The sequence below is a fragment of the Ceratotherium simum genome, chromosome 40, assembly GCF_057802395.1.
Source record: "Ceratotherium simum simum isolate JZ-2026a chromosome 40, ASM5780239v1, whole genome shotgun sequence".
Lineage (NCBI taxonomy): Eukaryota > Metazoa > Chordata > Mammalia > Perissodactyla > Rhinocerotidae > Ceratotherium > Ceratotherium simum.
Window position 1 is genome coordinate 2,863,927 of NC_141939.1, and position 71,543 is coordinate 2,935,469.

The window sequence follows — 71,543 nt, forward strand, 5'->3', positions numbered from 1 at the left end:
TGATGCTGTTTTTCCTTTTATAAAGGTGACAAAGTTTCCACTTAGAAAGTAACACTCTTGGTCAGAGGATTCTGGGAAGATAGTGGAGTAGGAAGCACCAAGAATCTGTCTCCCCACCTGGACAACAACTGCAGTGGCAGAATCTGTCTGATGTTACTATTTTGGAACTCTAGAATCATGAAGGTTTGCAACTTCCAATGGAAGACTTGGGTAAGACTTCAATACCCCACTCACAATAATGGATAAAACAACAAGACAGAAGATAAGTAAAGAAATAGAGGACTTAAATGGTACAATAAACTAAACAGATCTAACAGGCATATACAGAGCACTCTATCCAACAACAACAGAATACACATTCTTCTCACATGCACAAGGGACATTGTCCAGGATAGACCATATGTTAGGCCACAAGTTAAATCTCAATAGATTTAAAGAGATAGATATTATACAAAGTATCTTCTCTGATCAAAACAGGATGAATTTAGAAATCAGTAACAGAAGGAAAAGTGGAAAATTTATAAAATTGTGGAAATTAAACAGTACACTTTTAAACAATCAGTAGATCAAAGAAGTCACAAAGGAAACTAGAAAATACTTAGAGATGAATGAAAACTGAAACACAACATACCAAAAGTTATAGCAGTGAAAGAAGCCCTGAAGGGGAAATTTATAGCTCTATACAGTTACATGACAAAAGAAGATCTCAAATCAACAACCTACCTTTACAACCTAAGGAACTAGAAAAAGAAGAACAAACTAAACTCAAAGTTAGCAGAAAGTAAGAAATAATAAAGATTAGAGCAGAGATAAATGATATAGAGAATAAAAACACAATAGAAAAAATCAATGAAATCAAAAGTAGCTCTTCAAAAAAATCAACAAAATTGACAAACCTTCAGCTAGATGGACTGAGAAAAAAAAGAGAGATGACTCAAAATACAAAAATCAGAAATGAAAGGGGGGACATTACTACCAACTCTACGGAAATAAAAAGGATTATAAGAGAGTATTATGAACAATTCTACACCAACAAATTGGATAACCTAGATGAAATGGACAAATTTCTAGAAACACAGAATCTACCAAGTCAGAATCATGAAGAAATAGAACATCTGAATAGAGCTGTGACTAGTAAGGAGATTGAATAAGTAATCAAAAATATCCCAAAAAAGAAAAACCCTGGACGTGATGGCTTCACTAGTGAATTCTACTAAACATTTAAAGAAGAACTACGACCAAGTCTTCTCAAATTTTCCAAAAAATTGAAAACAAGTGAATACTTCCAAACCCATTCTATGAGGTCAGCATTCCCCTGATTATCAAACCAGACAAAGACACCACGAGAAAACTATAGACAGACATCACTTATGAACATTAATGGAAAAATCCTCAATGAAACACTAACAAACAGAATTTGGCAGCATATTAAAAGGATTATACACCATGATGAAGTGGGATTTATTCCTGGAATGCAAGGATGGTTCAACATCTGAAAGTCAATCCACGTAATACACTACAATAACAGAATGAAGGAAAAAAAAAAAAACACATGATGATCTCAGCTGATGCAGAGAGAGCATTTGACGAAATTCTACTCCCTTTTAATGTAAAAATCCTCAACAATCTAGGAATAGAAGGAAACTACCTCCACATAATAAAAGCCATCTATGAAAACCCCACAGTGAACATCTTACTCAATGGTGAAACACTGAAACCATTTCCCCTCTAAGATCAGGAACAAGGTAAGAATGTCAGGTTTAACACTTCTATTCAATCTAGTACTAGAAGATCTAGCCAGAGCATTTAGGCAAGAAATAGAAATAAAAGACATTCAAATTGGAAATGAATAAGTAAAATTACCTCTGTTCGTAGACAACATAATCTTATATGTAAACAACTCTAAAGATTCCACCAAAAAATTGTTAGAACTAATAAGTGAATTCAGCAAAGTAGCAGGATACAAAGTGAACACACAGAAATCAGTTGCATTTCTATACACTAACAATGAACAATCTGAAAAGAAAATTACAAAAATAATTTCATTTACAATAGCATCAGAAAGAATAAAATACTTAGGAATTAACTTAATCAAAGAGGTGAAAGACTTGTACAATGAAAACTGCAAAACATTGCTGAATGAAATTCAAGAAGATAGAAATAACTGGAAACACATCCAGTTTGGAAGACATCCACATTCCATGGTTTGGAAGACTTGACATTAAAATGTCAGTACTACCCAAAGTGATCTACAGATTCCATGCAATTCCTGCCAAAATCCCAATGATGTTTTTTGCTGATATTGAAAAACCCGTTCTAAAATTCATCTGGAATCTCAAGGACCCTGAACAGCCAAAACAATCTTGAAAAAGAAGACCCGAACTGGAGGACTCCCACTTCCTGATTTGAAAACTCAGTACAAAGCTACAGCAATCAAAGTAGTGTGGTATTGGCATAAAGACAAACATATAGACCCTTACCTAACATGATATACGAAAATTAACTCAAAATGGATCAAAGATATAAACATAAGAAATGGAGTTCTTTGAAGAAAACATAGAACAAAAGCTTCATGACAGTGGATTTGGCAATGATTTCTTGGATAGAACACCAATGGTGCAGGCAATCAATGAAAAAAAATGGGCAAATTGGACTTTATGAAAATTAAAAACTTTTGTACATCAAGAGACACTATCACAGAATAAAAAGGCAGCCCACAGACTGGGAGAAAATATTTGCAAATCATATACCTGATGAGGAATTAATATCCAGAATATAGAGAGGATTTCTATAACTCAACAATGAAAAAGCAAACAACCCTATTCAAAATGAGCAAAGGATTTGAATAGACATTTCTCCAAATAAGATTTTCAAAAGACTAATAAGCACATGAAAAGATGCTCAGCATCACTAATCATTAGGAAAATGCAAATTGAAACCAAAATGAGAAACTACCTCACACTAATATAAAAACAAAACAAAACAGAAAATAAGTGTTGGTGAGGATGTGGAGAAATTGAAACCCTTGTGCCCTGTAGGTGGGAATGTGAAATGGTGTAGCCAGTATGGAAAACACTACAGTGGTTCCTAAAAAAATTAAAATTAGAACTACCACATGACCCAGAAAATCCACTTGTGGGTCTATACCAAAAGAATTGAAAGCAGTGTCTTGAAGAGATATTTGTACACCGATGTTCTTAGTAGCATTATTCACAGTAGCTAAAATGTGGAAGGAACTCAAGGTCCACCCACATATAAATGGATAAACAAAATGTGGTCTACACCTACAATGGAATATTATTCAGCCTTAAGAAGGAAGGAAATTCTGATACCTGCTACAGCACGGATGAACCTAGAGGACATTATGCTAAGTGAAATAAGCCAGTCACAAAAAGACAAATACTGTGTCATTCCACTTACATGACATACTTAGAGTAGTCAAAATCATAGAGACAGAAATTAGAATGGGGGTTGCCAGGGTCTAGAAGGAGGGGAGAATGAGCAGTTATTTTTTAATAGGTACAGAGTTTCAGTTTTACAAGATGGAAAGAGTTATGGGATGGATGGTGGTGATGGTTGCACAACAATGTGAATGTGTTTAATACCACTGAACTGTACCCTTACAAATGGTTAAGATGGCAAACTTTATGTTAAGTGTATTTTACCACAATAAAAAAAAAAGTGTCTTTTTTAAGTAGAGTTGTTGGGCAATTAATGAGACAACATACGTAAAATAGTGAGCACACGGAAACACTTGAGTAGAAGGGATCACGTATTGTCCATATAATTAGTTAGCAACAGCGCATTCCCACATCTTATCACCAGAAAGATGTCAGCCTCTTTTGTGAACTACAAGAGATCCCTGGAGAGGGAAAGAGAATCTGTGATTTAGCTGGTCCTGGCCTGGTTGTAGAGGAGGAGCCTGGGGGCTGGGAGGGGCTCCCACAGATGGCAGTGGGGGGTGGGGGCAATGGCAGGAAAGTGTGAGCAGGATGTGGGGGGTGGGGAAGCAGAGGTGTAAGGAGCAGGGGAAGGTAGTCATGCTCCCCCTCCTCTGCCTCCCAGGGCAGGACTCAGAGGCCTGCGGGGTGCAGTTGTAGGTGGGTGAGAGGACCCAGCCCCCCTGAGTGGGTGGTGCTGGAGTAGGAGGCAAGAGGTTTCGATGGAGGCAACATGGAGCCTTCTGGGCTGAAGGCAGCTACTCAGGACCCCAGGAAACCAGGCCTGACCCAGGGCAGAGCCCAAGGGGCTGCCAGTGGCAATTCTGCTTCTATCCCTACTTCACAGCTTAGTGGGCCCTCATTTACCCCCACTGGCCCAAAACGTCACTCAAGGGTGAAATGTCCAGAGCAGGCTGGCCCGGTGACTAAGGCCTGACGAGGCAGGGGAGGAGGCACCCATCTGCCACCCTGGGTGTCACCTGGTCCACGTCATGACGTGGTACCAGCTGATGGCACAGTGGGAGCAATGCAGGTGAACCACGGAAGAAGCGAGTCCACCAAGGGCAGGTTCCTACTGGAGCTGAGACTTCATTTGCTGGTGAAGATTCTGGGACTTTCTGGAATTGGTTTTCCTTCCCTAGCATTGCAAGGTCATGAGGACCCCATCTAAGAGCTCCAAGTCAGGCAGGGGTGACTCTCACACGGGTCATTCTCTGGTTTAGTTCTCAGCTGCCGACTGTGGGGTTGGCTCCCATGGCCTTCCCATCTTCTGAGTTACAGGAATTCATGGTTGGTGGCTCCTGCAGTGACCGGAACAGAAACTTCCACTTGCTGAAAGAGGAAGAGACAGAAACATCCTCAGGCCCAGGTGGTGACCGCCAGGAAATGAGCTGGGATGCTGGTTTGTGAGTGAGAGCCAGAATGTTCTCTAATGGAATCTGTGTCCAAGTAGGGGAGAAGACTTTTCTTCCGAGAGTGAAAAGGCACTAACGCATGTCATGGTGATGAGTCCCGGGGGAATTCTGTGAGCGTCTGTTAATAGCACCTTCCACATCTGAAGTTTCCCTCATGGTAGGCCCTGCAAAGGGCACTCGACACACATTGTCTCCTTGAATCCACAAGTAGCCTGTGAGAGGGGGATGACTACAGACATTTTATAGAGGAGAAAACCGGGGCACAGAAATCAGGTAATCTGTCTGAAGTTGCACAGCGAGTAAGGAGCAGAAGGGAGATTTTAACCCGGGTCCTAAGTTCACTCTCTATAGTCTGAGGGCTCTCAAGGTCTCTGTTGTATATTCAACACGGGGCCAGAGGGAGGATGAGGATTGTGATAACATCAGAGGCGCAGCCCTGACCCAGTGTGTAGCTGTCTCTGTGGAAGGCGATATGCAGAAGAGAACACCAGAAGAGAAAGTTCAGAATGACCAGATGCCCCAATGCTCAGCTCCTTCCTTCGGGAAGGAACCCAAGGCAAGAGGGCTGTCACAGCCGATGACCTGAGGGAGCCCAAGGGAGCAAAGAGCTTGGGGCGTCCATCAGCCGGGCCCCCAGGCAGGCCTCCTTGTCCCTGGTCTCAGGTGTGTGACCAGCTCTGACAGTCACACCTCCAGCCTGACTCTGAGAGGTTGGGGCCACTTAGGGGAAGGGAGAAGAAAAATGACATTTCAGAAGTGGGGGGCTCTGACATCCAAGGTCTCCTGCCCCAGCTAGCTGGCTCTGCCTCCTGTAGGAGTCCCGGCATGGCAGAGCAGAGGGACCTCCTCTGGTCAGCAGGCTGGAGCCACCAGGTGCTTTCCTTTAATGTGTTTTCCAATTACAAGTTCTGTATTCCATGTCCACCATTTAAGGGAAAGTGACATCTCTTTCCCACCCTTAGCCCCACCTCTCCCTCATCCACCAATCCTCATCCCCAGAGGGAACCACTGTGAAAAGTGTGGCTTCTGTCCTCCCAGGTACTTATTTATCTATGCATTTACACGCACATTTTCTTAAAAGAGAAACATGGATTATACCTTATGTAGTGGCCTCCAATTTCCTCTCAAAAAGATGTTCTCCTGGCCATCCTCCTGTGTCACCACATGGATGTCCACTACCCCTTTTCCAGTGCTGGCGTGGTCTCCCACAGTATGGACACAGACCTCGTGTGTCTGGGTGACTTGTCCTATGCTGAGTGGATGTGGCCACAAAGCCTCTTGAGAATGGGTTGTCCTTTCCCTCAGAGCTCCTCCCTCTGAGCCACTGATCAGAGGTGGGGGAGGTGGGGAGAGGATGTCGTGTCTCAGAGAACATGGTCGTGCCAGGATCCTGGTATCTCTGATGTCTAAGGGGTTTAGGGGAGACGTTGGATCTGAGAGGTTATGGGGTCTGGGAAGCGATGGTTTGGGAAAATGGTGGGGTCTGGGAGGTCTTGGGTCTCCAAGGTGATGGGTTTGTGAGGAGATGAGTCTGGGAGGTGATGGGGTCTGGGAGGTGATGCAGAGGTGGTGGGGTCTGAATCATCTCCCATGATGCAATGGGCAGCTCTGCACAGTCAGGTCTGCTCCCAAACCAGCTGAGTTGGTCAGATGAGGGTCCAGCCCTCCTCCCCACAGGCTGTGGTTGCCGTCCACCCTCTTCCACCAGGCTGTTTCCTGCACACCTCTGGGGTGCACCTCTCTGGAGCTTCATCTTCTATCAACTGGGTGAGGCAGCCATGGGTCCCCTCTCTTCCTTCCAAGGGCTTGGCTGCTCTGAGTCATAGACCAAGACCCAGGGCAGCCAAGAGCTTTTCCTTCCTCTTCCTTTAGGACACACTTTATGTCACAGTTGGCAAGCTTAGGAAACCAATAGACACAGCCCCCATGGACTCTGAGGGTTCCTCAGCTTTCCAGAAGCCTGCCTGCATGCTTCACTTTCCTTCCCTCCTTCCTTCTCTCCCTTCCCTCCACTCTCTCTCCTTGTCCTTCAACACTCACTCACTGCTCCTCCCATGGACCAGGCACTGTGTTCAGCACTAAGCACTGAGAGATGAATCAGCATGTCCCTACTACTCTCCATAAGAACATGGCATTCTTCTTTGTACCAAGTTCCATACACCATTTGGTTGAGGTTCTATGATTTTATTGTGTTTTCTGATCTCATGCTGTTCCAGATCTCCAGGCTCCCAGGGCCAATTCAGAGACCTCTGGGCTGGTCCCTGGATCCCTGTTTCTTTTGGCACTGTTCCAAGCTCTTGGCACTGACCAAGCATCCCGAGGACTGAAGACACGTGGGCACCTGCTGGACTCCCCTCTCTTCCCCCAGAGAGGACCTCACACTGGCCTTGGCAAGGGCCTTGATGGCCCCCACCCTGGAAAGCTGGCAGGAACAGTGGCCTCACTTCCACCACCGAGGGTCCCATATGCAGATCCCTCTCTGACCTGGTTACCTGTGCTCTGACAGCTTGGGTCTCTGAATGAATGGACAAATCTTGAGGCTGAATGAATGGACAAGTTACTAGGCGGAAATAGAAGGTCAGAGAGGTAACAAGTCTGCCTCCCCATGAGTTCTAAAAGATCGTATGCAGAGACAAAAATAGTTGCCTTGATTTGGAAGAATCAGGGGGCATTAGTACAATTTCCTTTTCTACATTTCTAAGTGTAAGTGTATCATCTCCAACAGAAACCAGAAATGCTAAGAAAAAGAACAGAGAGCCAGACAGGGCCCACTGGTGCAGTAGGTGGGAGGGTAAATGTTCCCCTCACTCTCTCAATGACTGGAGGGCAGGTGGCTTCTCTAGAAGGTGGGCTCCTGGTCATCCATGAGGGGTCAGTTCCCATGGGGAGGCCTTTGGAGGAAGCCCAGGTAGAAGGATGAGTTTGAGAGTGAAAGGCTGGGGCCAAGGCTGTTCCAGGATGCATCTGCTAAATTCTGATATTCACTCAACAACTGCTTCCCCGTCTAAGAAGCTCGCTGTGTGGCAAAGGCTCTCTGAAGGGTGTTGTAGATGAAACCTGGAAGGAAAGTGCTTAACTCGGGAGCAGCCAGCCCAGCCCCAACCTGCTGAGGCTGCATTCCGAGGACCCACTAGCCCAGCCCTGCTCTGCGCCTCTCATGTTTTGGGCAACTTGGGCCAAATTCCTGGTGCACCTCACTGGGCAGGTCGTGAGCTCTCAGGCAGAGGTGCAGGGTCCGGCCCCTCTCTGGGGCAGACGGAATGAGCCCATTACTCTCAGGGCCAAAGAGGGGAAATGACTAAGCTTGATGGATGCTTTATACTCTTTGAATTTTGCCTCTTTCTCCTGAGCCCAGCCTGCCCTTGGCCTTTCCAGCTCTGCCCCAGGAGCCCCCCTGCTCCCCACAGAGATCAAAGGCTCTCGGCCTCTGGGACTCATCCATGCTGCTCCCCTGGCCTGGCATGTCCCTTCTCCCTCTTCTCTGCACAGGCCCTCCTCAGACTGCCCTGTGGGCATCAACCTGTCTTCTTCTTCCAGAACTCGCTGCCTGTGCCCATTTCCTTCTGCCCTGGGCTCCCGTGGCTGCCCCCGTTCTCCCTCCCGCCCCTCCCCGAGTGCCTCTGACTCTCTGATGGATTTCCTTATTTACACTGCAGCCCTGCAGTGTGGGGAGCAGGGCCCAGTGCTCCTCCAGGAGATGGCCTGGGGCCTGGCACAGGCTGCTCCTCTGTAGGGAAGGATCTCTCTCCTCCCCCTAGTTAACCACTGCTCACCCACTCAGGGGTGACCTCCTCCCACAAGCTCCCTGACTCCTAGGCCAAGCCAGGCTGTGCAGGTGGATGCTCTTGGGGCTCCTTCCAGCACCAGACCTCATTACACATTTATTATGCGGGTGTGTGATTGGTCCTGTCTCCTGCCCCCTGTGATAAGCTTCAAAAAGACAGGAGTCATGTCTGCCCTGTTCCCACTGCCCGGCACTTACTGCACTGGCGCTGACGGGGCGTTGAGGGCAGGGGCCTCTATTACTGCTACATCCTCAGTGCACCCAAGAGGTGCTCAGAAATGGGGGCCTGTCCCCACCCCAACCTGGGTGTGGGATGACTGGCCGTGTGCCTCCTCTCAGCGTCTGGCTGCAGAGACGGGAAAGCGCCCAGTGCAGGCCCAGCCCAGGTGTCTACTGACTCTGATGTGCTGTCCCTTCTGGATGGAGCTTGCCTAGGGAGCAGGGACTCTGTCTCCCCTACTCGCAGACCCTCCCCCTCTGTTCCTGTCCCTGAGACACCAGACACCACCAGCCCCTGCTGCGTGCTCAGGTCTCGAGCTTGGTGATGACTCTCTCATGAGGAAGTGCCGAGTCTCCCTGGGACTAGAGACATGAGCCTAGAAGAGGTTGGGAACAAGCGAGAACAGTCACACGTGGTGGCTCATTGTCACTGGGGGCAGCAGGGCACAGGTGCCCCATCGGCCCATCACAGGACAGCTCCTGGTGAGCAATCACTCGTTGCCTCTGGTTTCAAGTGAGTGGATTTTATGCAGTAGGCACAGAGGCAGTGGGGACAGTCCACCTTCTGGAGTCAAGAGGTCTGGGTTTCCTCCATGTGGCCTGGGCACATTCCCTTCCCATCTGAGCCTGTAGGGTGGGGTGACAGCTACCAGAAAGGCTCTGTGGGGTTAATGAGGTCATGTGGGCAAAGTGCCTATGGTGGGTCTGGGCACTTAGTAGGCCCTCAGCACTGCTGTCTCCCCTCTGCCCTCCTAGAGTCAAGGAGTGGGGACCATCATTAGTCCATCATCCCAGCAGGTGCCCTTGTTGCTTCCTGCCAGGAGTGGAAATCCAGGGCTGCGGGAGACTGTTAAATAGATACAATCCCTCCAGGTCAGCATTGGCCCAGGGTAGCTCTCTGAACTCGGGCCTTCACCAAGCTTCCCCATCCATAAATGGGGATAATGACCTCCGACCTTGTGTCCCCAGTCAGGGGAGGGAAGGTCCAGAGCCCTGTCAGCTGGGCAGAGATGCCTCAGGGATCCAGTGCCCAGAGCCACCTTTGAGATGACCACGAAGGCTGGATTTGGGTGGCTGCCGATGGTCTGTACGGAACATGGCATTTGATTGCAATTGTCCATCTTCAGCACGGTTCTTTTTCTTCATTTCTGTATTGTTTGAATTTTTTTCCAGCTTTATTGAGAAATAATTGACAGACATCACTGTATTAGTTTAAGGTGTACAGCATGATGGTTTGATATACATATAAATGTGAAATCATTGCCGCAATAGGTTAGTTAACATCCATCATCTCATAGAGATACAATAAAAAGAAAAGAAAAAACCTTCTCCTTGTGGTGAGAGCTCTCAGGATCTTCTCTCTTAACAACTTTCCTGCGTCTCATCCAGCAGCGTTCACTGTGGTCACCCTGCTGCACGTTACGTCCCTGGGCCTTGTTCATCTCATAACCGGAAGTTTGTACCCTGTGACCACCCTCCTCCAACCCTCTCCCCCAACCCCCTCCTCTGGGAACCACGAGTCTGATCTCTTTTTCTATGAGTTTGATGGGATTGTTGTTTTTTGGTGTGTTTTTTAGATTCCACATATGAGTAAGATCATGCAGTATTTGTCTTTCTCTGCCTGACTTACTCCACTTAGCATATTGCCTTCAAGGTTTATCTATGTTGTCAGAAATGGTAGGATTTCCTCGTTTTTTTTGGCTGAATTTTATTCCCTTGTATGTATATACCACGACTTCCTTATGGATCATCCGTCCATTAAGCATGGTCTTAATCAAGGGCTCGCAGCTGTGGGGGCACAGCGTCACTCAGGGTCAAGGCCGAGCTCCACCACTCACAGCTGTGTGGCCTTGGGCAGCTACTCAACCTTTCTGAGCCTCCATCACCTCATCAGTAAAATGGGAGTCAGTCCACAGATGCCAAAGTAAACCACACCTACTGTTATTTACTGGCAAGTCCTGCCCCAGGAATCTTTCCCTCAACACGTCCATATCCCCTAATCCTTCTCCCACCCCCAATTCCCTCCACCCCCAAGCCAGAGATGACATCTTCCACTCTCAGGCTGGCACAACAATCGTCACTTTCTAGTTCCTCCTTTGCAGAAATCCACCCTAGGCCATATTATTATTTTGACAGAAGCCCAGACCCATCCCAGACTGACCCCCACAGTCACAGCCACTTTGCTGCTAGGAAGACCGAGGACACTACAATGAGTTACTATTGGCTGAGGTGGTTTTTTCATATCCTGCTGGAAACCAAAGTGTGGTCTTGGTCTCCCTATAAATATGAACCACCTAAATCATCAGCTGGCAGCCCACAGCACCCTGGGGAAGCTCTGTGACATGAAGACAGACCCGTCTCTACTGACAATACTCTCCGTTCACACAGAGTCATTCCACTTCCTCCTCAGGCGGTCAAGCACAGACAAGGCTGGGTCCATCCTGGCAGTGGATGATATGTACTGAGCACCGTGTGTGGGCTGGGGTCTTGGTTGGGCACCGAGGACGTGATATGGCAGGAGGGAGACAGGCGGATAGGGTGGGGGGGGCTGCCCTGCAGAGGGTGGAGTGTGATCAGGAAGAGGAACATCCAGCAAAGGATTGAGGTGAGATGAGGGTCACAGAGAAAGGGACCTTCCTAAATCCTTTGTGGCCTCTTAGGCCTTCTCACAGGAGGGCTGGGGCCGCTCAGCTTCACTGGGCTACACCAGGGGGCTGTGCCTTCTCCCCAGAGTCTCAGCCCAGCCTGAGGAATTCAGCAACACAGGTTTGAAACAGCAGAAAACCCAACCAAGACACATACAAAAAACTTCAAGGCCGGGTGAAGAGATTATTAAGAGTTGACAAGACCTTTGTGTTTTGTTTTGTTTTTTTTTGGTGAGGAAGACCAGGCCTGAGCTAACATTCTATGCCAATCCTCCTCTTTTTTTTTTTTTTTTTGCTGAGGAAGACTGGCCCTGGGCTATCATCCATGTCCATCTTTCTCTATTTTATATGGGACGCTGCCACAGCATACCTTTGTGTGTTTTAACGGGTGAATACTGACAGAGAAATTGACGAACAGCTGTGGATGGATTTGCTTGAGGGTTATCTCACTTCCTGCCACTCGTGGCTTGTCCCCACTAGGGGCTCCTCAGGAGGAAGGAGATGGACACCCTGGGTTTCAAGCCACCAAGGCCAGCAGCCCGAGGAGGCTCCCAGAGGTGCAGTGGGATGTTCTCATTTCAAATGCCTGGTTCCTCTCCATAAGTGGTCAGAAGGGACAGCTCATGGGCTCGGGTATTTTTTTTTTATTTTAAATGTGTCCAAGAACTTACTTCTCTCCATAGGGACTGGGAAGGAAGAAGAGCTGTGTACAGGTGAAAGGGTAAGGGTCCCACTGGAGAGAGGGGGGCTGTGCCCTGCCCTGGCTGTGGGTGAAGCCACAGAAGTGCTGGGGAGTCTGAGCTGGGGGCATGCCCCGGACTGTGGGCAGATTTTCAGCTTTAGGATTTGTAGGAAAAAACTCAGTAACGGTACCTAAATTAAAATAAGCAAACTCCTGGAGTGTGATACTGGTTTAAAAATAAAGTAAAAAAAGAATAAAGAAATTGTGATCCAGAAAACAAAAACCCAGCAGCAACAGGTCCTCACAGGACACGGGGAGGAGTCATCGCACTGCAGAGGCGCAGGGCTGCCCCCTCTGAGAGAGGGCATAGATCTGCTCTAGGAGGCCCTTCCTTCCCTTGGATTCAGTGCAGATCTGTCCCAGCACCACCACCACCACCTTCAGGGCTGGCAGGGCTGAGAGCAACCTCTGCTGTCAGACAGACAGACTGGAAGCTCCAGCACTGAGTGGAAGGGACCGCGGGTGCAGGGTTCCTGGCGCCGGCTCCGGAGGTCCCGGGAGAAGGGGTGGCGGCCAGAGCTGGTCTCAATGGCCCCCCTCCCCAGTGGAAAGATGACCCAACTTAAGAACAGTTAAAACGGTGCTGATCCCAGGGATGCCACGGTGGGGAGTTTTGGGGGCCTAGTTATTGATGGTTATTCTTAAGGGGTGGTGATCACCTGGGTAGAGGGCAAAGCCTGCGAAGCGCTTTGTCAAAGTGGCTTTTCCACAGCTCGGCAAGCCAGCTGCGCACCCTCCAGGCGGTTCACGGCGGCGCCAGAGGCGCTGTGTCATGTACTTTGGCGCGCGGGGCTGGCTCGGGCGGGGCGGGCGGTGTCCCGGGCTCCTCCCTCCTGGGTCCCGGGCGGCTCCGCTCTTAACCTGCGGGCGGGAGCGCCGGGGCCACCGGGCTCCGCTGAGCAAGAGGGCGGTCAGCCGGGATCCGAGCCCCGCGCGTCCTGTCCCGAGGCGGAAGCCAGCATGTGGAGATGGCGGTTGCCCCGCGGCGTCGAGGTCTTCACCGCCTGCCCCGACTTGCTCTTCATCTTTGAGCTTGTGAGTGGCTGGCGCGCCCGAGCCGGGGAGGGGGCGGGATGGGCTGTGCCGCGCGCTGTAGCGGGGGCTCCGCACAGCCCACTGGACCAGATCCACAAGTTGCGGGGTCCCGGGAGCATCGGGATAGCGGGGCCAGGGTGAGGAAAATCTCCCCAGATTCCAGTCGTTCGGCCCCTTCTAGACCAAGGACAATGGGAGAAACAGTCTCCAGGAGTTTGGTGGAAAAACCAGATTTGCAACATGGGTCAGAGGCTGGAAGCGGGTCAGGGTCCATTCGTCGCGCGCTGGTTGCAGAGCTGTGGTCCCGACTCCCTTCCCATGGGCTGCGCAGAGGACGCCCTTACTGGAGAGCGACGTCCTTGTGGAGGTGCCCAGCTTCTTCCAGGGTTAGGATTTCATTTATGAAAATCAACAAAAAAAACCCCTGAGTATCACCAACCGAGATTTGGAGAGTCGATTGGTGCAGGAGGAGCTGAATCCGGATTATTCTCTTCTGGCCTTGCAAGTTTCTGGCGAGAGAAAGTATTTGCAGCAACTTTGATCTGGAAATAATAAAACAGGCCACCTTTTGCTCCACCACAGTCATTCTGCCCTGTGCGTGGAGTGAGGGGAGGGAGGGGGCTGGCAAGAGAGCTCCTGTGCCTTGGCTGACTGTGAGCAGTCAATTCTATGGGTGCAAAGCCTTGTGGCCACAGAGACTCCTTTCTCTGCACCCTTGTTGCCAAGCCACGTTCGTTTTTGCTGGTCATCACCCAGAAAGCCAAACACCCAGACGATGAGACTGCAGCAGAGAGAGGGTTTAATTACAAGGCAGCCAAGTGAGGAAGTGAGAGAGTGAGTCTCAAATCTCCTTCCTGGAAAATAGGGACTCAGGGATATTTATGGAGTAGGGGGCAAGGTGGTCTGAAATGTGGAGATAGATGATTGGAGGTGAGGAGAGGTGAGGTAGTTGATCTGTGCAAGAATAGTCAGACTTCATCCTCTTCAAAGGACTCATGTTCACAAAATGGCAGTGTTAGCATCACCTGAAAGGTGGAGTTTTTACCCTCTTGATGTCAAAAGTTTGCTTATCAGACATCTGTGCAGACCCAGTTGATTGGTTGGTGGTCTCAGCCGGCCCAAAGTGGACAAGGGGTTCTAATTCCTGAAAAACAGCTCAAACACCCATTACCATGGTGACCCAATTTTCAGGGAGATGTTATTTATAGGAACCTAGTGGGAGTCAGATAGCATATTGCCTAAACAGCACAGTTAACAATGGGTGGGGGAACAACTAAAAGCTATAATCAGAAAGTACAAAAAGGAAAAAAAACTTTAGTTACTAGCTACTTAATCATCAATGGCTAACTGTTTGCCAGTTTCACTCTCGCAGCAGAAAGTTGGTTGGGAAAGAGTAGGTCCAAACATGACTGTTTACAAAGGTACCCCAGCTTCTTATTCCCTGATTGGAGGCAGGAGGGTGAGCAGCTAAGGGAGCAGGTTTTGTCATCCATGGAGAGTTTAGGGGAGAGGGCTAAGCGGACCAAGGGTACCTGGTGGCACCACATCGCTGCATATGTGGGAGTTGAGTTGAGCTCACATGTATTTGAGTTGCGTGTATTTGAGTTGAGCTGCATGTATTCAGATCCAGGGGCTAGAGCCAGCCCTGCTGGCTCAGTGTTCCAGTTCTGCGGGGTCACCTTCATCGGCCCAGGGTTCTTTCCTGGTCACAGAACCACACCACTCCTCCTCTGTCAGTAGCCATGCTGTGGTGGTACCTCACCTAGAAGAACTAGAAGGACTTACAACTAGAATACAACCGTGTCCTGGGGCTTTGGGGAGGAGGGAAAAAAGAAAGAGAGAGGAAGATTGGCAACAGATGTTAGCTCAGGGCAAATCTTTCCCAGCGAAAAAAAAAAAAGAAGAAATAAAAAAGCAAAAGCTAGTGTAAAAAAAAAAAGTCCTGGGGCTAGCCAGAATCAAAGAAGTGACATCTAGAAGAAACCCTGGACACCACTACACCCACCCCCACCATTTCTAGATGGGGACAGCCAGGCCCAGAGTGGGGAGGGTCTTGCACCCACTGGAACATTCTTTCCCCAAATGGCTCCTCTGGGTGCGTCTATTCAGCACTTGGCCTGTGCTTGTCCAAGGCTGATTTCTGAAGATGAGCACACAGTGCCCATGACTCGGGAGTAAGCAGTGGGTGTTCCTTCAGAGGCCACTGTATTTACAGAGGCAGAGTTTCATGACCAAAAGAGATGATGGCTGATGATGAGGTGTGATGGGGCAGAGAGATTTTGAAGCAACACAAGGTCTTCCTAGTGTCTCTTCAGTTGCCCTAATGAGTGGCTTGCTCTGCCTGTGTAGCTGTTCAGGGAGCATTGTGACAAGAATCACGAGAGAGGGTGGTAGCAGGTTTTCATGCAAAAGACTCAGGTGCACCTCTTTCTCCTGCCTTCACAAGAGCTGGCTCAGGTGGCAGCAGGTGGTGGCAGATGTGGGGGTACTGGCTTCACAGAGAGGACAGCCTCCGAGTGCCCGCTGACTCCTCTTGGCATCCCAGCCTAGGGGAAGGAGTGCCCCTGGGGGTAGGAACAGCCCAGCCAGGCAGGGCGATCTGTGGGGGAGGGGATGGGAGGATCCCCCCACCCTACCAAGTGAAAGGAGAGAGCAGGGGTACAGGAAATCTCAGAGCCGTGGAGTAGTGGAAACTTACTCCTCCAGGGCGGTTTGGTGACCTGTGATAGTAGGGGCCACTAGAGGAAATAATTCTCCCTTGTCCAGACCACTTCCCTCTCAGCTGTCTTGGAAGTTGTTTTTTCTCCTCCACCTCAGCCCCTCTCCCCCAAAGCCAACCCCCCTCGCACTTCCTGAGAGGCTCTGGAACCTCCTCCAACCTCTTTCTTCCTCTCTAGATTGGGGATGGGTCCCAGGGTGCCTGGGAGAACAGGAAAGAAAGCAGACACCAGTCCTTAAGTTTTCCTCGGCACAGATTGTACACAGGAAGCTGGATGTGCTTTGGTGTGTGAAAGAGCAGAGACTTGAAGGGCCCGAGGAGGCGCTGGCCACCCTGGGAGAGTTTTTTTAAACTATAGACTATTACAACACAACAACAAAAGGATAAACAAGCCACTTAGAAAATGGGTGAAGGACTTGAATAGACATTTCTCCAAAGAAGATATATGAATGGCCAATAAGCACATGAAAAGATGTTCAACATCATTAGTCAGGAGGAAAATGAAATCAAAACCGCGATGAGGTACCATTTCACATGAAACTAGGATGACTCATCAAAAAACTGGAAAATAGCAAGTGCAGACCAGGGTGTGGAGAAATTGGGGCCCTCATACATTGGTGGTGGGAATGTAAAGTGGTTCTTCTGCTGCTGAGAACAGTTTGATGGTTCCTCAAAGAAATTATCATATGACCCAGCAGTTCCATGCCTGGGTTTATAACCTACAGGATTGAAGGCAGGGACCAGAATAGGTACGTGTACACGTGTGTTCATAGCAGCACTGTTCACGATAACCAACAGGTGGAACAGCCGAAATGTCCCATCAACGGAGGAATGGACAAACTGTGATATAGTCACACAGTGGAGTATTACTCAGCCGTAGAAAGGGATGAAGTATGGAGACAGACCACAAAGTTGAAAACACTGTGCTGAGTAAAAGAAGCCACACACAAAGGGACATATGGTATGGTTCCATTTACATAAAATTTCCAGAATAGGTAAATCCGTAGAGACAGACCACAAACTGGTGGTCAGCCAGGGGCTGAGAGGAGGGGGAAACAGGGAGCAGCTGCTTAATGGGTACGGAGTTTGCCTTTGGGGCGATGAAACTGATTTGGAATTAGAGGTGGTGGTTGCACAACATCGTGAGTGGATTAAAATGCTCAATTTAAAATGGTTAGTTTTATGTTATGGGAACTTCTCTTCAATTTTTAAAAAAACAAAAATTAAGAAATGTTTCAAATATTACAGAAAAGTAAATATACTTTAGTAGGCACCCACGTAATTATTACTTAACTTTGTGGAATCTTAATATTTTGCCTCATTTACTTTTAATGTTAAGGAAATAAAGCTTTCCAGATGCCATCTAAGTCCCCGGATATTTTGCTGTCTTACTCTCCTCATGCTCAGGTGGGGCCAGGGACAAAGCCTGACTGTTGGCACCTGCAGGCCCACAGAGAGAGGAGAGCACACTGGGCTGCTGGCCGAGGCCGCTTCTGCAGCCTCAGGAAGGGCTTGGCTTTGCTCTGGGCTCAGGCACCTTCTCTGAGGGAAGGGCTGGGGTGGGGGACTCGGCCCCTGGGGCCAGCCTTGAGGTGGGATGGGCCAGCCAGTCTAGACAGGATGGGGGCTGGGGGCTGACTCCTGATGGATTCAGAGCTGAGCCCTGGCTTCAGCCCGGGCTGTGACACAGCCCGTCTGGGGCTCCCTCTTGGCCTCTCAAGTAACAGGCCCTGGAAATAGTGTTTTGGACCAAAGGCTGCCAAGGGCAGGGCTGATGGGATAGCCCAGCAGGGGTTTTCCTCGGTGCTGATGGCTGGGGACAGTGGGTGAAGGGCTCCCTCGTCCCTGAAGCACTAATGCCATGGGGAGGTGCAGGCCGACTCCCCACAGGTTTCAGACTGTTCCCGGGAGCATGGAGCAGCTCCCTGGATTCTCTGCATCATGGGGCCCTGACTTGCCTTCTAGATTCTGGTGGAAGGTTTGGTTCCTGGTTGGCTCCTGCTGGGTGCCAGCAGCATAATGACTTCCTAGGGTGACCTACTGGCCTTGGTTCTCCACTCCAGGCTCTCACCAGTCCCAGCTCAGTAATAGCTACTGTTCTGCCCACACTGGGACAAACAACCCTGTGTTGAATCTCTTCAATGCACCAAGGCCCTAGGGCCTGAGAAACTGTGTATGAACTAAAAGAAAAGCCTTGTCAGCAGTCATCACACACTGATATGCACAGGCAGGGGGAGGAGGAAGGCCCAGGGCCACACAGCCAGTCTCAGCTGACCTGAAACTCCACACCAGAGACCCCACTCCTGTTAGAAGGCAGCTGGGCTGTGAGGGGAGGGGGCAGGAAGAGGAGGAGGAGGGGGAGGACCCCTGAAACTCCTGGGTCCAACTTTGAAGGAGGCCCTTAGAGGGCCCAGGGTACAGGCTTTAGGGGGGTCACTCCAGGAAAAGAGCAAAGGAGGAAGGACAGAAGGTGAAGCCCACATCCCTACCCTGTTAGTAGGGGTTGGGGTGGGGGTGACAAGGGTTGTGTTGATGATCCCGGGGTTGAGGACCACAGCCCTGTGTCTGCTGAAGAGGGAGCCCTGTCCTTTAGGGTTCTGATCTTTTCTTGTGTTTTGGTCTTAAACACAAACCCTGGTGTTCTTTCCTCTGAAGGAACGGGGCCTGTTGAGCCAGTGGAGGGCTGGGGAGGGGAGCCTGCCTCCCATCGCCTCCTCATCTGTGATCTCTTCTCCTCTAGACCCAGGGCGGCTGGGAGCAGGATGACGGCTAAGGGGCTAGTCTCCTCTCCCCCCATGTTACTATTCTCATGGCCATTTCCAAAGCCGACCCTACACCAGGGAGATTTCATGGTGAACGGCCTGTGGGTCTCCTTCGTACCTGCCACCTGCGGGGACGTGCTGACCTGGCTCCATGAGCAGCCTGTCAGAGCCGGCCCTCAGCAGCTGTGGAATGTGAGCAGGCCACTGCGCCTCAGTTTCTGCATCAATGAAATGGGGTTGTAATAGCACCCACCTCAAGGCTTGCTGTGACGAATAAGTGAGTGTAATGTGTACAGAGCTCTTCAAACAACGTGGTGCACACAGCTCCTGCTCAAAGCTATTAGGTGCAATTATCATTAATTTACTAATAAGTCAAACACCTGCCCCGAGATCCACTGGCCAATCTGCGCTAAAATGGGGCAACTGCAGGGGAGGCTGTGAGGTGATCCCGGACCACCTCTGACCTTAGATGCCCTTCCCGGGCAGGGTGCACTAGACAGGGGAGAGTGAGATTTGGGGTGGGCGGGGCTGTCGAGGGCACACTTGTCATGTCTCTGCAATCCCCTAGTACTGCCCAGACAGCACCCTCTGTAGGGTTTTCCCAGTGGCTCCTCTGCTCAGAGATACCCCTGGTCAGCACGATGGGGTGGCCAAAGGGAAGAGAGGGCTGTCTAGTCCTTGCCTGCCTTCTGCCTTGGGGGTGGGGACTTCCTGAGCCTCTCCTGCACCGCCCTGCCCACTTGGCGCCGGGATGTGTGGGGAAAGCTCCGTGAATCCTGAGTGCAGAGCAAAATGCTGCATCTGCCCGAAGGCGAAGGAGCCAGTCACCAGAGGGCCCGGGATTAAACCTTTCAGAACTGACCTGTCATCAGTGTCACTGCATCACCTTCTGGGCGGGCACCGGGGCAGGGAGAAGGCAGCCTCTGCACAAAATTGTGCCCCACCTCCCCCAGCCCCCACCCTGCCCTGCAGCTGCTTGGTGATAAGACAGGGACGGTTGGACTGAGGGGCCTGGCAGGAGGGAAGCACCCAGCTTTTATGTCTTAGGAGTCTTTCCAGAACCAGCCCCACAGTCCTCGCTGCTCTCCATTTGTGGCGCTCCTTTGGTGCAGGTGGCATGGGGGGCTAAGTCCTCTGTCCTTCAGGCCTAGCTTACCCAACACCTCCACCTGGAAGCCCACCCTGAGGACACCCCTTTCCTGTCCTGCAGACTCCTGCTTGTGGCCTGTCTTCCGCCTGGACCCAGAGTCCCTCCCCGTGTCCCCCCATGCACCGTGCCCTCTGACACATCTGTTCTCAGCGGGCAGGGGTAGGACAGGGGCTAGGGTCTCATCTCCCAGCTGGCTGATGTTTGTGAATCACAACAGGGTCCTTGACCCCAAAGGCAGACAGAGGGTGAAATTGACAGTCACCACCAATTCCCCAGGGAGAGCCTTGGGACCCTCAGAGAAGCGCTGGGCCATTGATGGGGGTTTCTTCTCACTGTTGGCAGGTGGACGCCTGTTTTGTTGGCTGACCACACTACTGACCTATTTGGTGATTCCCATCGATACCTTTTGCTTTCCTTGCACTGGAGCTTCTCCCGTCTGGTCTACATTTCCACAGATTTTGTCTCTTTAGGTGGCTTACCCGTACTTTTCCCAGAATCTCTTTGTTTCTGTTTATCCTGCTGGGTAAAGCCAGGGGGTACGGGCGTGGTAGGAAAAATTTCCATCCAGACCAGGAGAAGCCGGTGTGAGAGCTCCCAGCTTTGTGGATCTGGAGGAGCTTTCCTTCACTCAGGAGCTGGTGACCGTCCTCTACCTCGTGTGGGAGGGCGATACTGGTCATTGATTGTTTATCATGCTCACGGCCAGTGCTGGGGAGCAGAGGCGTAGGGGGTACTGTGGAGAGAAGATCGCCCTGGGACTTCAGGGAAGTCGGGGTGCAGGCCTGAACAGGGCCTTTCCCAGTCCACACTCGCCCTGGTAATATCAACTACAGACCCGAACTCCCCTCCTCTCTCTTTGAATCCCAAGTCTCTATCCCCCTATTTACAAACAGCCTCCAGGCCCCCTGACTCCTGGTCTTGCCTTCAGTATAGGTGAAAGGACACTATCTAAGCTGGCCTTGGGAGGGATGATGGCAGGATAGGTCCCCTGGAAGGAAGGAGCCTGCTGATGAAGGGCCTGGAGGGCAGAGCAATTGGCAAATGTAAACTGAGTCAGGTGGACTTAACACCACTCTCAGTGTTCCCCTTGGGAGTCGCCTCAGAGCTCAGACTCCCAATAATTGGGAGAGGGGAAGGAGTCCCCACACAGGAATCTTCTGACTCCCCCCAGACACCTCCCCATGGGGTCAGAGTGGGGGATCCTGTGCAGATTTCTGGGCTCCCTGTCCTGGGCAGAGATGTGAGCTGGTGTTCACCCTCACTGGGCCCTGACACTTTCACCAGGACCTGACTCTGCCCTTGGTGGACCCAGAGCTGCTCCAGCAGGGCCTGGTGGCAGGACGGGAAGAGAGAGACAGGAAGGGAGAGAGGGGCTCCATTTATTAGTGTGTGTCTTTGACTAAAGTCTGTGTCCCTGGATGTTCCTGCCTCAGTGCTGGCCGTGCTCATGGTAACTGTCAGCATCTGTTTGATGCATGAATGAATGAATGAGTGGGTGGGTGAGTGAGCAGGTTAAGGAAGCTGCTCCTCTGACTTGCTGGGAGCTGAGTCCTCCCTACAAGGGGGTGGGAGGACTAGAGGAGCTGGCAGAAGCCCCTCCGTGCTTCCTCCTGCTACCCCTACCTCTCAGTCCCCCGCCTCCCTCTCAGCCCCGTTCTCTGGGGTCTCTGGGAGGCTCCAGTGTGTCGGGGTCTTGGTCTTTCTCCTCTGACCTCCCTCTCTGTGCTTCCTCCTGCCCCCTGGTGCTTATGTCTCCTTGACTTCACCTTGATGGTGTTTCCCTTCTCTGCAGTAGCTCATCCTTAACCCGCCTCTGCACACACACACACACACACACACACACACACACACACACCCTTAGAGCTGACTGTTGAGCCCCTTCCTGAGCACACAGTCGCTACGCTGGTCAGTCCCCACAGCACATGCCCTCCTGGCATGGCAGTGACCCCTGACTGCTGGAAGAGGTCAGCGGGTGTAAACACTTCCAGCAGCAGAACCAGGGCTGCAGTCCTGGTGGCCTTGGGAGAGCAGCAGAGGGCTCCGAGCTCACAGCAGCTGGGACGAGTCTCATCCGGTGTGGCCATCTTTTCTTTTCCTCCCTGGAGAGATGATTTTGCCCACCTGACCAAAGTGGCAGGACGGCTGAGTGTTGGGTGCACAGCCTGTGTCTGTGGCCGGAGTCCTCTATTTCTTGAGAGTTCAAGGCACAAACTCCTGTCACATGTGCCTTCAGGGTGCACACCATGCCCTCAGAGCTGTTGGGAATCTGACTCTGGGTCTGAGGGGCCGCATTACCAGATGTGTGTGTGGGAAGTCCTCTGAGGGTCACGTCTTGACTTGTTACTGGAAGAAGGTCTGCTTGTGGGGTCTCTGACACAGTACAATGGAGTCCCAGAGAAATAGCCAGAGAATCTGGGCAATTCCTCTGTACTGACCTTAGTTATCCAAATCCTGCAGCGAAAACGCTGGACAATTGTGAATGTGGAGCTCCTTCAGCCCTGCACAAGCAATGGGCACGCAGTACAAATCTCAAGAACATGCTAGAGGACTCCTTTCCCCCTTTTGTGACCGAGGCTCAATGTTTGAAAGAAGACTTTCTCATTTCTTTGCATTGTTTGTGTTTCCTTCTGTGGAGGCAAATGCATTTTCTTCAACTTTCAGTTTCTGAGATATCATAGGTTTTTCTCTTCTTGATGTTTTTGAAGTTAATTTTAAATCCTGGGTCCCCCCAAGGTTTGGAGGGGAGAATTGCGCATGTGGAGATCCTAGACCTCCTAAGATTTTCACGCGGTTACAGGTGAGACTTTGCCTCCTCACATGACAGTTGTGACAGCGAGCACTTAGAGTGCTCCCCATGTGCCAGGCACTCAGGCCCAACCCCATGAGGTGGGCACTGTGTTATCAGTATGTTTCAGGTAGGGAACAGAGAGGTTAAGTAACTTGTCCAGGGACAACAGGCCACTGAGCTAGTAAGTAAGTGCTGACTCAAACTCGGTAACTCTGGCTCTAAAGTCTACACCCTTAACTGCCCTCACCAGCCTCCTGTGGATTAATACAAAAAGAAAAAGAGAGAACCTTCTCTGAGTTTACATGAGACCTTCTGCCAAGACTATCTCCTGAGGAAATTTTTTTCACAAAAATCATATGATCAGGGAGAACAGGGATGTAAACTCTTTTAATTCTTTGGAAATTTTTCATCTTGTTTGGCTATTATCCTTGGTTCTTAGAGAACCTCAACTCTGCTCAGTGTCCAAAACTGGGCTGAAGTAAAGACGAGTGGTTTCATGTCCTGAAACACCAGGATGAGTGGGGCCTCAGGTCCCCAGCTCCACCCCATTTACAGACACTGAGGCTGTGTCCTGGCATCTAGAGGACACCCAAGGTTGAGCGAGTCTCATATTCAAGGTAAGACAGGGATTGATGCTTGAGGAGAGGAGAGGAGAGGAGAGGAGAGGAGAGGAGAGGAGAGGAGAGGGAACTTTGCATCCAGATCCAGGCAGGACCTGGAGAGGCGTGTGGGCACTGCCGCTGGAGAGCCCGGCAGGGCCTGGGGACAGCAGGCGTTTCTTCTTCTGTCTGACGGGAGTTACCAGAACTTCATCCACAGGCTCGAGTTGTGGAAACACATTCCCAGGCCTTTGGCAAAGAGCCCAGGATGTCTGTCCCTTGTCCTTAACTCTGCTTCTCTCCAGCCTAGTCAGACCCTGGGCCTGAGACCTGGGCACTGGTGTTTTTCCAGGTGTCTCGGGTCATCCTAGTGTAGATTGAGGGCTGAGAGCCACAGAGCTTTAGCCCAGGCCCCACCCCCATTTCCCAGCTTGGAGACCTGGGGCCCAGAGAGAGGGATCAACCCTGGTGACTCTCAGGCCACCTGACCTAGAGATCTTTGTCTGAGACCACCGTAGCCAGCTGCACCCTCTGTGATATGGAGGACAGTGACCTGGGACAGGCAGGGGGTGGTGGGAAGTCCGGCCTGTACTGTGGACAGAGATGAAGGGAAACTGAGGCCGTGTCTCCACCTGTGTGCCTGACGTTGTCAAGATTGTCGCCTATGAGCATCTGTCACCTGGAAGCTGGAGCCGCTTAGAGTTTTCTGTAAGAAGGGAAATGCTTGACCCCTCACCTACCCCTTTGCTCTTGACAGTATCTGTCCAGTGGGGTCCTGAGGCCAGGGTGGGTGGACTGCTCCCTGCCCAGGAGGCCTTCTCTCCCGGGGGTGGGCGCAGCGCCCGCGCTCTGCTGCTCTCTGCACACTGAGTGGGGGAGCGCGGCAGGCACGGGCTGTGTCCACGATTCACGCTGAGTCCCGGCTTTCCCCTGAGCGGGGCCTCGGAGGCCTTCACACCGGCCCCGCGGCCAGTGCTGTCTCCAGCTCTCCCTCCCTCGAGCCCCGTCTCCTGCCACTCCTTGTCCCCCACCTCGTGCGCGGCTCCCCGGCCTTCTGAGCCCTCACTGTGCTTCAGCTCCTCTGGACGCGGCGTGCACTCTCTCCTCCCCCGGAGAGCTCCTTCCTGACCCTTTGGCCAGGTCAACCAGCTACGGCCACCTCTCCCCTCCAGACCCGATGGGGCCGTGCCCCAGTCCAGGCTGCTTTGCGCACTCGTGTCTGGGCATCATCCAGCACTGTAAGTGGCTGCCTCTGCGTCTGTCTCCACCAGGCTGTCAGCTCCTGGGTGGGCAGTGTCTCACCCTAGTTGTTGGGTGGTGCTGGGCATGGTGCCAGAAGCTTCACACTCACATGCGTAGTTTCAGCCAGTTTTCACCAGCCCGCGATGTGGGGAGACAGCTGCAAATTGCCATTTACAGATGAGGGAGCTGAGGCCCAAGAGGCTGAGTCACATGCTCCAGCCTCCTCCAGCACATTCAGAGGAGAGCCCCTCTCAAGGGCTCACGTGCGCCCCCAGCCCGTGCAGACGCTGTGTGGTGCAGGTGCTGCGGGAGCTGGCGTGTGCCGGGAGGACTGGAGCCTGCACACCTGCACAGCCGTCACAGCTGTTACCCCTTCCGACATGCATCTGCACTGGAATTCTCACAGCAGCAGGGCCTGTGTCCAGGGCACTGTCACAGACGTCTAGTGGGGAACACACTCTCTCTATTCTCAGCCTCGTCTTTTTTCCTTCTCCCCCCGTCCTCTCTCAGGGTTGTTCTGCACCCACCTCATCCCCCTCCCAGATGGTCCCCTGTGCAGGTCGACCTGCATTTCTCCTCTGGGCACCTGTGGGGCAGGGCTGTGAGGGGTAGAGAGCAGGCCCACTGCCCATCTCCTGGGAGCAAACCCCTGGGTTTAATCATTTCATCTGTGCTGAGGACATTCCCTTCACAGGATGTGTCACATAAAATATGTTTCTGTGATAGAACGGGGCTGGTGGCATGTTTCCTGTGAGAATGTCCCTGGGACCAGGGGTTCCTCAGCTCTTTCCTGTTGGAGGCTCCAGAGAGATGAGACACATTCATTCAGTGTCCCCCAAATGGTGGGTCAGAATGGCCAGTCGGGTGTGCTGTGAGGGTAGAGATATTTTGTAAAAATCTCCTTGAGAGAGAATTTCTCACCTTGAAAGACATTACGCTAAATGAAAGAAGCCCGTCACCCAAGTCCACATTTTATTATGTGATTCAACTCGTGTGAAAGTTGAGAACAGGGGGCTCTATAGAGACAGGAAGTAGATCCGTGGTCCCTTAGGGATGGGACGGGGGAGGGGAGCTATAGCTAAAGGGCTCAGGGTTCCTTTGTGACGAAAATGAGGTTATGAAAATGTCCTAAAATTGGCTCTGGAGATTATAGTTGCACATATCTGTGAATATTCTAAAACCAGTGAATTGTCACTTTAAATGGGTGAGCTGTGTAGTATGTGAATTATCTCTCGTTAAAGCTGTCTAAAAGAGAGAGAGAATTTCTCTCCACCGTCTTACCATGAAACTTAGTGGTATATATAAACCATACAAAGAAGAAAAGTCAGCATGATTTTATAAGACCCTTTGCAAGGTGGTCCATCCAGAGGGGGGACAGGGTCCTGAGGTACCAGGGGGCAGGGCTGGGATGGGGCACAGGGGCTTTGCTCCTGTGGACAGAGATTCTGCCATAGACCCCGGGAAGCTGCATAAGAGTGTGTGTGTGTGTGTGTGTGTGTGTGTGTGTGTGTGTGTTTGTGTGTGTGTGAGAGAGAGAGAGAGAGCGGCGAGCATTCCTAGGGAACTGGAACACAGTCTTCATCACACTGTGAGAGCACACGCCCACAGCAGGTGGAGAGTCGGGATTGACCTGGAAGCTTCCCTCTGCACTGGGTGCCGGAAGCTCAGCCCAGAGCTGGGGCCACACTCGCTAGTGCACACTCAGGACTCCGTAGCGACACTCAGTGTGGTGACTGCGCTCTGACTTCCCTCACTTTTCCTGCCTGAGCCACACGGGAGGAATCGAGCTGAAGGAGGTGCAGTGAGCTGAGTCTCAGACCAGGCTCTGAGAGCCGCCTTCTCAGATTTTACCATTTCCAGGGACCACCTGTGCATTCATTTATCTCCTACCTATTTAGCAGTTAATTTTTTCTAAAGTAACTATATTATTACCTTAAAAATAAAACACTGCCCTTCTCCGGATCACCTTTGCCTGCCCGTTCTTGGAGCTCCTGTTCTAGGGGAGTCCAGATACCTGGCTCCACCCTGAGCCCTTCTCCCTGCCTTAGTCAGAAAAACTGAGGACAGTGACAAAGAGAACCGTTTTCCTGATGTGTCATTCAGTGTCCCTCAATGCCATGTCCATTGGCCTCATGCAAGCATCTCCAGCCCGCTGGGTCCCATTCGGGATTCCATAAGGGAGGGCTCCCCTCCACGTGCAAGGCCAGCTGTTCCTTTGGGATTTGGTCCATCAGTCACGTGTTTAGGCACAGCCCTCTCACAAGAGACCCTGAGGGCCAGGTAACCAACTCGGACATTGACACATGCTGGACAGGCCTTCCCTGTGTCCCACACCCCAGATCAGCTGTGAGCAGGGGGACCCTCACCCCCTCCCTCACCTGGTCAGGGGCAGTGCCATTTTGTAACTAACCACATACACTGTCTTGTACTGAATGCTGCAAAGGAGAATGCAGGGCTCCCTGAGAGCACGTGAACGGAGACCTAACTCAGATTGGTCCTCTTTGGATGGTCACCAGTTGACCAGGGAAAGGATGCTTAGGAGATGTGTGTCCCAGGCCCTTGCCACTGACCACAAGATGGGCATGCCTTATCCTCCTCTTCTCCATGCCACACTCTCATGCCTCCTAAATCCAAGACCATCTCAGCCATTGACACGCTCATGTCCCTTTGTCAGTGCCCGTTATGGAAAAGGCCAAGTAATCTCTTTGATCTTAAAGGCAACTATGGATGAGATCTTCACACACATCTTAGTCTATGGCAGCCTGAGGATTTGTATTTAACTGATTAGCTCCAATTACTGTAAGTTGTAAAGTGTGTCCCACTGGCTCTGTCAGGTGCCTTCCTTCAGGCAATCTCAGATTGGTCAGTAGAGGAAGTCGTCTGCTCAGAGATGCCCAGATCTGATTCGTGAGGCCCAACTCACTTTTGATAACTCCAGATTCTTCATTGCACTGACTTTTCTACCCAGATGTGATTCTCTCCTGATGCTTCTCAGCTAAGAGGCTCAGAGAACACCTGTGAGGACAGTGATATCTCTCACACAGCAGGTGAGCAGCAGGTACAGGGAGACGAGGTCAAGGTACCACTTGAGTTCACGCCACAGGGGATGTAGGACTGGGGGGCAGCCCATCCTCAGCCCCCAGATGCTCAGGAGCATGGTGCCCAGGGTCACAGTACCTTGGAACCTCTGGCTGCAAGGTCATCTCCAGCCATGTCCCAGCCCACTCCCAGCACAGTCCTTACCCGGGTGGGGACAGTGGATGAGGCTGAGCTGATGTCACTGGGATGAAGAGGGACAAGGAGAAGGGGAGAGAAGTGCAGAGAATCCCAGCTTGGGGTGTGCTTGTTCACAGGGGGAGCGGGACTGTGGCACTGAGGGGTGTCATGACCCCACGTCTGTCCCTACTCTCCCCTTTGATTGGGGCTCACTGACCCTGTGAGCATCAACTGGGATGTCTTCTGGGTAATGATGGGGGAGTGCTTCTCTCATGCCCATCCTCGGTCACCCGAGGAGACTGGGCTGACCTGGGCCCTCTCTCGAGCCCCAGCTCCAGCACTCAGAGCACTTCTTTGATGTGGGGACTTAAGGCATCAAATTTTTAAAAACTGTGCTAGTAACATAGTGTGCCTACTGTATTTTGCCAATAAAGACCAAAAGAATCTTCCGATCACTACCATTTCATAAAAGGAAGGATATTTTTATAGCAAAAATACTAGGAAGGATATAATCTCAGAATCAGCCTCCTAATGATGATACTGGATGGCATCAGTCATTTCTTGGGAAGATGAGTTACTCAACTTCCACGGGCCTCAGTTTCCCCATCAGACAAATAGGTCAATACCTTGTTCATAGGGTGGTGTGAGGATTAACTGAGTTAATATTTGTAAAGTGCTTAGGACAGTGCCTGGCATATAAATGTGATCTATGTGCTTATTAAATAAAAAATTAAAATTATATTTAAAAACTGAATAAAAGCAGGCAAGCAGAGGATTGAGAAAGACTGAGATTGGAGATCCAGGCTAGAGCCTTGGGGGATGAAAGAGTCATTTTTTTTTTTTTTTGCATTTTCATATGAATTTTTTAAAAATTTTTTGTTTATTGCAGTAACATTGGTTTATAACATTGTATAAATTTCAGGTGTACATCATTATACTTCTATTTCTGCATAGATTACATCATGTTCACCACCCAAATACTAATTACAACCCATCACCACACACATGTGCCGAACTATCCCATTCGCCCTCCCCCCTGCCACCTTCCCCTTGGGTAACCACCAATCCAATCTCTGTCTCTATGTGTTTGTTTATTGTTGTTATTATCTACTACTTAATGAAGGAAATCATATGGTATTTGACCTTCTCCCTCTGACTTATTTCACTTTGCATAATACCCTCAATGTCCATCCATGTTGTCACAAATGGCTGGATTTCATCGTTTCTTATGGCTGAGTAGTATTCCATTGTGTATATATACCACATCTTCTTTATCCATTCATCCCTTGATGGGCACTTAGGTTGCTTCCAAGTCTTGGCTATTGTGAATAACGCTGCAATGAGCACAGGGGTGCATGTATCTTTACACATTGGTGTTTTCAAGTTCTTTGGATAAATACTCAGCAGTGGAAGAGCTGGATCATATGGTAGTTCTATCCTTGACTTTTTGAGGAATCTCCATACTGTTTTCCATAGTGGCTGCACCAGTTTGCACTCCCACCAGCAGCGTATGAGAGTTCCCTTTTCTCCACATCCTCTCCGACACATGTTGTTTCTTGTCTTGTTAATTGTAGCCATTCTGAGGGGCGTGAGGTGCTATCTTATTGTAGTTTTGATTTGCATTTCCCTGATAGTTAAAGATGTTGAACATCTTTTCATGTGCCTGTTGGCCATCTGTATATCTTCTTTGGAGAATTGTCTGTTCAGGTCTTTTGCCCATTTTTAAATTGGGTTGTTAGTTTTTTTGTTGTTGAGATGCATGAGTTCTTTATATATTTTGGAGATTAAGCCCTTATCAGATGTATGGTTTGCAAATATCTTCTCCCAATTGTTAGGTTGTCTTTTCGTTTTGTTGATGGTTTCCTTTGCTGTGCAGAAGCTTCTTAGTTTGATGTAGTCCCATTTGTTTATTTTTTCTATTGTTTCTCTTGCCCAGTCAGACATGGTGCTTGAAAATATGTTGCTAAGACCGATGTCGAAGAGAGTACTGCCTATGTTTTCTTCTAGAATTGTCATAGTTTCTGGTCTTACATTCAAGTCTTTAATCCATTTGGAGTTAATTTTTGTGTATGGTGTAAGGTAAGGGTCTACTTTCATTTTTTTGCATGTGGCTGTCCAGTTTTCCCAACACCATTTGTTGAAGAGACTTTCTTTTCCCCATTGTATGTTCTTTGCTCCTTTGTCACAGATTAGCTGTCCATAGATGTGTGGGTTTATTTCTGGGCTTTTGATTCTATTCCATTGATCTGTGTGTCTGTTTCTGTGCCAGTACCATGCTGTTTTGGTAGCTTTGTAGTATATTTTGAAATCAGGGAGTGTGATACCTCCAGCTTCTTTCTTTTTTCTCAGGATTCCTTTAGCTATTCGGGGTCTTTTGTTGTTCCATATAAATTTTAGGATTCTTTGTTCTATTTCTGTGAAAGATGTTGTTGGAACTTTGATAGGGATTGCACTGAATCTATAGATTGTTTTAGGAAGTATGGACATCTTAACTATGTTAATTCTTCCAATCCAAAGGCACGAAATATCTTTCCATTTCTTTGTGTCTTCTTCAATTTCTTTCAGCAATGTTTTATAGTTTTCCGTGTACAGATCTTTCACCTCTTTGGTTAAGTTTATTCCTAGGAATTTTATTCTTTTTGTTGCAATTGTAAATGGGATGATATTCTTAATTTCTCTTTCTGCTACTTTGTTGTTAGTGTATAGAAATGCAACTGATTTTTGTATGTTGATTTTGTATCCTGCAACTTTACCGTATTCGTTTATTACTTCTAAAAGATTTCTGGTGGATTCTTTAGGGTTTTCTATATAAAAAATCATGTCATCTGCAAATAGTGACAGTTTCACTTCTTCCTTTCCAATTTGGATCCCTTTTATTTCTTTTTCTTGCCTGATTGCTCTGGGTGGGACTTCCAGTACCATGTTAAATAGGAGTGGTGAGAGTGGGCATCCTTGTCTGGTTGCTGTTCGTAGAGGGATAGCTTTCAGTTTTTCACCATTGAGGATGATATTAGCTGTGGGTTTGTCATATATGGCCTTTATTATGTGGAGGTACTTTCCTTCTATACCCATTTTATTCAGAGTTTTTATCATAAATGGATGCTGTATCTTGTCAAATGATTTCTCAGCATCTATTGAGATAATCATGTGATTTTCATTCTTCATTTTATTAATGTGGTGTATTATGTTGATTGATTTGCGAATGTTGAACTATCCCTGCATACCTGGAATATATCCCACTTGATCATGGTGTATAATCTCTTTAACGTATTGTTGTATGCGATTTGCTAGTATTTTGTTGAGGATTTTTGCAGCGATGTTCATCTGTGATATTGGCCTGTAATTTTCTTTTTTTGTGTTGTCCTTGTCTGGTTTTGGTATCAGAGTGATGTTGGCTTCGTAGAATGAGTTAGGGAGCTTCCCTCCCTCCTCAATTTTTTGGAAGAGTTTGAGAAGGATAGGCATTAAGTCTTCTTTGAATGTTTGGTAGAATTCACCAGGGAAGCCGTCTGGTCCTGGACTTTTATTTTTGGGGAGGTTTGTGATTACTGTTTCGATCTCCTTACTGGTGATTGGTCTATTCAAATTCTCTACATCTTCTTGATCCAGTTTTGGAAGGTTGTATGATTCTAAGAATTTATCCGTTTCTTCCAGATTGTCGAATGGGTTGGCATATAGCTTTTCATAGTATTCTCTTATAATCTTTTGTATTTCTGAGGTGTCTGTTGTAATTTTCCCTCTTTCATTTCTGATTTTACTTATTTGTGCCTTCTCTCCTTTTTTCTTGGTGAGTCTAGCTAAAGATTTGTCAATTTTGTTGATCTTTTCAAAGAACCAGCTCTTTCTTTTATTAATTTTTTCTATTTTTTTTTAGTCTGTATTTCATTTATTTCTGCTCTGATTTTTATTATTTCCCGTCTTCTACTGATTTGGGGGTTTGTTTGTTCTTCTTTTTCCAGTTCCTTTAGGTGCACTGTTAGATCTTTTATTTGAGATTTTTCTTGTTTGTTGAGATAGGCTTGTATAAATCTCCCTCTTAGAACTGCTTTTGCTGTATCCCATAAATTCTGGCATGTCGTATTTTCATTTTCGTTTGTCTCCAGGTATTTTTTGATTTCTTCTTTGATTTCTTCATTGACCCAGTCATTGTTCAGTAGCATTTTGTTTAATCTCCATGTATTTGTGGCTTTTCTGATTTTCTTCCTATAGTTGATTTCCAGTTTCATACCCTTCTGGTCAGAAAAGATGCTTGGTATTATTTCAATCTTCTTAAATTTATGGAGTCTTGTTTTGTGGCCTAATATGTGATCAATCCTGGAGAATGTTCCATGTGCATTTGAAAAGAACGTGTATTCTTCGGTTTTTGGATGGAATGCTCTCTATATATCTACTACGTCCATCTGTTCTAGTGTGTCATTTAAGGCCAATGTTTCCTTATTGATCTTCTGTTTGGATGATCTATCTGTTGGTGTCAGTGGAGTGTTAAAGTCCCCTACTATTATTGTGTTACTGTCTATTTCTCTTTTTATGTCTGTTAATAATTGCTTTACATATTTAGGTGCACCTACATTGGGTGCGTAGATATTTACAAGTGTTATATCCTCTTGTTGGATTGTTCCCTTGATCATTATGTAATGCCCTTCCTTGTCTCTTTTTACAGTTTTTGTTTTAAAGTCTATTTTGTCGGATATGAGTACTGCTACCCCATCTTTCTTTTCGTTGCCATTTGCATGGAGTATCCTTTTCCATCCCTTCACTTTCAGTTTCTGAGTGTCTTTAGGTCTGAAGTGTGTTTCTTGTATGCAGCATATATATGGGTCTTGGTGTTTTATCCAATCAGCCACCCTGTGCCTTTTAATTGGAGCATTTAGTCCATTGACGTTTAAAGTAGCTATTGATAAGTATGTACTTACTGCCATTTTTTACCTTTTTTTCTCAGTGTTTTAGTATTCCTTCTCTGTTCCTTTATCCTTCTATACAGAATTGATGGTCTCTTTAGTTTGACCTCTGTCTGAAAGCTCTACTCTTTAACTCCCCTCCTCCCTCATTTTATGTTTTTGATATCATATCTAACCTCTTTTTTGTGCATTTGTATCCATTACCCTCTTATCATGGAAATAGATAATTTTTCCTATTTGTGGTCTTCTCTTTTCCCCTTAAATCAGTCCCTTTAACATTTCTAGTAGCACTGGTTTCTTGGTGACAAACTCCTTTAATTTTTGCTTGTCTGGGAAATTTTTGATCTCTCCTTCCATTTTGAATGATAATCTTGCTGGGTAGAGTATTCTTGGCTGTAAGTTTTTTCCTTTTAGCACTTTAAATATATCGTGCCACTCTCTTCTAGCCTGTAAGGTTTCTGCTGAGAAGTCAGCTGATAGCCTTACGGGGTTTCCTTTGTATGTAACTTGTCTTTCTCTGGCAGCTTTTAGGATTCGCTCTTTATCTTTAATTCTAGACATTTTGATTATGATGTGTCTTGGTGTGGGCCTCTTTGGGTTTATCTTGTTTGGGGCTCTCTGTGCTTCCTGTACCTGTGTATCTGCTTCCTTCCTTAGGTTAGGGAAGTTTTCATCTGTTATTTCTTGAAATAGATTCTCTGCCCCTTTGTCTCGCTCTTCTCCTTCCGGGACACCTATAACACGGATGTTAGTGCACTTGATGTTGTCCCATAGGTCCCTTAGACTATCCTCACTCTTTTTAATTCTTTTCTCTTTTATTTGTTCAGCTTGGGTAATTTCTTCTAGTCTTTCGTCTAGCTCTCAGATCCGTTCTTCTGTATCCTCTACTCTGCTTTTGAGTCCCTCTAGCAAATTTTTCATTTCCAGTATCGTATTCTTCATTTCTGATTGGTTCTTTTTTATATTTTCCATTTCTTTGTTGATGTTCTCACTGAGTTCATTTATTCTTCTCCCCACATCAGTGAGCATCCTTAACACTCTTTGTTTGAACTCTCTGTCAGGTAGGTTGCTCATCTCTGTTTCACTTAGTTCCTTTTCTGGAGTTTTGTCCTGTTCCCTTACTTGGAATGTATTCCTTTGCCTCCTCATTTTGCCTCTTTCCCTGTGCTTGTGTCTATGTATTAGGTAGGTCAGCTACGTCTCCTGATCTTGGATAGGTGACCTTATACAAGCAATGCCTTAGGAGTCCTGCAGTGTGCTTCCCTCAGTTCTCAATGTTCCAGGGGTAACCCCTATGTGGGCTAAGTGTGTCCTTCTGTTGTGGCCTGTTTGCTCTCCCTGTATGCACCCAGGTAGGCTGAGTTATGCTCCTGGTCAGCTGTTGTAATGCTCAGCTGTTTGCAGTTGTTGTGGGCCCTTCAGTCTCTTTATCAGGTGTGGGGAGCCCCAGCACAGTTGGCTGCAAGTTCTAATACCACATTTGTGTTGCAGTATTTCTTTTAAGTGAGTAGGCCCCCAACATGGCAGGTTGTTAGGCTCAGGGCCTTACAATTGCTATAAGGCTCCAGCCTTTAGGTCTCTTGTCAGCTCTCTGAGGATTGCAGCTGGGTGGGGAGGCCTCAGGCACAGGAGCACCCAATTGTTTCAGAGTTTGGAAGGTGGGGCAAACCCCCATGTGGGTCTTTGAGAAGCACAAGTGTTCTGCAGCTGACAAGCCCTGCTGCCCACAGGTCCACACACACAGTCAACACAGTCCTGCCCCTTATGTGTGGCCCGACCTCCCAACGTGGACCCAGTCTCTCCATGGCGGGAGCCCCACACACTCCACCACCACCCCACACTCTCCACCTGCTCCTTGTGCACGCCCTGCCCCACTGAAGTCAACTCAGTTGCCAGGCTGCAGAGAATCCAGTCACCAATCTATGCAGGCCCACAAGTTGCCTGAGGGCTTGTTGTTGGGTGGGGCCAGTCTCTAGAGTGGGCTGCCCAACCTGGCTGAGCTGGATTAAATCGGTGCTCTAGTGGGTGGGGAGATCTGGGCTAGCAGGCCCCAGGGAGAACTCCAATGGTGTCTGTGTCAGCAGGCCCACACCAGGCCACAATAATGGCCACTGCGAATGTCCCAGTCCCTGGAGAGGTCTCATCTCTCACCGAGATGCACTCAGGGCCTATCAAGTGAGTCTCTTTTCACCAAAGCACTGTGCACCTTTCCTTCTGGTGATTTTAGGATGCTTTCTGAAACGGGTGAGTTTGCGTGCAGTCCCTTTAAGAGCTGGTTTTAATTTCTTTGTGAACCAGGTTTTCTGGGGGTATTCCCCAATGTTTTAGTAGCAGGCAAAGTCAGATATTCTGCCACTCGTCTTGATTGTGCTGGGTCCACACAATGCCCACAGCGGGGGTGCCCCCCGGCTCAGGGCCCTGTGCCTCCAGGGAGGCTGCCTACCTTTGGGCTACTCCCGGGAGGCTGTGAAGCTGGCGACTTGTGAAGGCAGCGTTTTTCCTCTCCAGAAGGGAGTTTCTGCCTCTTCCACCTCAATTAGGATTGTCCTTTGTTGCAGGAGTCCCTCTTATCCAATTTTCATTTCTGTCTCGGGTAATTTTTCCACGAGTAGTTGTAAATTGGCTGTGTCCACGGGAGGAGGTGAGTTCAGAGTCTGCCTATGCAGACATCTTGACTTCTCTCTCATATCTGAAAGAGTCATTTTTGGTGAGGAAAATGCCCATTGCTGTTCTCTGCCTCTTTCCTGTTTTTTCTGTCCCTCGTGCCCCAGCGTGACCTCTGGGTCTGGCCCTTCCTGGGCGTGGGTTCTCCTGGTCCAATGCTCACCCCTGCCCTCCTTCCCTCTGCAGGTCTTGGGGGGCCTGGTGTGGATCCTGATCGCCTTGTCCCAGGTGCCCCTCCCCCTGTTCCAGGGTTGGGTGGTGTTCGTGTCTATGTTCTGTTTCATCAGCACCACAGCCCTGCTCTTCGTCTACATAACTGGTGCCCATGGTAAGAAGGCTTCCTGGGAAACCCTGGTGAGTCGCATTCCTGGATGTTTGAGGGGGTGGGTAGTATTGGACCCTCTGCCCTGGGAGGCTGGCTTCTCCAGTGCTGGGTGAGGCTGCCCTGTAGAGTCTCCCACCCGTGTCCCAAGGCTGAGCTGGCCAGGCCTTCAGCTCCGAGTGTGCACAGCATCCCAGGGCTCCTGCAGCGAGGTCAGGAGGAGGTGAGGGCAGAGGGTGGCTGTCGCTGTCTGATCCCCTTGGGGCTCTCTGCCTCCTCCTGCAGGATGGCCTTTTCATGGATAACCAGCAGCTCAACCCCCCTCCCATCCTGCCTGCACCTGCCAGGGCCTGTTGGCACCTCCTATCGTCCAGGAGGGCTGGGTTCCATCTCGGGGGAGCAGGGTCCTGGGGACTGGCCTTGGCTGCCCATGTGAGGCCCTGCTTACACCCCAGCTCCCAGTCACAACCTTCTAAAGCTGGGTCACCAGAGAGGGGCTTGGTGGGGGAGAGAGATGGCCTGTGGTCTCTATTCCGCATAAATTCTGCCTTGAGGCCCATGCAGAGGATGAAACTTACATATAGACCTCTGCCCATTACATCCCCTGGAAGGGGGTTGGGGCCGTTTGGCCGGGCCTCTCACTCTCAAAAGGTCTCCTACTTACACTTGTGAAATCATCTCCAAATTACAGCTACTCAAAACTCCATTCTAGTACTTTTTACTGGTAAACATACCTGCAGCCCCTTGCCCACCCACCCCCAAAATGAACAAAACAACAATGGAAATGGCCTAGGTGCCTCTCACGTGCACTTGTCACCAAGGCCACATCTGAACCAGGACTGTGACCATGGATGACACTTCTCAGGTCCAGAATTACTTTCTACCTGTTCAAGTCCAAGCTGCCCCCCATCACTTGATCCTCCCTGAGAGAAAGCAGTGTCCCTTCTCCATTGAAGTCCTTCTTGTGGCCCCCAAACCAGCAAGATAAAACTCAGCAGGGCAAAGGACCTTTGTGAGGAGGGGGTTGGAGGATATGGTGATGGTGGATGGGGTCGTGGGAGTCAAAGGAAGTAGCAGAAGATGACCAAGGGACCTGAGCATGCTGGGAGGGGACAGGTGGTGTAGACTGGCCTTGCTGGGACCACAACTGCCCCACATCTCCATGTCTGGGCTCCCCATCTCTCTGATGGCCCTTTCTTACTCTGCAGGAGACAGTCTACCACTCTTTGGCCACGCTGTTTTACCTCAGCGCCTCTATCCTGGAAGGTTTGGCCACCAACATTGTGGACTATGAGGTGGACTTCACAAACGAACAATACCTTGAAAACATCATTGCTACGGTGAGTCTCCCAGTCAACCTGCCCATGTTCACAGCTCCCACCACCCACTGACACAGGGTCTGAGAGGAAGGTTGCCCGAGCCCTCCCATCTTTATTTTAGTTCACTAACTGTTGAAAGAAATGAACCTTCCCCTCATTTCTGAAGAAACAAAGCCCCGGAGAAGGGAAGGGATGTGCCCAAGACTCCCTTCGTCATCCGGTCAGTGCTGCGCTGCCCAGGCCTGGGCAGGCCAGGGGGTCCATGCCTGGGTGGGCTTTGTGGAGGGCAGATGTGTGAGGAGACATGAGCGCTGAGTGCCCGGCACTGTCTGAGCTCTCCATGAACAATCCTATTGAACCCTCACAACAGCCCTGGGATGTAGGCGCTATCATCATCCCCATTTCACAGATGGAGAGCCAGGACACCAAGAGCATGGATAACCTGTTCCAGATCACCAAGAATTGGTGGGGCTGGTGTCCAGGCCAGGTGCTCTGTCACCCACACTCAGCACCAGTTTGGAGCAGTGAGTGTGGCCACTTGGGTCTCCTGGCTCTCCCTGAGTGCTCTTCCGTGGAAGCACACAGTCAGGCAGGGAGAACTGAGGCCTGGGCTGGATAATCGAGTGGCCACTGTCTCCCCAGGCCCTGACTCTGGGGCTGGGGCTGTGGGGAGGCCCTTCTGGGCCCAGCGAGTCCAGACCCCAAGCTCAGGGTGTTTGCTTCTGCGATTAGGCCCTCAGCTCTTCATGACGGTGTCTCCTGCCCCACAGCTCTGAGAACCTGTGCGGGGAGGAGGGGCTGGAGGTCATGTCTCCACCAATTCCCTGTGCAGGTTCCTTGTGCTCTCTGGGCCTCGGCTGCTCATCTATGAAATGAGATGGTAATTCCTGTGTGTTTCCCTCGAGGACTGCAGAGATATTAAACAGCTTTCTCCTGAGGCCTCAGGAGCACTGCGTGGAACAGGGGCTTGAAGCTCATTCACCCCATCAGCAGAACAAATGGGGGTGTGCACTGTGTCACTGTGGGGAACATTGGGTGCAGGTCTCTGAGCTCTAAAAGGAACGTTCTCTAACTGCAGGGCCAGACCCATTGGTGGGTGAGGTCATGACCTGAATTTTCTTTTTGATGGAAGGGTTGGAATGACAGGAGGGAGAGAATGTATTGTTTCATAACAGTTTTTTCCAGAGCTGTGCATGGGTGGGTTTGCACCAGTTTGCTAACTCACCACATAAGATGTATTTCTAACCATGGGTATTGTTTAAGAAATAAGAAAAAGTTTCAGAAGTAGCACTCCTCAAATTTCTAGAGGTCAACCTATGAATTATGGAAATCCCAAGGTCACATGTAACAACAGATCACAGGATGTCTGTTCCAGGTGCCAAAGCTGAGCTGTCCCCCTGTTTTGAAGAGCACAGAGCAGAGGCTGAGAGAAAACGCCCAGGGTGGGCACTGTTGGGCTCTGGGGGAAAGTTCCTCAAAGCACTGTCTGCTGGTCCCTGTGGGCCCATCTCCTGCCCCAGGGAAGCCACATGCTCCTCTTAAGCTGCCAGCCTACTCCCCAGTTCATCAACATGGCCAGCTCATGGTCCCTGCACCCCCTCAAATGTCCCGCAGTGTGGGAATGTCTCCCATATTGGCTCATCTCCCAAGACGGCTGGTTTCTAAAGAGAGGCCCAGCCACTTAGCCCCTAGGTTACTCTCCCTTCCCTTGGGAGGCTGGTAATCTGCCTCCTATGTTATCCTTCAAAAGACTCTGTTTCATCTCCCCCTCATCTAGAGAGCCTATACCTCCCCCCATCCCAACCCCGGAAGTCTTCTCTCCAAACAGACATCAGCAAAGCGTTTGACAACAAGTTCTGTAAAATTATTGCAGACAGTGGTAATGAAATGTAGATGGAATGTGGCTAGTGGGTCAGCACTTGATGGATCAACCCAGATGGGCTGAATTAATGCCCCTGCCCGCTGCAGATCTCTCGCTGAGAACCACTGGGCTCCACCGTGTTCCAACTTCTCTTTTACTTTTTATTGAACTGCAACACATGTCCAGAGAAGTGAGCAGGATGCAAGTGCACAACTTGATGAGTTTCCATAAAGTGAGCCCCTCTGTGTAACAAGCATCCAGATTAAGAAATAGAACATCATGAACAGCTCCCAGAAATCCCCTTCTTGTCCTGCCCCCATCACTGTGCACCCACACCAAGGATGACCACGGTCCTGATTTCTAGCTGCCTAGTTCAGTTAGGCCTGCTTGTGAACCTCATGTGAATGGAATTACACAATGTGTGTTCTTTTACATCTGGCTTCTTTCTCTCCACCTTAGGTGTGTGAGGCTCATCCTCATTGTTGGGTGGAGATGTAGAGTGTTTATTCTCGTTGCTGTGGATTAGTCCATTCATGACTACACCAGCGTCTCTTTATGCAGTCCACCATTGATCGTGTCCTCTCTGTTTGTTAGTTGAGGTGGAGAAACATGAGCATGCCCAGGCACAGTCAGGAGTGCCAGAATCAAGAATCAAGATGTTCTCAGCAGGCAGGGGCGCTGGGCTGAAACCACCAAGGAGAAATACAAGCCTGGTTCACTGTGAAGTCTCGCCTTTCTATTCACAATATCAATTGTGTCAGTGCACAGGGGAGGAGGAGTCATGATTACTGAGGATTTAACCCCAGACCCCGCCCAACCATCACATGCCCTTCCCGTGGTCTCAGGGATGGCCAGTCCGGGGTGTGGGAGGCGTCTCAAGACCTTCTCCCACACACCCCTGGCCTTTGGAAGCATCTGGCCTGCCTCTCGCCCTCTGTGGTTCCTGATCGGGACCTGCCTCAAAAGCGGAGCTTCTCCCCCTCCTTTGCTGGCAGCAGAGAGTCTGCACCGAAGGGACCCCTGGGATTGGTGGGAGCTGACTGAGGGTAGCTGCAAATTTCTGCAGAAATCTGGAGGTTTCTGGATCTTAACAGTGGTGGGCAATAATGATAGCCATTTAGAGAGACGGGTTTCTGAAGACCTAAGGGCGTCCCTTCATGTCCCTGGCTGTCAATGTCCCTAAGGTGCCATTTCTTGCCCTCACTTGGGAAATAAGTCTCTATTTCCTGTTCCTCTGGGGCCTTCTGAGGTGCCTCTGCCAAGGGTTCTCACGGGGTCTGGAACAGCTCAGACAGTAAATTGCTCCCACCTGAGCGGGAGAGGTGTTTTTTTGGGGGCTGCTCACACACGTGTGACTGCTCCTTTCAGCCAGGGTACTTCAGAGTTCCCGGATGAGTTCTCTTAAATTTGTTATTAAATAACTCAGCTTACTCATCACCTCTGGCCATGAGGGTGAAGGGTTCACCCCTGTGTGGGTGAGAGCAGGCTCAGGGACGGCTGGTGTTTATGGGCATTTTCAAGGGTCACGGAAGTGTAGCCGCCCTAAATGTTGTGCCTGGGCTGGTAACTCTTGACCCTACGCCCAAGGTCACAGGTACAGATATTGGACTTGGGGGCAGGCAAGTCTTTAGGAATAGATGGTGCCCACGTGACACAGCACATCAGGGGCTTGACAGGCCACCGAGTGACCATTTGCTGCATTTCCAGGGTCTTTCTTCCCAGCACCAAAGCAGCTGATTGAGTCCTCCCAGCAGCTTTCTCAGTCAGCCCGCTCCTTTTGCAAAAGCTCGAAATCCTCCTCCCCGTCCCTGTCCCTCAGTCCTGTGAGGCTGGCTCCCTTGCCCATGCCTGTGAAATTAAGAATCCAGAACAAAATTCTGAGAGGGGTCTGAGGGTGTCCAGGCAGCATGGAGAACTTAACCAGAGTCAGCAATCCCATGAGCTCATATTCTCCTCGCTGAGGCCGCTGGGATCACAGCTGGTGGGCTCTGGTGTCACTGGTGTGGAGGAAGGAGTTTTCCCTTGGAGAGAAGTTGATACTCGCCTGTGTATCATTTGAGGGGCCTCCAAGGGCCCCCATTTCCAGTTGGGTGGCACCAACATGATGATGTGCAGTGGCAGATAGTTGACCTTGCACGCCATGTCTGGTGGATCATTAGGGCACCTGGAGTTGTGTGCCGAAAGCATTCTGGGGCCGTATCTGTGCTCAGCAAGAGAGGATGTCTGCCTGAGTGATGGGAAGCAGAGGCGGTCCCCACACTCCATGTGTGTGGTCCCCAGGCCCATGTGAGCGGCGGGCCAAGTATGACTACCCATGCCTTGCCCTCTCCCCCCGTGTGCCCATTAATGGTCATTTATCTTGGTTTCAGGTGTTGTCATGCATAACCACTCTGCTGTATGGGATCCACACATGTGGTTCTTGCATTAGAAGGTTTAAAATTTACTGAAAACCCAGATGGTGTTAGCTGATCGACCTGCCTTCCAGCATAACTTTTTAGAATGCAGAAATGCTCTCAATGGTGGAAAAAAACAAGCCAAAAAAAAAAGAAGCAACTCTCCATGTGCTGTTGGTGTTATGTTGACTCTCTCATGTCGCTTCCTGTCAGGGTTGCGGGCTTGCTGCCTTTAACCTCCAACTATTGAGCCATCTTTCAGGGTCATTTCCTATTTGTGATGGGGTGGCGGGGTGGGAAGTGTGGACTGTGGTCTGAGAGACCATGAAACAAAGATCCCCTGCTGACCTCTGGACCGGATCTTGAGAACTCTCTACTGGAATTTTCCACAGGCTCTTTTGAGCATCCATCTGGTAGCATGTTTCTAAGTCTTCATGGATATTCTCCTGTCATAAGGATAAAACTCGCGCAGCAAATATTTGCAGATGTCTACGGTGGAAGATGACAAACCTTTGAAATACTTTATAAAGTGCCTTTATGTTCAATACTTTTGTGGGGTGTTTTTTTGGTTTTGTTTTTGTTGCCCCAGTATCAGGTACACTGTCATTCCGGCTTTCTTCCTGAGGAATCCTTAGCTTAGATCGAATCTTTAGAGGTGGCATCAAATGGCAATTCAGATGACAGCTATGTGTCCTCGGCCACTGCACTCAGGGAGCCCGGCGCTCGGTCTCCCACCCGCCCAGCTACCAAGGGCGACAGATACTTCCCCCTCTCTGGAAACTCACCAAGTACCAGCCTGGGAGTCCCCTTCTGTTAGCTACAAGACAAAGGGATCTGTGCTCAATTTGAAATCCTCAAGCCACAAGAAAACAAGGTGCAGAAGTTTCTTCTCACTCTGTGAAGCTGATCAGATGTTCTGGGCGGTGGGCTGTGTGGTCTGTTCCAGTAAGTGATGTGGATAATAAACTGTTTTTAGGGTTTCCTTGGGCCACTCCAGAGGAGAGGAAGGGGACCAGACTACAGAGTGACAGGAAGTGAGGTGACAGTGATGAGGCCACGTTTCGGGGTGAGATGTCTGGGTGAAAGGAGAGGAGATGATAGGAAGGGGCCCTCAGTCAGGAATCCTGAAAGTCAGCTCCTGGTGTCAAGTGCTCCTTCATCCTTCCCTCAGAGAACCCATGACATTCCAGAGCTGGACACTAGAACAGGGGCCTCAGAAACCTTCAGCCCCCAGCCGTGGAGGCGGACGGGCAGGGGCTGGCTGACCTCTGGGGAGCGGCCGTGAGGACAAAGCTTCAAGCCTCAGGCCGAGGTTTCACTAGGCAACATTTTCCTTCCCTTACAGTTTGGGGACCCATGACTAACTTGGGTCTCTGTGGAATCTCCAGGAGGTCCTTTGTTAATCAGGATAATTATACCAGTAAAGGGCCACTTTTAGTGAGTCCACCTAAAACAAAATTTAAGTAAAAATCTACATCATAAATTAGGAGCAAAAGGTTTAATTGGGGCTCTATCTTAAAGACAAAAGTACAAATTAAGAAAGGATAGGAAGTTTGTCACGTGTTTAACAAAATTTGCAATCAAGTGTTGATTGAGGGAAGTCTCATTTTTTCAACAAAACTACCTGATCACATTCCAGGGAGCCATACCATGATGCTGACAGAGGTGCACTGTTGACCCTCATCAGAAAAAAGAAACCAAAGGGTTAGTTGAATTTCTCAAGAGTTTCTCAATGTTTCAAAACTTTAATCATTCTCTTTAAAGGAACTTTGATATGGTCTTTCTCTATTTTCTCTTTTTCAGTTGCAAATTGGTTTAAGGATAAAACCCTTATTAGTCCAAGGCTTTGCAGATGATGCTCTGACGTGACTCTCCTTCCTCCCATCCCGAGTCATTGTGGAATTTGCAGTTTCATTTGGCATTTGATTTGCATCCTATTCACCTTGAATGTTACTGGGATGGGCGGCCTCAAAAAATGCCCTCCCCCGGTCTTGATTTTCCTTCACCCAGACCACCCTTCCCCCCCCGAATCCACCCTGGTCCAGATCCCGTGCTCATGCATCTCAATGCTCAGCTCTGTCTGCATCCAGCTCCTTAGGAAGGGTTTGAAAGTACCAGTGCTGGCTGATGGGCAGGCCTCCTGCTGGGGGCTCTGCTCCCCTCGAAGCCCACGTGCCTGGGGAGGAAGGGGCTGGGGAAGGGGGCATTTAAGAAGCCTGCTGGGCAATGGCCAAGAAGTGTCAGACCACAGAGAATGCTCATCAACTGAGCACCTACTGTGCGCTGGGACCATAGGTCCTTGGAGATGTGAGATGGTGTCTGGCCCCCAAAGCTTCATGTGGCCAGCATGCCTCACTTCTCTGCCTCTGGGTCTTGGGCAGGAGGGAACCTCTGAGGCATAGCTTGGTGGCACCCCAAGGGCAGGTGGGACATTCCTTAGATGTTGCCTGCCTGGTGGACCTGACTTGGACCAAGGATCAGCTAGCATCAACACCCAAACACAACAGCCCAAAGGACCCATGTCTGCACCTGTGTAACTATCCTCCTGCCAGTTTTGGAGCTCTTGCCTTGGGCCAGGCACTGGGTAAGCACCTTACACATCTATAGCCTCCTGTCACCCTCCCAGTGGCCACTGGAGATGGCCATGACCGTCCTTTTACAGGTGAGGAAACAGACTCACTCAGCTGGGGAGACCTGGAGCTGGACTTAGGGCTGCTCCTTCTGTCCCTGGGGCCCTGTGCCCGCTGACTGCCCAGGTCATCCAGACCTGTCCTCATGCGGGTCTGTCCCCTGACCTCTCAGGAAGTGACAGTGAGAGGAGACCCTGTAGTGGCCCTGATGCCAGTGGGCAGGGGCTTCAGAGGGGGATGAGGCCGGGCATTTGGGACAGCCCCAGACCACTGGCCAGGTCTGCAGCAGGCCACGTGGCCGAGTCCAGGTCCTTATTGAAAGGGGCTGGCTGCTCTCAGCTGCAAAGTCACCACAATGCCAGTTCAGGCAGCTGCCGAGTTCCACTTTGCAGCCCCCGCAAAGCCAGAGGCCCCCCCAGTGCAGCTGATGCCTTTGTAAAGAAGGTGAGTAACTGGGGTTTTAAGCGCCTGGGACAAAGAGCTAACTGTCCCCTGGGCCTGAGAAAGAATGAAGAAGAAGCTGATGTCTCTGATGTGACCAAGAGCCACAGCTTGCAAGACAGGACAGACCACGGTCCCCACAAACATGTGCTGAGGGGGCACCAGGGGAGGCCACCGCAGTGGCAGCTGTGGGTCACGTCCACCCGGGACATGTGGGAGGCTTTCTCCTGTGACTTCCGTGGCTGTGGCCTCCTTGCATCCTGGGGCTCTGGGGCCCCTCCTGGGGGCATTCTCCTGGTGGCCTTCCCAGTGCAGGGCAGGGGGACCTGGGAGGGGCTTCATCCACACACAGTCCTCCTCTGGGAACCAGTCCCCTGACCCCCTGTTCTGCTCACAGTTGGTCCCACTGGATCTGCCCTCCTCCTGGAGAGGACACAGTTTGTAGGAGCTGAGTTTCACTGACATTTCAGAACCAAACTCTGAAAAGCATCTCTTATCAGAACCCAGCTTGAATAGGGGATTTGAAGCCTCCTTATGCTGACCTTAAAGAGACAGCAGAGGGCTCACACTGCCAGCTGTGGGTGGAGGGAGCAGGCCTTCGGGGCCCACACAAGGCCTCTTGTTCCGCGTATCCCTCAGGGGCAGTTTCGGGTCACAATTGGGACTTTGAGGGGACAAAACACTTCTGACCTGGCCAAGTGTCCCTGCGTGTGTGGGCCTCTGCCCAGGGTATTTAAAATAACACAATTTGGGTTCTGGCCCAGTGGTATAGTAGTTAGGTTTGCACACTCAGCTTTGGCAGCCTGGTGTTCGTGGGTTTGAATCCCAGGTGCAGACTTATGCACTGCTCATCAAGCCATGCTGTGGCACCATCCCACGTACAAAAACTAGAGGAAGATGGGTACAGATATTAGCTCAGGGCCAATCTTCCTCACCAGAAAAAAAAAAAAACACCAAAATTTGGAAAAACAGATTTAAAGCGATTTTCCCCACTCTCTGTGTGATTCAGAGGCCTGTGTTCTGTGTCCATCACACCCGGTCATGGCAGCCTCTAAGAGCTGGGGCGCTGGATGCAGACCCCGGGCTCCTACCTGGGACCTCTTTCTTCCCCCACAGGGAACATGGGGACAATCCCAGTGCAGGCTCTACAGATGGACCCTGAGAGGTGTGGTCCACGCGGAGGGCTCAGCCCCCAGGACTTCCTTCAGCCAACACACTGTCACCGAAAGCCTGCTAGGAGGCAGACACCAGGGACGGGACTGCCAACAACACTGGGTGCCGGTGCTGCTGGAAGTGCTTTGCTTCTTCACTTAGTCCCTGTGACAACTGCATGTGGTGGATACCGTTCAGATGAGGAATCTGAGGCACAGAGAGGTTAAATGATTTACCCAAGGTCACACAGCAAGTAGGGGTGATTCCATTTCCAGGGATCAGGCTCCAGAGCACCAAAGTTACCTGTCATGTGCCACATCTCACTGTGACAGGGTCCCTGTCCCTCTGGGAGCAGGGGACACAGACATGCCAGGCAAGTCCTTCACACCAACAACACTGACAACACTGACAGAGGATAGTGAAGTTTCCAAATGGCACAGCAAGGATTGTCAGGGAAACCCAGCCAGGGGCCCCGCCCTCCTGGGAGGTGTGTCCGGGATGAGGGGGACTTTGCCAGGGACAGAAGGCAGGGAGGGCTTTCCTAGGCAGAGCCAGGGGGGTGATCCAGCCAGGCAGGGTGGGGAGGGGAGGTCCCAGGAGGTTATGAGGCCCGAGTGCCCCTGAGAGCGAGGCTGCGGCCTGGCGTTACCCAGGGGCACCTGCAGGGACTCCCTGTGGGACAGTGGAGCTGTCCAGGTGAGACACGCTGAGGGTCTGGCAGCAGCAGGGGGACAGGCAGACGGGCTGGCTGGGGAGTGGGATGGACTTGACCAGATGTTGGTGAACTGAGAGCCAGTGGACGGGGCTCTGACGGATCCCTGAGCCCGAGTGTGGCCTCTCTCAGCTCAGTTCCCTTGTCTGCAGAATGGGAATGTTCATCCTGCCTCATGGGTTGTTGGAAGGATTCCAGGACTTGGTTCAGGTAAGCCTCTGGGGCTGAGGAAGGTTGAGGAGGTGTCAACTGTGGTCACCATGATGGGAATGAAGGAGGGAGAGGTCTAGAATGATCCTGAAGTTTTTAACCTGGGCAGTTGATGGTTATGCCCTTTGTGTTCAGTATTCGTTAACCACGTTCCTGACACTGTTGTAAGCTTCGATTGATAGTTTTTCTTTTCCTCACAGAACTGAAAGTTTAATCAGCCATGACAGAGGTTAAAATAGCCCATCTAGTAAACCAAACTTCAGTCCCTTGGGAAGGAGGCTGTTTCTGCCAGAGCCCTCTGACCACTAAGTGAAGTGCACCGTGAGGGCCCAAGAGGGTCAGGGTCACCTGACCAGACCATTTGGGCCTTCAGCCACCTGAGGATGAGTAGCTAGGCCTGAGCAGCCTCACCCCCTCGGGGGACAGCAGCACTGGGAAGGGGCGGGGAAGTTACCCATGAAGAACAGGAGGCCCCAGAGGTGAGAGACGCACGCAGAGCACCCGGCAGGTAAGTGCTGGAGCTGGCACTTGGCCTCGGGCACCCTCCTCTGCCAGCCGCCCCCCTCGGCTTCCTGCCCCTGCTGTGCTCCCCTTTTTTCCACAGTGTTACCGAGATATAATTGTCATATAACATTGTGTAAGTTTAAGGTGTACAACATGAATGATTTGGTATATGTGTATATTGTGAAATGATCACCACAATGAGTCTAGTTAACGTCCATCCCCTCACATACTTACAACATTATTTTTCCTTGTGATGAGAACTTTTAAGATCTGCTCTTTTAGCCATTTTCAAATATACAGAACGTATTGTTAGCTACAGTCATCATGCTGTACTTTACATTCCTGAACTTGTTTATCCTATAACTGGAAGTTTCTACCTTTTGACCCCCTTCACCCAATTCTCCCACCCCTCACCCCCACCTCTGGCAACCACAAATCTGACCTCTGTTTCTATGAATTTGTTTGTTTTAGATTCCACACATAAGTGAGACCACACAGTATTTGTCTTTCTATGTCTGACTTATCTCACTTAGCATAAGGAAATCACTATCCTGAAGAGATATCTGCACCCCATATTCATTGCAGCATTTTTCACAATAGGCAAGACCTGGAAACAACCTAAGTGTCCATGGACTGATGAATGGAGATAGAAAATGTGGTGTATCTATATATACAGTGGAATACTGTTCAGCTATAAAAAGAAGGATATCCTGCCATTTGTGACAATATGAATGGACCTCAAGGGCATTGTGCCCTCCTCTTTTAAGATACCCCACTGCTTTCTGCCACTCTGCTGAGGCCGAATGGAGAGATGGGCTGAATTAGCAACCTGCACTGATGACATGGCCGGGGGTGAAACCAGCCACCCTGTGAGTGTGAGGATACAGTGTTCAGACTCTGTGGCCCATGAGGAGGAGACACTGTGGCCTTCAGTGTGTGGGGATAGAACTGATGACAATCTTGTGTATCACACAGGACACATTCACCAGTGGGTACAGTGAGGGGCATGGCTGTCCCCGAGCATCCTGCACAAATCACCCAGCCCACTCTGCCTACTGCGTACCATGAATGTTGATGATGATGATGATGATGATGATGGCAAGGTCATCTACCGGCCTAACCCCTGCCCAGCTGGCATGTCACATCCTCCAGGGAGCTGTCCCATACACAGCCGGCTCCTGCTCCTGGGTATCCTGACTCTCCACACCCCAGCCTCTGCGCCTTAGACCCGTAAGCACCCCCTCCAACCCCACCTCCCAGGCAGAGGCCCTGACAGGTTCTCTGCAGATGCTCCCCCACGCTCACCCCAACAGGCTAGAGTGAGGCTAGCAGGACCGAGGGGCTCTGTGCAGCCCCCAGGATGGGCTGTGGCAGAGGGAGGAGGAAGGGAATTGGCCCTGAGGGCCCCTCCTAGGACTCATTCCTGTCACCCAGGCCAGGAAGGGACAGCCAGCAGGGGCAGTGCAGGTGGACACAGCATATTTCCAGGACCTCTGACTTTTATAAGCAGGGCTGGGCCCCCGGCTCAGCCTGTGCCCTGCCCTGGGCAAACAGTGACAGGAATGCACGACAAGACAGCGTGCCCAGCGCCGGCCTGTCGGTCAGATGCTCCAATAGGGCTGCCCTGCCCTTCACCCCACTCACCTGAGTCCAGCAGTTTTCGGCCCCTGATGCTAACAGGTGAAGGATGCTTGAACCTTTTGGGGGGTTTCCCCACAGGGTGCCCTCCGTGTTCTGTCATTGCCCCCTGCGGTAATGGAAGGGGCAGGGGTTTCTGGCCTCACGAGGCAGGAACGTTTGGGGAGAGGGGTGATGGAGGGATCAAGAAAGCCCCTCACCATCTGCTCAGCTTTGTTCCCTCCTGTGTTACACGTGATGGTCCCCAGTGGCCGGCGTGCGTTCTCAGTGTGACTGAAGCTAAGAACTCCCCACATGTTCTCTGCTGTCACCTCACAACAGTCCTACAACAATCCTGTTATCATTTCCACCATGCAGATGAGGGTCAGGTTCTTGACACTGAACATTGCCCATCTGAGGCCACTGCTAAGGGGCTGAGTCAGACCTTGAACCAGGGCAGGCCGACCCAGAGCTCAGGCAGGGGTGGAACCGTCCCTGTGGAAGTGTCACATAGACTAATGAATCCCTGATTTCCCTGCCTCCCTTGAGCACTTGTCTCCCCTACTGGCCCCACCCCCGTCCAGGCTGGATACAGGTTCTCAGCTGCCCCCGTTCACCTTTGGAGCTTAAAAAGGCTACTGCTCCCGAAGATGCTTGCATTTTAGTAGGAGACTCTTGAAAATCATCAAGGAAGTCTTTCATGGTGGTGTTTCAAGCATCAGGATCCTGCTTTTTCCCACCCCAAAACTTGCCTCTCAATGAGCTTGTTCTTCCTGCTGGGAAGGGAGAATAAACCCACAGGGAATGGACCCCCCAATCTGTGAGGAGCAGTAAGAAGCCCCCGGCTTGCTTAAGCAAACTCTCTCTCTTCAGGTCCAGAGAAGCTATTTCCCAGACAGCTGTGAGAAAGAGCAGATGTGGCTGCAGAGGCCGTCAGGGTCTGTGAGGTGTCAGGTGGCCGGGAGAGGGGCAAAGGACAAGGATGTACAAAGGCCCCCTCCTTTCTTGGGCAGCACCACACGGGCACATGTGGGTTTGGTGTCCTGATTTCAGGCTCCCTCCGAGCCTCCAAATGAGCACGTGGACCAAGACAACGTACAAGACCCCTCTCCTTCCACTTGCCCAGAGGGTGGGCACCAGGACCCTCCGTCCTCCCTGGTCAAGGAGAGATGGTTCTCTTTCTCCGTATGTCCTCCTACCTGGGGTGCTGAGAACACTGTGACTTGCAGAGCTGGTGCATCTGGCCAGAGCCCTCCCTGCCTCCAACCTCAGCAGGCCCTCAGCCGGCAATGGAGGCACATCTGTGGTCTGAAGCATGATTTGAAACTCACGTCTCTCCTCAAGCCCCTCTTGGTCTCCCCCTCCAGCACAGTGAGTGCCCTCATCCTACTTCTAAAAATTAAAAAAAGAAGCAGCCCCTCGGAGGACCTTCCCCTGCCTTGTCCCTCCTGGGCTCCTTCTTCCTGCCCCGTCCCTCCCACACTACAGACCTCCCTCCACCCTCCCATCACATGGAGCCCCTCCACCTGCCCAAGGCCCGTGCCCCCCCACACTCCCGGACCTCATGGCTCCTTCCAATGTTCCCCCAGCCCCAACCTTCAGCGGCTGCCCTGCTCCCTGCTGGGGCTCCCACCACAGCAATTCTCAAATATCTGCCTCCTCAAGACAACGCCAACACCAACACCAACCAAAACAGATCAACAAAGAAACAGCAAAAACCAAAATACAGAAACTAACAACCCAAGTCAAACCAAACCAAAGGGAAACCCCTCCATGACTCCTGCTCTCCTCCCCTCACAGCCAGACTTCCGAGTCGGCTCCACACCTGCTCAGAGATGAGCCACTTAGTGTGCCATGATCCCTTTCCTTTCTTTTAGGATTTTTGTTGTTGTTGTTTTGTTTTCCAAAGGGTTAATAATAGTCTGTGTTTTTTTGTTTTGTGTTTATTTTTAAGGGGGATGAGTTTATTTTTTCTTCTTACTTATCACTAATTCAAACCGAATACTGTGGCAGTTTTCTCAATCTCTCAAGGTTGTCAGACTCGTCAGATATTCCGTCAGTTTGCTCTCCCTGAAGAAGTTTCTCTCAGAGCCTTCCAGTCTGCGTAGGTCGCCCACAACTCCTGGTGCCCAGCTGTTCCCTCATTGTCACCCTGTGTGCTTCCTCATCTCTCCCACGTTGCTGTGTGGTTTCCTGTGGTCCATACAGTCCTTGCCCCTTGTTTGGTTCACACCTTCATTTGAGGAGCACATGCTCTAGTAACTTCCTAGGAAATAGTTTAGTGGAAATTGACGTGATTGCCTTTTAGACTGTTCCTCTTTGAAAATGTTTTATTCTACCTTCATTCTCAATTAATAGTTTAGCTGGGTATAGAATTTGGGTTAAAAATAATTTCCCTTCAATACGTGGGAAGCATTGCTCTGTTGCAGTCCATATTCCAGAGTTGCTATTTTTTTTTTTTTTTGATGATTTCCTCTTCTCTCTTTTTTTCTGTACTTTTTCAGAACTTCTGTTATTTGGGTATTAGAATTTCTGAACTGGTTCTCTGAGCTTCTATGCGTTCCCATTTTCCATCTCTGTCATTTTGGGCTATTTTCTGGCAGGAACCTCACATTTATCATCCAACTCTTCTATTGAGTTCTTCATTTTTACTGTTGCTTTTTTAAAAAAAATTTTGTTCAAGAGCTTTCTTTTGTGCTCTGATTTTCCTTTCTAAGGTGTTCTTCTCTTGCTTCATGGATCTGTTTTCTTCCATTTTCTGAGGATATTAATAATTTTGTGGAGCATTTCTTCTCCTTTTCTTCCAAGCTGCCTTTTCTGTTTGTGTGGCCTCTCTGTTTCATATTAGTGGCACTCTTGAGATGTTTGTTAGTCTTTAGTTGTTAGCTCATATTTTTAATCCAACTTTATTGAGGTACAATTCACATATAATAAAATGCACCCATTTCACATGTATATTTTGATAAGTTTGACCAATATATATACCCATGGAACAATTATCACAAACAATCAAAATATAGAACATTTCTGGGACTGGCCTGGTGGCATAGTGGTTAAGTTCGAGCACTCTGCTTCAGTGGCCTGGGGTTCACAGGTTCAGGTCCCGGGCATGGACTCTACACACCACACATCAAGCCATGCTGTGGCGGTGTCCCATAAACAATATGGAGGAAGATGAGCACAGCTGTTAGCACAGGGCTAATCTTCCTCAGCAAAAAGAGGAAGATTGGCAATGGATGTTAGCTCAGGGCCGATCTTCCTCACACACACAAAAATATATATCAAACATTTTCATTACACAGAAAAGTTCTCTTAGGTCCCTTCCACTCAATCCCCACCACCCCCACCTCTCAGCCCCAGGCAAGCACTAATCTGCTTTCTGTCGCTATAGATGAGATTTGTCATTTCTAGAGGTTCATATAAATGAAACCTTAGAGAATGCACTCTTCTGTTCATGGCGTCTTCTGCTCGGCATGATGTGTATGAAATTCATCCATGTTGTTGAGTCCTCAGCTGTTCCTTCCTTTTATTGCTCTATTTTCCTAGTATCCCACTGTATGAATATGTCATAGTTTGCTTATCCATTCATCTGTTGATGGACATTTGTGTTGGTTCAGCTTGAGATATTATAAATAAAGCCTTGTCTTTGTGTGGACATATGTTTTATTTATGCTTGGGTAAAAACCTAGTTGTTTTCTAAAATGGTTGTACCTTTTTACACTCCCACAGAAATGTGTGAGAGTTCCAGTTCCTCCACATCCTCACCAATACTTGTTATTGTCAGTCTTTTCAAATTTTAGCCATTCTCTTGGGTGCGTAGTGGTATCCATTGGGATTTTAATATGCATTTCCCTAACAACTAATGATGTCAGACAACTTTTCATGTGCTCATTGGCTACTTGCATGTCTTCTTTTGTGAAGTGTGTGTTGAAATCTTTTTCATGTTTTCTACTGGGCTCTCTCTCTCTATTGTGCATGTGTATCAGATATGTATTTGATTTTCCTTATTTGCAGTAGTTATACTCTGTGAAGTCACCACAAACATTAACTTTTACATTTAGATTTATGATCTATTTCGAGTTAATTTTGGTATGTAGCCTAAAATGAGGTCAAGATTTATTTTTTTCGCTATGAATATTCAAGGGTTCCAGCACTACCTGTTGAAAAGACTATCTTTTTCTTCATTGAATTATCTTGAAGCCTTTGTCAAAAATCAGTTGACCATATATGTGCAGATCTATTTCTGGATCTCTTTTGTGTACCATTGATCCCTGTGTCTATCCTTTTGCCAATATCACGCTGTTTTGATTATTGTACCTTTATAATAAATCTTCAAATCAGGTATTTTCAGCCTTCTTTTTTCTTCCTTTTCAAGGATGTTTTGACTTTTCTAGGTCCTTTACATTTCCATACAAATTTTTTGTCAATTTCAGCAAAAAAGCCTGATGGGTCTATGATTGGGATTGCATTTAATCTACAGATCAATTTAGGGAGAACTGACATCTTAACAAGATAAAGTCTTCTAATCTTTAAACATAGTATATCTCTCTATTTATTAACCTCTTTAATTTCTCTCAGCCACGTTTTGTTTTCTAGATACATATCTTGTTAATTTTCTTCCTTTTTTTATACTATCGCAAATGACATAGTTTTTTTTTTTTTTTTTTTTTTGTGAATAAGATTGTCCTTGAGCTAACATCTGTACCAATCTTCCTCTATTTTGCATATGGGACGCTGCCACAGCATGGCTTGATGAGCAGTGTGTAGGTTCATGCTTGTGATCTGAGCCAGCGAACCCCTGGGCCACCAAAGCGGAGCACATTAACTCAACCACTATGCCACTTGGCCCGCCCCAGCAAATGAATAGTTTCTAATTTTAATTTTTAAATGTTTGGTGCTATACACAGAAATAGAATTGGTTTTTGTATAGTGACCTTGTATGATCTTGCTAAACTCACTACTGGTTCTAGTAATTTTTCATAGATTCCTTAGGATTTTATACATATGCAATCATATCATCTGCGAATAAAGACAGTTTTATTTTTTCCCCTTTAATCTGAATGCCTTTTATTTCTTTTCCTTGCCTTATTACACTGGCTAGGACCAGAGGAATAGATGTGGTGAGAGTGGGCATTCTTGCTTTGTTTCCAATCTTAGAGAGAAATCATTCTGTCTTTCACCATTAAATATGATACTTGTTTCAGGGTTTTCACACATGGTCATCATCAGGCTGAAGAAATTTCCTTCTATTTTTACTTTTCTGAGAGATTTTATCATAGTTGTATTTTGCCAAATTTTGTCAAAATTTTTTTTGTATCTGTTGAGATGATCATGTGAGTTTTCTTTTTTCTGTTAATATGGTAAATTACATCACTTGATTTTCAAATGTTAAACCAACTTTGCATTCCTAGGATGAACTCCACTTGGTCATGGTGTATTTTTAATGTTTTTACATAAAAATACATTTTGCTGGATACAACTTTCTGAGATTTTCTCAAAGATTTTCCAGTCTTTGTTCGTAAGTGTTACCAATCTTTAGTTTTCTTGTCTTGTATTTGTCTAGTTTTGGTATTAGGATAATAACGCTGGCCCCATAGAATGCGTTGGGAAATTTCCCCTCCTTTTCCATTTTCTGTGTTTGTGTTGGATTGGTATTATTTTATTCTTTAAATGTTTGGTTGAATTAATCTGGACCTGGAGTTTTCTTTGTGTGTCAGCTCGTATTTAAAGTGGGGTCTATAAGCTGCCTGGAAGTTCTGAGTGCAAGGGTGGGCTCTCCCGGAGCATCACTGGAGGGTGATCTGGACGGGCTGTTTAGTGAAGGAATCTCTAATATTACTACCTGCAAATCTTTCCTTTTGCCTGGTCACATTCCTCAGAGCAGAAGTTTCCACTCTCCAGCCTGAAGGGGAAAGGCTGGCGGCCAGCCTTGTGGGAGCCCAGAAGGAGAGCATCCAGCACGGATGTTCCTGGATGCCCCTGTGTTCAGTGGCACGTCCTGCCCCTCTTCCCCTGGCCTGTGCTCAGCTGTCCCTCACTTCACAGAAAGAGTTGGATCTGGGTCCTGGGGCATGGGACTTGATTCACTATTTCCAGAGAAATCTTCCAGCTACACAGGGTGGAGAAGGGAATGTGGGGGATCTTACTCCTTATTAAACAGATCTTCCAACCATTATTATTCTAGACTCCTTCTTCAGCCCCACCTCTAGAGCTCCAGGATGTCAACAATTCCCAAGCCTTTTGAGAACTCTGTATTATAGACTGGGTTGGTTCTAGACTTTCCCTAACGCCTCCTCAGGATCCAGGGGGCTTTTTAGTCCAAAAAACCAGTTACAGTCCTCCATCTGATTTCCAGCTTTCAAAATTTTGTTTTTTTCTCCCATTATTCCTGTCTTTGTAAGTTTATGCCTTTTAAAAACAACCTTTACTATCACTTGAGTGTAGTTTCAACAAAGCACTATAGTAGATATGTATGTTTATTCTGCCATATTTATGCCCCAAAGAATTCCCTTTTATTTTCAATCCACTGCAATCTGGCTTCTGACCACACCATTCCTCAGAAAACTGCTCCTTCCCAGGTTGCTAATTAACTCCTCTTTACCAGGTACAGTGAGCCCCAACCCACCCTTATCTTCCTGACCTCTCACCAGCCTTTGATGCCATTGGGCCTCCCTCCTTGACACGGCTTCCTTCCTGGGCTTCAGTGACCTCACACTGTCCTGGTCTCCCACTTATTTCTCTGGCTTGGTGACCTTCAGCACTCCATCTGGGGTCATTTTCTCTTTCTCCCTGTGTCTACATTCTTCCTTGGAGAAATCACTCAGATCCACGTCAATGACCCACAAGTCCATTTATCACCTACCTGTCACCCAAGCTCAGATCCATGTACGCAACTGCCTGCCGGGTCTTCCCATCCGTGAATGTCACGTGTCTCCTTTTGATCCAGATGTTTTCATCCTTCAGTGGAGATGTATTGTTTTCCTCTTAAAAATCTTGCACATTTTTTGTTATGTGTATTCCTGTGTTCTTTATAATTTGTGTTGCTATCATGGCTGGAAAAGAGTTATGCTACTTTTTCTAACTGGCTATTCTGGGCTCTGGCCACCTAATTTCCTATGAGGTCGCCTGTATCTGGCCACCTTGAGCCTTGCTTGTGTTCACTCTAAGATCATTGATCTTGTTGGATTATCTAGGTGAACAATCATGTCCGCTGTAAATGAAGCCTGCTTTGCTCCTTCCTGTTCCTCCTCTTGTCTTGTTTGCTGGTCAGCCCCCAGAACAGAACTGAGTGCTGGAGGAGCAGACATGCGTGTCCTGTTCCATCCTTGAGTGGAAGGAATGTTCCTAAGGTTTCACCATTAAGTTCCAGGTTTACTCTGGTCACTACCATTTATCACAGTAAGGAAGTTCTCTTCTACCCCTAGTTTGCCAAGAGATTTTATCAGAGTGAGAGTGACTTTGATAGTTTTTCCGGCCTCTCTTGGAGAAATCCCAAGGTTTTCCCCCTTTTAAACCGTTACTCTACCAAATTACATTGATAGAGTATTGTTGAACCAATCCTGGAGCCATCATTCTGGCAGGCTTCTGAACACTCTGACCCCAGCATGTGACAGTTTCTCCTTCTCAAAGGAACTGACAGAGAGAATAAACCAGGGCCCATGTTCTCAGGCAAGTCTTACCAGTATCTGTGAGCCCCTTCCTGGAAAATAACTTCAGGTAGCAACATCGTGGAGGTCTGCATGCTTCCTTTTCTCATCAGTCTTTGGAGGTTGGGCTTGCTTATTTATCTATTTTTTTTGGCTTTTATTATTGATTTATTTATATTGAGGTAACTCTGGTTTATGACATTACACAAATTTCATTATATTTGATTTCTGTGTAGACTGCATCGTGTTCACCACCCGAAGACTAATTACCATTCCTCATCAGATACATGTGCCCTTTCACTCTCTTCACCCTCCCCTTCCCCCTTCCTTTCTGGTAACCACCAACCTAATCTCTGCATCTATGTGTTTGTTTGTTGTTGTTGTTTTATTTTCCACTTATGAGTGAGATCATATGGTATTTGGCTTTCTCCATCTGACTTATTTTGCTTAGCATAATACCCTCAAGGTCCATCTATGTTGTTGCAAATGGCAAGATTTCATCTGTCTTTAGAGCTGAGTAGTATTCCAATACATATATATACCACATCTTCTTTATCCATTCATCTGTAGATGGGCACTTGGGTTGTTTCCAAGTCTTGGCTATCGTGAATAATTCTGCAATGAGCATAGGGTGTAAATATCTTGCATATCATTCAGTGAAGAGTTATACACTTCATGTCCTGAAGGAAGAAGGAGCTGAGACAGGCTGTGATCCAAACCTGTGAGTTCTGCTTTAAGGGGTAGAAGTAAGCACTCAGAAGCCCCTGCCCCCACACCTGGTCATGGCCTCAGGGCCTGGCTGTGGATCACAGCCAAACACCTTTGTGTCCACATCTGGGACCAAGTGAACCATGAGCTCTGGAGTCCAGGACATTGAGGCTGGTGGGAAATCATGCTCTTGGTAGAGAGGTGGCTAGGGATGAGCAGCCCCTTAGCTGGTCTCCATCTCTTGATGTCTTGAAACTTTATCTCCCTGACACCAAAAGAATCAAAGTGAAGATTCACCCAGAAAAGGAAATAATTCCTAATTTCAGCAGGGTCCAATGTAGTACTGATATAATGTTCTTTATATGTGCCATAGATAATTTGGGATTTTGGCTTTTGGATACATATGTGGGATTCACATTGTTTTCTCTCTCATGCGCTGCCTGGACTTGGCAAGCCTTAACATCTGCAAGCCTGGGCCCAAGTCCTGGAGATTCTGATCCAGTTGTCCCGGGATGAATACAGGAATCTGCATTTTTAAGAATTTGTTTGGAGGGTTCTATGGACAGCCAGATTTGGGAACCACTGACTCAGAAGTTACTGGAAGATCCAGGCCTCAGCCTCATCACTTTTGATATCTAGGGGTTCATAGAGGGTCTTAGAGGTCACATGGACCCCACAGACCTTACAACCTGATCCTCTGATCCAGTTCTAGCTGGAAGCAGAGGTGTGTGTTTGCGTGCACACTACCGAATCCAGCTCTCCCTGAGGAATCCAGGGACTCTCTGATTTCATACACCTGTGGCTCCCACCGTGAGGACCCTGGAGACTGGATCTGAGTGTCCATCTGTGGCCCAAGCACCTACGTACTCTTTAGTGCTATTTTTCAAATATCTGTGGATGTGTTCGTGATGCCCACAATATGACCTCATTTAAAAATACTACTGAACTCAGAGCAGCTTTCTACAGTTTTTATTTTTCTCTATCAACAGTTACTAGAAGTATACCTAATATTATATGTGTCTTGGGTAGGGGGCCAATCTGTGATTTCTATTTTTTAAATTTTAAACATGGACCTTCATCCACGGAAAGACTGAGAAGTCCTAGGTGAAGGCCTCCCTGGAGCCAGCAGTGGCCTTTGAGTTAACCAGCAGCTGGGTGGCTGCTGCCCTGGCCACTGGTTGGGCTGTCACCCCACACTCCTGCCCCTCTCGGGTGACCCGCTGGCCCAGGTGCTTTCCAGGACTTGAGTCATCCCAGTCTGACAGTGAGGGCTGTGTTAGAGAGGAGGTTCGGGGATGGAGTGGGCTGTTTGATCGTGGAACAGCTTGGGGGGTGAGAGTGAGGGCACCACGGGCCACCATCCAAGCGGAGTCCTCCCTCCCGCCCCCATCTTTCTATCTGACTCTTAGATTCTTAGGGGATTTCTCAGCCTGCCCAGCACTGAGTGGAAGGGTCTATGTATTAATGGTCTCAAACGCTTCTGTAAGGCCCATGAAGACACCATTAACAAGCCCTCCTTACCCAACCAATCTCATGGCCCTTCCCCAGGTGTGAGCGAGCTATGGATTTGGGGTGACCTGGTGAGTGTCTGATTCACAGGCTCAACCAGATGGCCGCTGAAAGGGCTGTGCTGCTGCCTGCTGAGATCATACTTTGTTCCTGTGAATCCCAAGGGCACAAGAAGCCCCGAGATGCCGCCATCTTGAGAGCACACGGGACATCGAAGGCGTGTGTGTGAGGTGAAAGACTGTATTCTCCTGAACTCTCTCAAATCCCCCTGTTCTCACAGCATTTTCCCGAAGCCCCATTCACCCCAGCTGGGAATTCTATGCAGAGTTTCTGAGGAATAGTCACTCCTACCTTCTCAAGGAAGCTTCAGGGGGCCTTTGTTCTTGCTCCTGTCAGTCGTTCCATTTTGCTAAACCCTGCAGGACAGATGCTTAGAACGCTGCTCCTGTTTCCATCCTCACAAGTTCTGCCCTCGTTCTCAGAAGCCTCCATCCCCAAACCCTGTGAAATCCTTTCCTGCTCTGGCACTTTGGAGACGTTCCTTTGGCAGCTGTCTTCCCTGCTGCCCGGGGTAATAACAAGGAGTTCCTTCAGGTTGTGTTTATTTCAATGGAGGGAAACGAGGGGCCGGACGGGACCCGGTGGTGGGAGCGGTTCCTTTCTCTGTTGGGGGCTGCCAGCTTTGGGGTAGAGGCTGCCAGTCTGAGGGCTCCCAGGATGGCTCTGGTAGGAGAGAGGCCCTACCCAACCCTGGGAGCAGAGGGTGAGGGTTGTTGTGGCCTGGTCACAGCCTATGGGCTTGGGGTAAACAGGGATAAGGCCCCCAGGGTGGTGGGCGAGGATGGCTGGAGGCTGGAGGGGAAGCCTTGCTCCCTAGGAGAAAGCTGGGAGCCAGAAGGGCAGTACCACCCAAGTCCCTGTGGGGCCTCTGGAAGGGGCAGGACAGCATCCAGGCAGGAAGAGACAGGAAGTGGTGGGAGAGCTGGTCACCAAGGGGACATAGGGAAGGATGCAGCTGTGGGGTCTCCTCTGAAGACGGCTGTGGTCTCAGCATTAGCAAAGGGCCTGAGTGAGGTTAAACTCCCCTTTCAAAGGACAGATGCATCGAAGGGTTTCCTGAGAGCCACAGAGAACCTGGCTCATGGGTCTCTGTTTGCCTCAAGGAATGCCCTTGGCCATGCTGATGGGATGAGCCCCCTGGCATCTGTCCCAGAGACTTCTCCCAGGTCTGGCCTCAAGAGGCAGAGAGAACACGTGCTGAGCCTCTCTCCCTTGACCTGAGGGTGACATGCTTTTAGAGTGTTTGCTAATATGAGTCTTTGAGAGGTGAGTCCCCATGGGCCTGGGGTCAGCACCACCTCTGCCTCAGCAGCTGCATTTGTAAGATGAAACTCTGACCCTGATCTTTAGTTATATCTGCAGTGTTCTTACAGAGAGAGTCTCCTGGTTTATGTTTACTAGACATGAATTGAACTGATCTCCAGGGATAAGAAGAGACAAAAATAATATATCCCTGCTGTGTGGGCACCCCATGGACCCCCAGGAGGCAGGGGGCAGCTTTCTTTCCAAGGAATCACCACTGCCAAGGGTGAACCGTAAGCTAAGGGCTTATAGCTGTTTGCTCAGGCAGGTAGCTCCAGGGGGGTCCCATGGATGTGTCAATCTCCAGAGTGTGGGGCTGTGACACAGTGTTGTGCCCAGTGAGTATCAAGTTCTGTCCCACTTGAGACTGAAGTTAGTGATCACTTGGTCCATCCCTTTGTTTTATAGGTGGGGAAACTGAGGCTTGAGGAAGTGAGAGCAGCCCCAGGCCACACAGCTCTCTTTTTATTATTCATTCATTGAATACATGGCAGAGGTTGGACCCAGTTTCCCATTTGAACAACAAAAAAAAGCTTTTTTCTTTCTGTTCCTTAGTCTATAGGGTTTCTCTCTGCATCACACATCAAAGAAGGAGGGAGGGGGATGCTCCCAAGGCTGGAGCAGGTGTCAACGGTGACCCAAAGAGGAGCACACCCTTGCCCCCGCCCTCCCTGAACACCAAGCCAGGAACTGAAAGGACTTCCCAGGCTCTTTCATGGGAAAAGTCGAAGCCAGGGAACCAAGGACAGATGTCCTTGGGGTGCTGCCCACATGCAGCGGCCTCCCCCAGGGACCTCAGGGCTCCCCGCAGCTCCAGGACTACAGCGGCCCTGTCAACCAGGTACTGAGGTCAGGGGTTGGGGTGGTGGGGGAGGTGGATCTGGTGATGGTCCTGAGGCAGCACAACTCCTCTCTCAGCTCCCCCAAAGCCCCTGCAGCAACGTGTCTCGGGGCGGTTCAGGTCCCCGCTGACACCCATGAAGCCTCCTGCCAAGGCTCTGCACAAGCCATGTTCCCTGACCACTGTGGGCGTGTACTTGCCGTCCCTCTGCCTGAAGTGTCCCTCACACACACCCGCACAACTCCTACTCATCTCTTAAGACCCTACACAAAAATCACTTCACTTCTCAGGGCTCCTAGAACTTTCTTTCCAGAGGCCTAGGAAACCCAGTGACCTCCCCTTGATCCCCTGAGCTGGGCTTCTCCCGTCCACCCCCAAAAAGGATTCTGGATAAAGGAAATTCTCCAGCCTTATTGGGCAGTCTGGCGCTAGGAGCTGTCACTGGAGCCAGCCTGCCTGGGTGCTAACCCTGGCCTTACCTCTTGCCAGCTGTGTCACCTTCAACAAGTTATTTCGTCTGGGAATCTGAGTGTTCAAGGGTTATTAGTTTAAATACGTAAGTGGATTACAACTCTGTGTAGTGCGTGTCAAGTACTCAATAATGTCAGCCATTACCATGCTCATTATAAAAATAATGTTAAGGGGCCAGCCACGTGGCATAGTGGTTAAGTTTGCGTGCTCCACTTCGGTGGCCTGGGTTTCATGAGTTTGGATCCCACGAAATGGTGGGACGTACACACCAAGCCATGCTGTGTCAGCATCCCACATATAAAGTAGAGGCAGATTGGCAAGGATGTTAGCCTAAGGCCAATCCTCCTCAGCAAAAAGAGGAGGATTAGCAATAGATGTAGCTCAGGGCTGATCTTCCTCACCAAAAACAACAACAAAAAAAACAATGTTAAAGTCCCATACGTACACACCAAACAACATTCTTGGTAAGAATGAGGGTCTCACCATCAACGCACTGAGCAAGTCTCTGAGGGTCTGGAATCATCTACTTAGCACCAAGAAAGAGGCAGGGGTGTCTCTGCCTGGCTCATTCTACAAGATAAAGACAGCTAATTTCTCCCAGGAGTCTCAGAGGGAGGCAGCTTCTGCCCTGTGCCCAGTTCACGCTTGCTGGCAATGTAACTTCAGGCCCTCTAGAACCAGTTCAACCGACCCCATCTCTTATCAACAGAGTGATTAAGAATTGCCTTTCAGAGGGCCGGCCCTGTGGCGTAGTGGTTAAGTGTGCGCATTCCGATGCTGGCGGCCCGGGTTCGGATCCCGGGCGCTCACTGACGCACCGCTTCTCTGGCCGTGCTGAGGCGGCGTCCCACATACAGCAACTGGTGGGATGTGCAACTAGGACATACAACTATCTACTGGGACTTTGGGGAGAAAAAGGAGGAGGATTGGCAATAGATGTTAGCTCAGAGCCGGTCTTCCTCAGCAAAAAAGAGGAGGATTGGCATGGATGTTAGCTCAGGGCTGATCTTCCTCACACACACACAAAAAAAAGAACTGCCTTTCAGAAAATTTGCACAGTCGCATCGCCAGAGCATGTGCAGAAGAAGAAATCTTGACCTGAAATGATCATGGAACCAAAGATTCTCCTCCTCATGGAACCAAAGGACGGGGACAGGGCCAGAACCTTAAAGCCAGACCCTTACCAGAAGCAAAGGGTCCCTCATTCAGGAAGATCTGGTGTTCAAATTCCTTCCGCACCTCATCATAAAGTTTAGAACCCCCTCTTAAAAGTTTAGAACCTTGTCATAAATGTGTAGAACCTTTCCATAAGCGCTTGAAGCCCACCAATCAAAATCTGTCCATTTTGCTGTCAAATGCTGTCCAAAATGCTGTCATTCCAGCATTACCACGTGCCAGTCTGTTTCCCTAACTTCTTAAATTTTGCCCCAAATCCTGAATTGTGGAGACAGATCTGAGGGCACACCCCCCTGGGCCCCCTCTCCTGGATTTTCTCCCAGCTAATTACCCAGCCTTTCCACCCTCTTGCTGGCCTCTGGATCTTGAGTAGTCTTTCATGCAGCCACTAGCCCTACTTTCGTCTCCCTGCCATCCCTTCTCCAGGACGAGCTTTACAAACACAAACCAAACACATCACTCTCTGTTTAAAGCCCTTCACTTCCTGCTCTTCTGTGAATTAAAATGAAATAACTAATCAAGAACTTCACAGCCTACAAAGCCCTCCATGATCTGACATCTCGCTGACCTCATCCAGAGACACACCCTCCCCCTGCTGGCTTTCCCGCCTCAAGGATGTGCACTTGGTGGTCCCCCCGGCACGCTCCCCCACATGGCTCCTTCTCACCTTCAAGGTCTCACTCAAATACCTCTTCCACAGGGAGGCTTTCTCTGCCCCCGCTATTGAAGGTGGCATCGTCCCCACACTCTGTTCCCAAAACTTAGCATCTCGATTGCTGCTTTCAGGCACTTTAGAGAAACTTGTTGATCGATGTTTCCCCCTCAGTAGAATGTGAGCTCTGAGGGCTGGATATTGTTTCTACTGTATCCCCAGAGCCTAGGTCTGTACCTGGCAGATACAGGTGGGAGTGAGAGAGAGAAGAAATCCCCAAGTTTAGACTCTAACATTTTGATTAGCCAGACATGAAAGTCAGCACACACCTCCTTGTTTTAAGGCAGAAGATCTACTCCAGAAGTTAAGCATTACTGGCTTTCTAGTTTCTGATTTTTCATGGTAATTCAATATATGTGTGTGAAAACTCTATTTGGATAGAAGTACATAACATATTCTTACCTACAACTGTCCCTGTTACTTGAAACAACCAGTTAAATGTGGACTCCATGGCTATGCCAGATCATGTGAGAACCAGGGACTTTAGGGGGTAGCTAAGACAGGGAACAATGGGATGGTTTGTTCTTCTGTGTGTGCCATTATACACATGTAGAACATGTGTCCATGTGTGCAGGCATGCACAGATGTGTACAGATGCACACACACCTGGAGAGAGGTGCACAGCAAAGGAGTGCAAGGCAGATCTTTGGAAGGGCCTGGGAGGCAGACTCTCCCCTGCGACTGCTTGCTGGATGACCCTGGGCAAGGTCCTCCCCTCCCTGCGACACCTACTGAGCAGAGCTGGTGGGGAGCTCCCGAGGGGAGGGCTGCGTGCTGCAGAGCACCTGGACCACACGACACACTCCATGACTGGCAGCCACTGTTTTGCACAAACATCCATAAAATAGTGGGCACAGTCCTATGGCAATTATCAGACTGTACTTTGATTGTGAAGACTTCCAGGCAGGGACTGTGTCCAAGAACACTTGTTTAATAAAAATCAAATTAATGTCTGTGTTTGTGTGTGTGTGTGTTTATTATACAGGAAGTGCTCGCAGTGCTGTGTGAGGAGTTAAGGACTGTCCTACAGACAAGGCAGAAGTGTCCCAGGGTTAGTAAGTCTGGGAACGTTGCGTTCTCTGTCCCCCTCTGGAGACTCACACGCACACTAGTGCATCAAAGACTGGGACCTTCACACACACGTACAAACACCTTTTCCACTTTCCTTAATCCAGTTTTCCCACTTGGCACCCTTTTTGGAGTAACATCTATTAATATCTCCTCATAGAAATAGTGATGCACAGGAACATAATTTAGGAAATGCTGTCTATAATGTACCATACTGTTTTAGCTTCAAGATCAGAATATTTAACCCCAATGCAGAGATAATGTATTAAATTATATAGCAACCTAAAAAGTACAGCTTTGATTAGATGCCAGTGAAGATAAAAAAGGTAACTTTTGTGATTAAATTAAATTAAAATTGCAGCAGTTTTTCAAAAATCATTCAGGCATAAATGTATCTAAACCAACACTGTCCAACAGAAATATGTGCAAGGAATAGATGTAATTTTAAATTTTCTCATAGATTTATTTTAAAAAGTAAAAAAAAATAAAATGAATTTTAGTAATATGTTTCACTAAGCCAATGTCCAAAATATTTTCATTTCAACATGTAATCAGAGCAGTAATATTTTTGAGATATTTTGCATTCTTTTTTCCATGCTCAGTCTTTGAACTCTGCTGTGTATTTGGCACTTACAGCTGAGCTCAGTAGCCACGTCTCAAGTGCTCAATAGCCACTCAGGTGGGTAATACAGCACAGCCCCGCACAGGTCTCGACCTTGATGTCTGAGTGCTCAGTACTTTCTCTAATGATAAAATAAGTGGTTTCTATCAGGCATATGAATGACTAATTATGACTTTAAAGCAGAAGGGAAGCTCTGGTTACTAGCACAATTGGTACTGTATTTGATTTTTTTCATGACTTATTTCCGGGCCATAGCTCTAGCAGAGCTGCACTAGAAGCTCTGACATAAAACATTTAAATATAATATTTTATCTTTTTCTGATCAAAACTTTTAAAGATATACCTACAGTTATATGAAATCATTTTTACTGTGGAACCACAGGTGAAATGCAAATAAGAACATTCAAAGATTCTACATCTGGAGTCCACTGGGCATGACTGCCACAGCCCCGGGACCCTGAACCCTGCCTGCCTGCCTGCTCTCCCACAGGACAGGAGGAAGGCCCATCTCTGCATCCGCACAGCTTAGCGTAGCACCTGGCTCACAGAAGACAGTCAATCAATACCCGGTGATGAGAGGAGATGACTGGAACCGAATGAGCTCTAAGAACAGAACCATCTAAGAGCGTCAATGACGTCTCCTGGAGGAACTAAGGTTCCCACTCACCCACGCCCACCTCCTCACTCAGGTGCTATTTCCTCTTCATAATGTGCTCTTCCCACCTGGAATTACCCTGGAACATGCTGGGGCTCACGGGAGTCTCGGTAGGTTGACTACTTTTTATTTCCCTGAGAGCCTCAGGCTTCTTCAATCTCACTTAGGCCTTTCGATTCTGGTATTTTCAAAATGAGTTCTAGGAAAGGTGAGCAAAAATAGAGGACAGGATGGAACTCAGATTTCTCTGCTTTATCTTCAACAAATATGAGTTTTGTAGTTACCCCTGGGTTGTTTCTTCATCTTGATATGCGTCCTTTTAAATGTTAAAGGAATATCTTGGAGTAGTGGAGGGTAAACTCATAAACATAAGAAGGATTAGGGATGTAGTTTTGATGCCCTTGCAAATATCACAGAGGAACTAATACCACCCCAAGCAGCCAGCACAGACTGGCCAAGGATGAGGGACAGACTCTGATTTCACTCGTTAGGAACCTTCTCAGGAGAGAAAGTTTGTTTCTATACTTTATATATTTATTTGTAAGAACGTAGCAACAGGCAGAGAAACACTAAGATACCGGTAGAGATACAGTGGCTCACATAAAGAAACAAGTGTAACCCTGCAAATTTTAAAAGAAAAGACTAACACTCACTTGTGTGGTCTTCAGATCATTCTATATAACGCAGATAGTGAACTGCTTTGTTCTTTGCCTAAAGGACAGAAAATATTTTTTTTGAATCTATTGTTGGAACTTACATTTTCTCAGAGACTTCAAAAAGTATCTTTCATAAAATATTTTATCGTGGAAAATTTCAAACTTACACAAAAATTTCAGTATATCCTTCTAAAAAGCCAAGGATTTAATTAAAAAATCATAATCACATTATCACTATCAGGCCTAAAAACAGTAACAATAATTCCTTAGTACCTTTCAGCATTCTGGCAGTTTTCAACCTTTCCCGGCTGTCTCATAATATTGTTGCAATCACAAGTCTGATAAAAATGATGCAAACCAATACAAGTACTTCTAAAACTGCTTTCTATGAGATAAGTCACGTTTCAACAGTAAGCCTCAGGGGAGGGTTCCTATTTTTATCTTTTCTGTGGTTCTGAGGTGTCTAGCATGGAGCTTATTGATCTTTTACTGTCAACGAGGGAAAAATGTACATACTTTTCTGAAAGCGCCCACCCATTCAGTGGCTTTCCCAACCGCAAAATTTGTAAGAGAAAAAGCAAAAATATGAAAAGGGGCATAAATAACGTCTTTCACCAAATTTTAAGTTTCAGTTCCTACAATATTTCATCACACTTCGTTTTTCTTCTGCCCACAGAAAACCTGCTGTGCAAAATGAATGACAAACATGAAGCTACAGAGATTTGCTTCTCTGTTGGGGCATCTGGGAAATATTACATTTGAGAGTATCTATAAAATCGAAGGTTAGATGCGTAACATTGCCTTTTATAAATCTCTAGATAAAACTAAATATACTCATTAAAAAAATGCTTTAACTTAATTAGGAAAATGGTTTTGAGCATTGTTTGAAAATAGATTAAAATAACCACAAATGTTGGGAAAAAACATACACTGCTATAGAGTGAAACCAGGATTTCACTGGAAATTTCAAATGCAATTCAAATTTCAATTAACCAGGAAATAAAATCAATGATTCTTGAGTTTGTGAGTGCTTAACCTCGTGAAATGAGGTTTATCACAAGTTAACAGAAATGCTTCTATTATTTGCTGTCGCCGTTAATTATTTTGAGGAATGTATTTTATGTTTAAATTATACACAGGAAAGTGACATAAGACAATACTGCTCCACGAGATATTCAAGACTTCTGACAACCTGGGACAAAAGGGGCTGAGGATTCCAGTTCCTAGTTGAAAGAAAACACATTAAACCATAAATGTCCTAGAGGAAACTATGGGTGAACTTATTTATAATCTTCAGATGAAGGCTTTCTAAGCAAGACACTAAACCAGAAGTGATAAAAGACTGACAAACTTGCTATGTAAAGGTTTAAAACTTCCATGAATTTAAAACTTTGTGTGGAAAAAAATTAAAAACTAAGTCAAACATATGACAAAGGGCTAACGTCCTTAAATTACAAAGAGCTTATGTCAGTCAATAGAGAACAATCACCCAATAGAAAAATGGGTAAAACACATGAAATAACAGATCTCAAAAGGAAATAATAATTGCCAATAAAATGTAAAATGATATCCAAACTCACAAAATTCACAAAACAGAAATCAGAACTAAGAGATATGTTTCCCATATCATATTGACAATCAGTAAAAGTTGATCATATCTCAGGCCCCAAGGAGATGATGGTCCAGATGAAAAAAAACTGATGTAACATTTGGCAGGACCATCAGGCAATACTCATCAACATTTAAAATGCATAGAACTTTGAGGCAGCAATTTCAGCCAAAAATTGCCCTGATTGATACACTTGCAAAAGTACAACAAATTACATCTACAAGAAGCTCAGTATTTTTTATAAACAGCAAAACACTGGAAACAACATAAATATTCAGCAATAGGGAAAAGGTTACAAAAATTATGTTTATTCACACAATGGAACACTATGCAATCAGTACAAAGAATGCGGGGGAATGTGTTTCTGCTAATACAGGAAGATCTCTGGGTATAACACTAAGCAAGAAAAGCAAGGTGCTAAATTATGGGCATGATATGATCCCTTTGTGTCAACTTTTTAAAAAGATAGATGGTCATATATGAATACAGAATTTCTGGAAAGATAGAAAAGTAACTAGTGGTTTCCTTTGGGAAATACTATCTAGGCCTAGTACTTGTTTGAAAGTGTCAGTGTGGGTTACATGGACAGTTTTCCAGTTTTCCTTCCCTTACACATTCATGTATATATTTCAAAAGGAGATGTTCACTATGGAAACTTTACAGAAAAGCATAAAGAAGAAAATTTAAATGATTCTCAAACCTACTAACTAGAGTAAACATTATTAACCTTTTCATTGTGTATATTTCCCCTCATTTCTTTGTATATAAACACACTTTATTTTGGGGTTTTTTTTTTGGTGAGGGATATTGGCCCTGAGCTAACATCTGTGCCAATCTTCCTATATTTTTGTATGTGAGTATCTGCCACAACATGGCTTGATCAAGCGTGTAGGTCCGTGCTCAGGGTCCGAAACCACGAACCCCAGGCTGCCGAAGAGGAGCACACGAGTTTGATCACTATGCCACCGGGCCAGGTCTAAATATCCTTTTTTAAAAAAACAAAAATTGGGATTATATTATATAGTTTTATATGAAGTTTTGAAACTGAAGATGAAGGAGTTCAAATTTCCCTGGATTAGGGTGAAACTGTGCCTTGTACCCACACGGTTAACCTGCGAAACAAAATAACCAAAGTTTCTGAGCTTGCCTCACAGAACAGTAGGAGGACCGCAGATAAGAGAGGAACTTGCTGAGAGCCCCCTGCCTGACTAAGCGTCTTGCAGGAACACTGAGAATCTGAAATGACTGGTTGTAAACTTTAGATGTCAAAGACTAAAAATCCATTGCATGCGACACATAGAACAGACAGTCAGGCCTGTGCAGAGGACTATTAGAACTTCAGCTCTCGAGGCCACATGCTCCCACCTCCCCTACCTAAAGCCCCAAATAAAAACCCTTGCTTGTGGCTTTTCGGGGAATTTGGGATTACAGCGTTAGCTGCCTGTTCTCTTTGTTCAGCGCTTTGCAATAAAATTCCTACTTTCTTCCACTAACCTGGTGTCAGAGATTGGTTTGCTGCACAAGGGTGAGGCAACTCACTTCAGGTGCGATATCACATTTTTTTTTAATTTAGCATTCTTTTGTAAGTGATTTTCCATAATTCTTTAATGCCCACGAACATTATCATGTGTAGCTATACTCTTTCTGTAACCATGTCCCTATTATTGAATATTAAGTGTTTTCTCTCTCTAATTTTTCACTATTATACATAATACATTAGTGTCTAATACTGGATACTTTATATTGGATACTAATGGATACTTTCTTTTTTTTTTTTTTTTAAAGATTTTATTTATTCAGTTTTTTTCCCCCCAAAGCCCCAGTAGATAGTTGTATGTCATAGGTTCACATCCTTCTAGTTGCTGTACGTGGGACTCGGCCTAACGTTGGACGGAGAAGTGGTGCCTCGGGGCGCTCCGGGATCCGAACCCGGGCCGCCAGCATCAGAGCGCGCGCACTTAACCGCTAAGCCACGGAGCCGGCCCACTAATGGATACTTTCTAAGTATCCATTGTCCTCATAGGAAAGGGCGGATGTAGGAAGATCTTTTCCCTCTAAGGGATTTCATGGGTTTATCACAAAACTCTTGAGCCCAAAACACTAACAGATTTAATCAGGAGGAAAAGTCTGGTCGCAGCATGAACCCGCGGGCCCCACAGCCGAGCCTGGACACGCCTGTCCTCTGCCACCACCACCAGCACCGCGTGTACCATCACCCCCCGTTCACCTGCGGCTCCTCTGCCGTTCCCCACAGCGACCAGGACGCGGACCAATTTCTTCCTTCCCTCTTCTGCTGTCACATTGAAAACACTTCTGACCTAAAAGACAAAGTGTTTCGTAAATATTACACCTTAATAACATTCTGGAGTAGGGAACTGGGGTGACCTCCTTACACACATGCACACGTGCTGAATCGTACATCATCCTCCAAGTCCACGAGCACAAACGCAAACTTTCTCCAAAGGAACCTCTCTCGGGACTGTTTCCTCAGGAGCAAAAAGGAAACAAGACTTTCTCCTCCTATTTCACAGGGTTGTTAGAAGGTTCCACTGAGGTAACTTTTAAAGGGACCTGAAACTGTACAACTCAACATACCCTATTTTAATGAACGTACCGTAAGAAAGAAAAAAACTTCCTGACTGTACTTTGACATGGTTTATAACTGATTGACTATAAGACATACCCAATATCAGAGATGTTAAAATATGAAAAAATGTGCATCATAGAAATGACAAATGCAGTCTACAGAAAGAATTAGCATAGGACTGGATCTCTATGCTTAGGACTAGGCTCAACTGAGAATAGAAAATCTGGAAATATCTGCTAATTATGAACTACAGGAAAATCTGCATTTGGGGGCATATTTAAAAGGGCAGGAACTATGAAACTGTGAACTAAACTGCTCACCCGGCAGCCCCTTTCCCATAAAATGGGTTCAAGGAAACGGGAGCTCCCGTCCACCCTGTGGACGACCCGACAGGAAACCACCACACACACAGGATGCTTCAAAGGAATTAACTTCCAAAAGGTACAAACTGGGACCAAAGACATAAAACACTGGTGACCAGATGTTAAATTCTATGATGCAACTGACACTGAAGAAACAATATACATACTCAACCACGAACTCAATAAATAGTCATTCCTTATGGTATTTAACACCCAGTGTGCAGCACTAGCTCAAAGGGAAGTCGACTCTTTTAGGGAATGCTCTGGAAAGAGTGACTGAATTCACCACATTCCTGTGCCTGCAAGCAGCCCAGCAGGTCATTTCCCATCAAGAGCTGGACATTCACAGCAACTCCAAGCTTCCCACCCCTGCCCCACGGCTCCTCTCAGGCTCTGCTCTCTGCATTGAGTGCCACATACAGCTGGTGTATAATTTGAGGACAGATTGCTAATGCTACCTTAACTTTAGGAAGGAGGAAACTTAATCTTCAAATTCTGTTACCGACAATACCACCGAAATTGCCTTGTCCTGGGACCTCAACTGGTAGCCCCCACAAAGGGCGGCAATCAGGAAAGCCAGGATCAAGTCACTGAAATTCAAGTTCCATCATTTACTTACTCAAATCAGCTCTGTGTCTCAGAAAAAGTCACACATCAAAGCTTTCCCTCACAGTTCCTCTTGCCCTATCCCCACTCCACCCACCCCAACTTCTCCAAAGGCTTAACTGGGTATTTAATGCAGCATGCCTACCTCAAGAATCCTGGTATCAAAATCGTCATATGTTTTTGCAGGGAGAGAAGAAACAGGCATACAGGTAAATGTGTCTGTACAGTTAGTGCGTGAAAGCACTTTTCAACACAGGCTCCATCACCGACTTTTAAGTGAGAAAGAATCTCAGATCTTTTGGTGCCGCTCCCAAGGCCACGCCCTGGTCCTCCACCATCTCCAGAGACTGCTCCACCACTGAATTCACCAGCTCGGCCACCATCTCCCAGACTGCATCCTCCTAACCCCCCAGCTCTCGCACTCAACGACTCCCAAGACAATGGTTCTTGGAGCTTCCCAGCACCCCCAGACTC

At 48.2% G+C, this 71,543-nt stretch overlaps 1 protein-coding gene across 1 annotated transcript; it reads left to right on the forward strand.

Annotated features, from left to right (window-relative positions):
- The first annotated feature begins 13,142 nt into the window (after positions 1–13,142).
- LOC101406522 (myelin and lymphocyte protein-like) lies at positions 13,143–41,499 on the forward strand. The gene is made up of 4 exons (XM_087426356.1): positions 13,143–13,280; positions 35,505–35,672; positions 36,849–36,980; positions 41,190–41,499. The coding sequence occupies exons 1-4, from the start codon at positions 13,206–13,208 to the stop codon at positions 41,265–41,267; spliced, it is 453 nt and encodes a 150-aa protein (XP_087282482.1). The 5' UTR covers positions 13,143–13,205; the 3' UTR covers positions 41,268–41,499.
- Positions 41,500–71,543: the final 30,044 nt, after the last annotated feature.

Bases quoted from the DNA above. Each gene is read 5' to 3' on its own strand.
- LOC101406522 (XM_087426356.1), top strand. From the start codon at position 13,206: ATGTGGAGATGGCGGTTGCCCCGCGGCGTCGAGGTCTTCACCGCCTGC. The intron at 35,673-36,848 runs GTGAGTCGCATT...CTTACTCTGCAG, and splicing joins AGGCTTCCTGGGAAACCCTG to GAGACAGTCTACCACTCTTT. The intron at 36,981-41,189 runs GTGAGTCTCCCA...TCTTGGTTTCAG, and splicing joins TTGAAAACATCATTGCTACG to GTGTTGTCATGCATAACCAC.